Below are 72089 nucleotides of genomic sequence, written 5' to 3' on the forward strand. Positions count from 1 at the left end.
TTGTGTGAGAATGACAGACACAAGAGGCTACTAGATGGATGAGGAAATCTAAAGTTGAAGCAGTTCTACAGTAAGGAATAGAGGAAATGATCTTAGTTTATGTGCAGGTTAAACACATTTTGTCAAAATCACTGTGGATAAAGGATTAGCCACCAAAACTAAAGGTCTTCATTCTCTCCGAAGCAAAAAAAGTGTTGGATCTGTGTATACAATAAAACATAACTCGCTATACACTACACTATGGCCTGGAGATTAGTTAGTTCTGCCTTACCATCCTGGAACTACCTCTTGCTAAACTTGTGCTCAACATTTCTACAGTATATATCCACAGAGGCTGCAAATGACCCATTTGTTCCATGGATTCCAGGATCCCCATTTCACTTCATATTTCTCTTCCCTTTACTCTCTCTGGCACTTCTCCTTATTCAGTGTATGTCTTGGTTTCTTCTCTTGCCTTCCTTATTTACAGTTTTGTTATCAGTTTCATGTCTTTTTTTTTTTTTTTTTATAAAAAGAGAAAAGACGCCAACATGCAATAAACTTTTTGACAAAAAAAAGTTTTTTTTTTTTTTTTTAATTTTCATCATTAAAATTCAGATTGAGACAAACTGATATACAGACTTTGATCCAATACAAGTAATACATATATACACATTCAGGGTGGAACAGGGGAAGGGTGGGGGGAGTAGTTCCAGTTTTGAGTTCTCCTTGCAAAGAGACATTATAGTACAAATATATACATAACATATCCCAAAGCACATTAACAGATTACATTAAGGCATAGTGTTTTATTTGTATTAACCCCTGTGTAAGCATCTTCAGAATCTCCATCCATCTTTCCACACAACTCATTTCATGGTCTCTAACCTTGGTAGTCATTCATGCAGTTTAAAAATATAGGCAAGCAGTAGGATAGTGTAATAAAAAAGTGGTTATCATTGCTTTGTGAGAACAATAAAAACAAAGCTCTTTTACAGTGAGTATGGGAAATACTGGCTCATTAGTTACATACAAGTGTGAGAACAGTGGTCTCATACAAACCTATACATGGAACAAATGTTTGAGTAGATAAAGGGGCCAGGTTAGCAGCCATACAATGCTCTCTCTGCACAATAGTTAAAATACACACACACACACACACACACACTTTATACCACCAATCATCCCTGAGAGATACTGAGATTCCATTGGAAGACCTGCACACACAGATGATGAAAACTCTTCAGTGGAAGAGAAACCATTGCATGGGTTCACATGATTCAAAATACAACAGGAGAAAAATATCTAGCAAAAAAAAATTAAATAAAGACGACAGGGCCAGCCCTAGACTCATGAACAGCTGCAATAAGGCACCTTGAGTTCATATGACCAGTAAGGGTAATGTCCTTGGCGGCAATAATATTACGCGCTGAGAGAGGTTATTGGGGGTTCAGCACTAATGAAGTGGAGAAGAGCTTGAATGATTCCATGATGCAAAAAGGAATAACCATTTGTGGTGAAAATAGGAACCACAAGCAAAGTGGTATGATCCTTCAATACCATCACAACCGTTGCAGTCTTAAGTCAGAGGTAAAATCATTGGGAGGGTAGGCTTGCGATTGGCACAACATGTGTATGCAGGTAAGTGCTTCTTGCCGCTAACAGTTCTCTTCTCTTTAAGTGACTGATTAAGGTCGATGGAACCTGTGGGAAAAAAAAAATTATTAAATTACATTGAACTAATTTACAGATTTTAAGAAGTTTGTTGCATGTGTATCAGAAAAGCAGCACATATGACGCTCTGAATGTGGGTTGGATGTAATAGAGGACTCACCGCGTGTAGTGTTTGCTCTCATCATGTACAGCCATCTCTGTACTCTTGAAGTCATTAAGCTCCTTGCGGATTGCCGCCTACAAAACAAAAGAAGACATAATAGAATCCATTGGGGACTACGACAGTTCTACCAGCTATTGTGGAAGTGGACATTATGGACTTCCATTGTACTGCACAGATATAATGTTGCTGTACATGCATTTTATCTGTGTTCATGTCATCTATTCATTTTATTAAATTTGCAACATTTCAAAGACAGGCTCATCAATCCATAGGACTGTCCGGATCCTAAACATAGTGAGTATATGGCACACACTAGAATGATTACAACTTATTTCTTGTGCCCATCTGTAACGATTCAGGATTTATATAAGAGTTATTGTTACTTAGTCAAAGAGAAACATTTATAAATTACAACTTCTGTGCTCAAGAATCACCTCACTTTCTTTGTAATGTATATGTTCTAACAAAACAGAAGATATCAGTATTGGCTTACAAATGTGATACTTTTACTGGAGTATTCTGTTCAGTTTGAGTTAATCATCTGTAGCAATTTATCATCTTCAAAGCATGCAAAATATGCATTTAGCAACCTTGCAAACAGATTAAAATAAATAGGTTATGTTTTATACAGCACTGCTTCACATTAGCAGGATTTATGTGATCAAAATATTATACAAAGCAGCCACATAATGTCACTTGTGTGTGGGTCTCTGTTAATATACATAGTTCAGTCCACATATATTTGGACACGACACAATTTTAAAAATTTTGACCCTGTACACCACCCACAATGAATTTGTAATGAAACAGTGGCGATGCAATTTAAGTGCAGATTTTTAGGAATTGCAACCATTTTATACACAGTCCACTATTTTCAGGGGCTCAAATGTAACTGGACAAAGTAAAAAGCAAAGAAAATGTTCATTTTAATCTCTCAGAGGAGGGAAATTATAGAGATACCCAAAAACACCAGGTGCGTTAGGGTGGGTGTCCTGTGGACCCCATGGACCTCGAAGAAAGTGTGTTAACAAAGGTATGTTATACCATAATTCTTATTTTCTTCTTCGGGGTCCACAGCAAATACGTTGGGGATATCCCAAAGCAGTAACCTTAAGGAAAGGGACGCTCCTGTGTCTCGGAAGAAAGGAGAATCCTACGCCCGAAGGAGGCATCCTGAGAGGCAAAGGTGTCAAATGCGTAGAATTTGACAAAGGTGTGGACGGAAGACCATGTGGCTGCCCTGCACAACTGTTCAGCAGAGGCACCCCGGCGGGGCGCTCACGAAGGTCCCACTGATCGCGTGGAATGTGCCGTTACTGAGTTCGGCACCACCAGTTTGGCTTGTGTGTATGCCTGAGAAATTGCCATACGAATCCACCTGGCCAGTGTCTGCTTATTGGCTGGCCAGCCACGCTTATGTCAGCCATACAGCACAAAAAGAGAATCAGACTTCCTCGTGCCGTTGGTGCGATCCACATAAATTTGTAGCGCACGCACAACATCCAAGGAAGCCTCACCTACCGAGAGTCTCGGAGCCTGAAAAGCTGGGACCACAATCTCTTCATTCATATGAAAACGAGATACCACTTTTGGAAGGTATCCTGCCCTAGTACAAAGAACCGCTCTATCCCAATGAAGTATTAAAAAGGGGGAGCGGAAGGAAAGTGCCGCCAGATCAGAGACTCTGCGGGCAGATGCAATAGCAAGAAGAAACACTGTCTTTGCTGTTAACCACTTGAGGTCTACTAATTTCAGGGGCTCAAACGGCGGCGCCTGTAGAGCCTTGAGGTCTAATGACAAATCCCACGGAGCTCCCGGGGGAACAAAGGGAAGCTGAACTCTTAGAACCCCCTGAAAAAACATCCTCACATCTGGCAGAAGAGCGATTTTTCCCTGAAACCAAACCGAAAGAGCAGAAACCTGAACCCTCAAGGTGACCAAGAGGAGCCCCTTTTCTAACCCAGTCTGAAGAAAGGAAAGCACTCTAGAGACCCTAAATACCTCATGGTCATATTTTTTGAGTTCACACCACTGAAAAAAACTCTATAATAAATATGGTCCAAAGCCGGTTTACGTGCCTTCAACATTGTCTGTATCACAGACTCAGAAAATCCCTTTTTTCTCAAGACGGAGGCCTCAAGAGCCATGCCTTCAAAGACAGATGAGGCAGACCCCAGATACAAGCAGGGACCCTGTATTAACAGATATTGCCTTAACGGAAGAGGCCACGGAAGTGTCTATGGAGAGACACTGTAGATCGGTGAACCAATGGCGTCTGGGCCACGCCGGAGCTATCAGGATTACCGTACTGCCCTCTTGCTTGATCTTCCTGATGACCTTGGGAAGAAGAGCAAACGGCGGAAAGAGATAAGCTAGCCTGTAATGCCATCTTACTGTCAGCGCATCTACAAACTCGGCCATTGGATCCCTGGTCCTGGATCCATATCTGGGAACCCTGTGGTTTCTCCTTGATGCCATGAGGTCCATCTCTGGAAGACCCCATCTGTCCACCAGGATCTGAAATACCAGTGGATGCAGAGCCCACTCTCCGGCATTTACCTCCTGCCGACTCAGGAAGTCCGCTTCCCAGTTTAGGACCCCTGGTATAAAACACGACCAATATTGTCGGGAGGTGACGCTCTGCCCAAACCAGAATTCTTGATACTTCTGTCATGGCCGTCCGACTCAGTGTGCCTCCCTGATGATTGAGGTAGGCTACGGTGGTGCGATTGTCGGATTGAATATGAACAGGTCTGCCTTTTATTATTTCCTGAGCCCTGAATACTGCCCTTAGTTCCTGGATATTTAAGGACAAACTACTTTCTGCCTTTGTCCATATGTCTTGAAACGTGTGCAGACCCGTCATTGCTCCCCAACCGTGAAGACTGACATCGGTTTTGAGAAACACCCTATCTGACACCCAAAATGGGCGATCCCGGTTGACATGATTTGTCTGCAATCACTACAGGGATGACCGAACCTCCGGTAAGAGATTAATTACCTGAGATTTGATTGCGCTGTACTCCCTGTTCCAGCATAGGAGAATTAACAGCTGCAATGGTCGTGAGTGAAAATGGGCATATTCCACCATGCTGAAGGTGGATACCATTGACCCCTGCACCCGCATCGCTGACTGCACTGATATCCGCCTGTTGTGCAGCAATTTGCGTATCCGCAACTGCAGGGCCGCAATCTTGTCTTCCGGCAGATATATCCTCTGAACCATGTAGTCCAAGCGTGCCCCCAAATGAATCATCTGCTGTTAGGGAGAAGCGATAACTTCTTCCAGTTTATGACCCAACCGTGACTGTGCAGAAAGGACACAGTCAGTCCCAGATGATTTTGGGACTGCCCCAGTGTCAGGAGATCGTCCAAGTATGGCAGAATCCTGACAACCTGGCGCCTGAGACATGCCATTATTACCGCCATAACCTTGGTAAACACCCGCGGAGCTGTCGACAGGCCAAATGGCAGAGCTTGAAACTGACTGACAGTTATTGACATAAAAGGCAGTACCCCACACACATTCAAATCACATACAACGCATAAACATTTCACCCCCTTGTCAATATATGCACTCTAAGCTCTTGTCACTACGAACAGCCTCAGGTTTAGTAGGATAGAGAGCTCTGTAAAAACCTGTCACCATAGAAGTATACAGGGAGACTGGATCCAGCCTCCTGAGTGTACAGCCACCGAGAGCATCTGAGAGTGGTGTCTGGCTGACTCATATAAAGGGAGGCTGGGAGGAGCAAACCCAGAAGCAGGAACCTTTGGACTGGGCCAGCGCGAGGGTAGGGGCTGCCAGGAGAAAAGCGAACCTCCCCTATGCTGGATGGAACCAACCGGCACACTGACCTGACCGCTGCCACTAGTCCCCGGCTGTCAGGATCCCTCACGTCCCTGTGGTCTAGTGCGGGAGACAGTCTGCCTGACGCCTCACTGCAGCGTGCCCCCGGCCAGTCTCCATTGCCGGAGGCCGTACCGCCACGTGGTCCCGGTGTCAGCGGCCACCGACACCACCTTACCTGCATCCCCTTGTCCCGGTTGTAGTCCAGGGCTCTGCGCCCCTACCGAAATCACTAGCTTCACACCAGTGTTGCGGCACTGGAGGGGGTAGATGGAGCGGCTACACGGGCGTCCAGACACTTACGTTGCTTCCGGTTTCCTTTCCATCAGTACGTGCTGCCCGCTCAGGTGGAGAGTCAAAACTTTTCTTTTTACTCATCTTCGGGACTGCTCCTTGCAGTCCCACTGTCCATGTGGTGTCAACCACACCACACAGAAGAACTGACTACCTTGGCCAGGGGCGAGGTATATGTGGGGAGGACCCAGTTTATCCTGGGAGCTGAGAGCTCGTTTTTAACTGTTTGGTGTCTGGATCACATACCCCAACGTATTGGCTGTGGACCCCGAAGAAGAAATTTAGAAGGATGTAGGTACAGGGGAGACTTTAGGAGAAGGTGATACAGAAGTCATGAGGGAGAGGTGGAGAAACACAGATGGATAGCCAATGCAATTTTTAATAAGGTTTTATATGATATAGTTTTAAAAGCATCTAAGACTACAACATTTTTTTTTTCTAAAGCTTCTTGAGGCCTGACGGCCCACAGACCCCTGTCCTGTTAGATCAAATTTTCATATCGGCACTTCCAAATCCTACTTCAAACACTGTATGTTTATATACAGACTCACTAGGGGAAAAATTTACCAGAAACTGTGTTGTGCAGTGGTTTCACATTAAAACTACTGAATTTACTAATCAAAACCACCAGCAGGTTAGTTCAAATGCTCTGCAACAGAAATGGATTTATGACAGGGAAACAACTAATAGTTTATGATGTGGACACCATTTATAGAGACTTAAAATGATTGTTGCCCCCCGTTACACAAATACTTTTTGATTGTCCCCAGATAGCAATCAATTATTGTTCTCTTAATAAAATGAAAGTTTCTTTTCCCCAATATATTAATAAAATATTGCCCCATAAAATAACAGTCAATGAATTGTACCTCCTTAAGCAATACAGAGTGACTGCCCTCATAAGTGTACTGAGCCTCCTCATGATTCGTCTGATAGCTCAAGCAGCATGCAGTTTGCCCGTTACTACAACCTCATGTAATGCAAACTCCTGAGAATTTGAATTTGCTCTGACAAAACAATCGTAACGGTGATTTTGGAAGCAACAATTATTCTGCGGTCTTTGAGCAGTTTTGCAGTTAGTAAATCTGATGATTTTAAAATCACCTGAAAAAGAGCACACAAAATTTCCATCTTGGATGCTTGCTTCTCATGAGGTCTTCAATTTTGTTCATTCAGTTGGAAGTGGAACTAGTGACCACTCCAGGAGATCTCTGCACAGTCGCTGATGGCACGCATATGAGACCCTGACTGCCAGGGAAGAAATGTGCTGAGCAAGAGGTGTAGTGTGCCAGGATAGACTACTACAGTTACCAAATGGCCACTTGATAAGTCTGGCAAGACATCACAACTGGTCTGCGGGTCCCCCATACACACAGGCAGATGTACTGATATATCTGCATGATATATTGGCATCGGGTGTCCTTCAGGGCAAACCAGATATGTCGTTCATAGATCTAGCGTCTGTACAAAACTGCAGATGCACTATACAATATGTTTGTCGGCTGTATGAACGACATAGCGTATTAGTGTGTACTCAGCATAAGACTGAGTGCAATGTGTTCATCACCGAGGTATTAAGCTTGCAGGTAAGGTACTCTTACCTCTGTTATTAGCCAGTCACGTTTTATTACTATGTTCCCAAGTGTAAAGTACAACAGAATATGCTGGTGCTATATAAATAAATGTTATTAGGTAAATCTAATATTACAAGCACACATTACCTGGGGCTCCTCAACTGGATACAAGTAGGCAAAATGTTATAGAATGGAAAGTTGTATTGTGCGACCAATTCTTCATTATAATCTGGATAACATAACACTCAAGACTTCTACACTCATGACCACTAATATAGTAACATTACTAATATGCATATAAGTAATAATATCAATGATACGGAGAGGGGAAGTGGTTTCTTACCTTGTCAGCCGGGGTGAGCTTGGTCCAGGGTTTATCAGCTCTTCTGTCATAATCGTGAGCATCCGTCACCTCTACATACTCATTGAATCTAAGTATTTTTCTCTCTAACAACTCCGCCACTGTAGGTCTTTGACTGAGCTATAGATCAAAGTGAAAGACTTTGAGTTTGTTTTTACCATTTCATAAATACAGAGCTAAGGGAATGTCATTTAAACTTCAGAAGAACAGAAAAACAAATTGATAAAAGTTTATACATACTGATTCCTAAACATATCTATGACATCCAAAAATAACACGCTTTGCTAATAACAGTGTGAAACAGCCATACACTTGCTTTTATTAATTTAACATGTAGTGCTAGACTCAAAGTGAGTATGTATTGAAGAACTGTTATGGGTTACAGCACATGTGCCATCAGCAACAAGCTGTTCAATAATTCATTAGGCATGTTGTCCCTGTGTTAAAGCATGGCTAAGTTACATGACTGGTTTCTCCCAAAGGCACACAGCATATGATCACTTCACAACTGTGAGGTCTATACACAGGGTATTAAAGCTGCTTACAACAAATGTGAATATGTAACTGATGCATATGGGGAGGGATGTAGTTACCTTTTGGAAATTCAGAATGCTGACAAGCAGAAGGGGGACAGTGGTATGTCAAACCAAACATGCTAGTACTGCAATGTAAAGTGTGGTTACCAACTCAGCTTTACAACATGATGCTTGTGACATGATGGGAAGTTCATGGGGGTGGGGTATCAACACCATCTTGGCAGGATGAGCGATAAGAGTGTAACGGTATGGGACCATTACAACCATTAGGGACCTAAGCTGAACTGAAGAACAGCACAAGCAGGGTAAAAAAGAATTTCATTTTTTAACAGCCTAAGCACTGCCCACTTCACCTTTTAAAGATAATTCCTTCTAAAATGATCCATTTCTGTTTATGGGTGGAATTCTCCTTTAAGGCAGAGTAGGGGAGTTCTACAAAAGTTAAACTGTTCTTTAAATAAAGTCTCTACAGAATGAAAATGGACTGGTTTATGCTTAACAAAAAATTAATTTTTGTTCTAAACGGAATGCAATTTTCTTAGGAAAAAAGGGACAGGTACCTTGCGTGTCAATCGTCTCTTGATTTCACGTTTCTCTGCTAGCCGGTCAGCTTCATTCTTTTCTACAAAGGAAATAGGTTTAAGGATGTCATTGAAACTCATGGCAGCCTCTGTAAAGCGTTTGCCAGCCTTACAGTTTACAGTACTTACACCCTTACAGTTTACTTGACGCCACTAAGGCCTGCTGCTCTAACTCTAGTTAGTGTTTATGAAAAACTCACTTCTGGCATCTTTCCATTATACCACTTGTTTAAATGAGCCCACATGTCCATTTCCTTCTTCATATTCCTCCTTAGTAACCTTCACTGTTTATTGTGTCATTGTTACACAATTCTATCCTATCTTTGTTAAGTTTCTTATAACATGTTTTCTTACAAATAACTTTGCCGGTTAAATCTCCTGCCCACTTATGTCACATTGTGCTCATCACGTTTTCTGAAGCCGCGAATCCACTTCAATTTAACCAAGCGATTGCACGATAACGACGTCGTGGCATGTAAATATCAAAAACGACCAGCGACGCGCATGACCGCAGGTCGTTTTTGCCATCATCGCCCGTGCAAGCTGGTCAACCTGACGATCCAGTCAGGTTCAGCATGTGCGGGGATGATGGATGTGCCTAGACTGAACGAGCTAACGTTCAGTCTAGGCACATCACTAGACATGGAAACGACAGCACGATAACAATGTCATAATTGTGCTGTTGATTCCATGTCTACTAGTGGATATGCAGCATCAGTTTCTCACGTCTCTGGAAACTTGTCTACCACTATGAATTGGTCTATTGATTAGCTGCTGCACCCCTCTGCTCTCACGTTGTAAGATGTTCCTCTGCTCCAGCTCCTCGGCAGTGGGTCTCTGGCTCAATCTTCGGTTCAGCTGTGAGCCAATCTGTTGCCGGATTTGATTCCACTCTTCCCGGCTGCGATGAGGTATCTCAGTGTCTTGATCTTGAGAACCCATTTTTCCACTAAGCTTCATGGCCAGGGTATCTTTTCTTTTCACCTTATTTGCCAAGGAGCCTAGAAAGGGAAAAAAAACATTATAAATATCTAGAATGTAAATCTGAGTCTGGCTAAAAGGCACAAGGAAGGAGGGGGGGGTTCAAAACAAACACATGGTTTAGCTACAATTTAGTATACGACCAAGTAATAATTTCATTTCTGTAAATGTACTGCAAATTAGACACTATTTAACAATACATATTGACATCTGAAGCCATAAAGAATATTATAATGACAAGTACACTACAGCAAAACAAGATTACACTAATGCTGTTAACTCCACTATTCCAGAAAATAATTCTGTGTAATACAGTTCACAATTTTTTAAATAAAACATGTTACTGCCAAAGTTTTCCTATATTCTGAGTCACACAGTAGAGAAGGGTGATCTATAACATACTAGAACAATTTTAGTTGCACATACAAAAGACCAAAAAAATCAAACTACACAATACAAAACACTAGTCATTGTAAGCAGTATACACTTTTATAAAACCTTAAGATAATAGGAATAAGCCTAATCATGGGGGAAGTATTTCTACCTAGCTACTTTAGACTTCCCGTCTGTAATGCTGGCCACACACTACAATCTTACCAGCTGCTTGACCCTTATACTAAAGACCCAATTTGGCCATTCACCTGTCTGAATCGGTCAGTGACATACCACATGTGGCTGGCTTAGACCGGCTGAAGGACACTGTGGAAAGTACTTAAGATACTAAATAAACCTAAAATATAAGCCTGTTTATATATAAGGAACTTTGTATATTATTCCTCAGTGATGGTTCCCAGTGAAATAATAAGCCCACACAATGAACACCTTCACTATATGTAGGACCGCAGAAAGACTGAAAAACACAAATTTACAGCTTGCACCATACTACATAACAAGGTTATATACTCTACATCACACCTTTCCATACTGGACCAACTTGTATGCCAGATTTATCGGTCCTCTAAATTGCATATTAAAAAAAAATTAAAAAAATCAGGCTGTACTTAAGCTTAAAATTTATTTAATCACTGCAAACTACAAATTTCAATATAAACTACTGGTCAAAAGTTATAGAACACACTCATTTTTTCCAGTTTTTATTGAAATGTAAGCAATTCAAAAGTCCAGTGAATAACCTGAAATGCTGCAAAGAGGTTAAAAGTTTTGGTTAGCAAAAACTGAAAAATAATGTACATTTGAGAGTTATAAAAAAAGCCTTTTTGTTAGGGAACAAGTAATGGGTTAAGCCAGTGGTTCCCAAACTTTTTTGAATTATGGCGCCCTAGAGTATCAGCATTGTTTTCACGGCACCCCTAAGCCAAAATTTTGTTATTGAGGAATTCTGAAAAAATTTAGCAAAGTGAAGTCAATTGTGCTTACTGTCATCCTTAGGGTCAGTTATGTGATGGGGGACAGGTTTGCATTTCGGTTGTCCACATATTTACATTACATTGACCATAAATGATTTGATTTAGTGTTGGACCACCAACCTGAGGCACCCCTGCAAGTGTCCCGAGGCACCCCAGGGTGCCACGGTCACATTTTAGGAACCACTGGGCACTTACAGCTGTTCTGCAGCAATGAAAGAGGCTTGTCTGGGCCATGAAGCACAGACAGTGGACTACTGAAGACCGGAGGATGATTTTATAGACCAATGAATCAATATTTGAAATCTTTGGCTCATCCTTTTATACGCTGTTGAGTAGTCGACAGGATGGTTCTTCAGTGTGTGGTGTTTATTTACTAAGCAGCAGCTTTTAAAAGTAAGCACTTCCCGGCTCGTTTAAGCCTGAAATTTAAAAGGGCAATGCTTTTAATAGCAAAATACCCCATGTTCTGCTATTAAAGCCATTGTCCTTTTAAATTTCGGGCTTAAACACTCTGGGAAACTGCAGCTGGTTAGTCAATAAATCCCTGTGACACCAACGGTCAAATATGGAGGAGGAAGCGTGATGGGAACTTTTGCTGGATCCTGAGTCGGCAATTTGCAGAAAGTGACTGGCACCTTAAACTGAAAAGCTACCACAGCATTTTACAGCACCATGCAATACTCTCTGGTCTATACCTAGATGGTCAATGGTTAAACCAACAGCAAGACAATGAACCAAAACATGGCCCTCATTCAGACCCACTCGCTGTCCGCTCGCAAGTGTCCGCTCGCAAGTGGGTCGATGGTCCGCACTCGCTCGGAGTGTCTCATCAAAGGGGGCGTGCTGTCGATGTTGACTGACAGCACGCCCCCTTTGGTGGGCGTGCCGGGGGCGTGCCTGCCAGACGGAGGCGTTCCCAAGGGAACGCCTACCGTCTGAAGCCGGCCCCACTGACATCACTAGTGATGTCAGTGGGAGTGATTTTGGCTCTGATAGAGCCAAAATCACTCCTGGCCTTGCGGTTGAAAAACTCAACCGCAGGCTTTTGCTCGCAGTTTCGATGGTCGCGATGGTCAAGACCATCGCGACCATCATCCTGCACGCTCGTATAGGCTGTGGGTGGTGACCCACAGCTATACAAGCGTCCAGGACGACGCTCCATATTAATGGAGGTGGGCCCTGATTCAGAGCGAGCGCTCTGGTCAGAGCGTCCGGCTCTGAATCAGGGCCCATATCTCCAGGCTATTCAAAAAACTTTTATCGAACACCTTTGGAAATTGGGTTTAGATATCAAATGCTTGATTTCGTCCCATCAATACAAACCATTCCTTGTCAAAACTGCACATTCATGGGATAACAAGCAGCAAGGATTTTGTGGCGTAATCAGTAGTACAGCATTATGGATGAAACGCACATTGTACAAAGGTACACACAGCAGAGAGCAGGCTAAGGGAAGGAGACCATTATGCCTGTACACACCAATGTTTTAGGGATTGTCCCAGTGAGTAAATAGAGAAGGCTACAATTTGTGGGTGACTCATGCTACAAGATATAGATAAAAATATCAAACGGATTTCTTTACGCAGGTAAGCCTCAATTTAGTCTCTATATGAGCTACTATTGCTTCTGTTGTCTATTAAAGCCTCACCATATACTCTTCATTAACAAATGCTAGAAATACATAAGTAGAATACAATAATAAATGAATAGAAAATTATACTAAAGAGCAGAGACAAAAATTGCATATTTTAAATAGAACAGACTAAAGCAGTGGTTCCCAAACTTTTTCGAATCATGGCGCCCTAGAGTATCAGCATGTTTTCCAAGGCACCCCTGGGCCAAAAGTTTTTTATTGAGAAATTCAACAAAAATTAAATGACAAATAGTGCTTATATGTCACCCTTACGGTATGTTCCGTTATGCAACGTTGACAGGGCTGCGCTTCTCTGTCCACATATTTTGTGATTGGCAGTCATTAACAGTGGTTTTGCCTATCACACTGAATAAAAATCATTTTATTTGGTACTGGACCACCAACCCGAGGCACCCTCTGTAAGTGCCCTGAGGCACCCAATTTGAGAACCACTGCACTAAAGACATATTTTACTACACAACATAAAAATCAGCATTACACAAAAACCAATCACAATATCCAAAAAATGCACCCTGTAACCACACAGTAATCATTGTCTAGCAATCGTTAGGTATGATGTGTGTGCCATTGTGCATACACGCCTCATTGAATTTGAGGAGGTTAATAGTTGTTTTTTTTTTTTTTAACAAAACTTTAGCCTCGTAAGTTTTGCCATTGGCTCCTAGTATTTGGATACCGGTTATAAATTTATATGAAGCAAGCACTGTGAGTTGCGGGATGGTATCAATAGATAAATGCACAATGTAGTCTTTCAGAAATACCCAAGTAAAAAAACCTGGATGATTTGTAAAAGCTCATACAACACTTCATCAGTGATTAATTATGATTGCAATACTATGTTATATATTTTGTTTTCCCATACGAGTGTCAGCAATTTCCATTTTTTTTTTTAATGTATTTTGTTTTATTGCGAGGGACAGTGAACATTTGTAACTATCAATTAAATATAATTTATCCAATATTAAATGACAAAGGGGCCACATTCATTTGAAACTGAACTCCATATGAACCACGTTACATAATTACATTATTTGCTTGAGTTAAAAAACATTCATCACAAAGATCATCGCACATCAGACATGACCCCAAAGTGAGCAGCCCCCTGCTTATGTAGTATGTTCTTTCTCTACAATCACCATTACATTGTTCAGACTTTGGAACGTTCAAACTGTGTAGATGCTCAGTCCCAGGAACAGAAGTCATGTGCAGCCTGTCACTGGTACATAAGTGAGTGAGAACTTGAAAAAATTAGAGTTATGGCATAACATACCTCAGTTGAGACTTTCTTTGAGGTCCATAGGGTCCACAGAATCTACCTTGGGGGGGGGTTATGTAGTTGGAGTGATCCATTGCACCAAACAGCTTACAGCTTTGAAGCTCCCAGCATGCACAGGTCCTCCTCCCTATATACCCCGCCCCCAGCCACAGGCATTCAGTTTGTAAACAAGCCTAATGGCAATAGTCAATAGTGGAGAAGGAAGTACAATGTACCCAAGAAACACTCTCAAAACACGAAGAAGGATTCAGTGATACAAAAAGAAAGGAACAGATCCCAACTGAGGCCAGGTGCGTCAGGGAGGGTGCCCTGTGGACCTCGAAGAAAAAAAATTAACTGGAGGTATGTTATACCTATACCATAACTCAAATTTTTTTCTTCAGGGTCCATAGGGTCCGCAGGATCTACCTTGGGTACGTACTAAAGCAGTTCCCTTAAGGGTGGGGACGCTCCTGAGCAGAGAGGAGAATCCGCCACCCAAAGGAAGCATCCTGGGAGGCAAAAATATCAAATGCATATAACACAAAGAGCGCATCTGATGTCCTGATGGAGCTGGTAAGATCCACGTAGATATGTAGGGCATGAACCACATCCAGGGAAGCTTCACCCTTGGAAAGGTCTGAAAACTGAAAGGCAGGGACTACAATTTCTTCATTAATATGAAAAAGGGATACCGCCTTACCTTTGGAAGGTAACCCGCTCTAGTACGGAGGACAGCTCTATTTTGCTGAAAAATTTAATATGGGGAGCGACATGACAGTGCTGCCAAAATCAGAAACTCTGCGAGCTGAGAAAATAGCGAGGAGAAAGTGTCTTCACTGTCAACCATCCAAGGTCCACTTTATCCAAGGGCTCAAAAGGAGAAGCTTGCAGTGCACGGAGAAGCAAAGATAAATCCCACGGTGTCACCGGAGGAACAAATGGAGGTTGCACATGGAGAACCCCCTGCAAAAATGTTCTAACATCCGGCAGGGGAGCAATTCTGCGCTGGAACCATACTGACAATGCCGAAACCTGAACTCTCAAGGTAGCCAGGCGAAGACCTAAGTCTAATCCTACCTGAAGAAAAGCAAGCACTTGCGAGACCCTGAAAACTTTAGGGTCATATTTTCTGTGGGAACACCAAAGAAAAAATGAATGCCAATTCCTGTGATAGATGCGGGCCGTAGCCGGCTTCGTTGCCCTCAGCATCGTCTGGGTCAAATAAATAGCGAAACCTTTGGTCTTTAAGTCGGAAGACTCAAGAGCCATGCCATCAAAGCCAGCCGAGGTAAATCCGGTCGTAGAAAAAGTGGAAGTGGACTGTCTATGGATAGACATTTCAGATCGGTGAACCAATGTCTCCTGGGCCAGGCAAGAGCAATTAGTATTATCCTGCCGCCCTCCTGCTTGAACTTTCTGACGACCCTTGGGAGGAGGGAGATTGGAGGAAACAGGTATGTCAACCTCGCCAGAGCGTCCTAAAAGGCGGCTGAGGGGTCCCTTATTCTGGACCCGTACCTGGGGACCTTGTTGTTGTGGCGTGACGCCATGAGGTCTATATCTGGTAGTCCCCACTTGTCCACCAGGAGTTGAAAGACGTCCAGATGAAAAGCCCATTCTCCGGTATGTATGTCCTGACAACAGAGGAAGTCCACTTCCCAGTTGAGGACTCCTGGGATGAATATTGCAGAGATTGCTGGAAGATGGCATTCTCTCATGGCTGCCGGACTTCTTCCTTGATGATTGATATAGGCAACCGCAGTCACATTGTCGGACTGAATCTGGACAGGCCTGCCCTGAAGTAGGTCCTGCGCTAGAATGAGTACTCTGTGCACTGCACAAAGCTCCAAAATAATCTGTAGGTGATTTTCCTAATCCGTCCACCTTCCCCGAAAGGTGTGAAGAATAGTCACCGCTCCCCATCCTCGCAGATTTGCATCCATGTACCACCCAATCTGGGACCCATAATGGGCAACCCTTGTCTAGATGAGTCGTCTGCAGCCACCAGACGAGGGAGAGCCGAACCTCCGGCGAGATGCGGATCATCTTAAGACTTTATCCGATGATACCGACCATCCCAACGAGACAGAATCCATTACTTCAAGGACATTGAGTGGAACTGGGCATAAGCCACCTTGTTGAATGTTGACACCATGGAGCCCAGCACCTGCATTGCCAAGTGAACTTATACTTCCTGCTTGCAAAATAGACTGTGCACACGAGATTGTAGTGCTGCAATCTTGTCCTCTGGTAGAAGAATCCTCTGTCCCAGAGAGTCCAGCAGCGCTCCTAAGTGCACCATCTGCTGAGTTGGAGAAAGAGAAGACTTTTTCCAATTGATTATCCAGCCGTGCTCTTGTAGGCAGACAATGGTCAATTGGAGATGACATTGAGATTGTGCTAATATCAGGAGGTCGTCCAAATATGGCAGTATCCTGACTCCTTGTCGTCTGAGATGAACTGTCATAACTGCCATTATCTTGGTAAATACCGGAGTGGCCGTGGCCAGCCCGAAGGGCAGAGCCTGAAATTGTTAATGTTGCTGATCTACCACCATTCTCGGAAATCCTTGGTCAGATTGTGCAATAGGAACATGCAGATAAGCATCCTGTATGTCCAGGGAGACCATGAAATCTACAGGCTCCATTGCCAGCATAATTGACCATAGGGTTTCCATACGGAATTTGGGCACATGGATGAATCTGTTGAGAGACTTCAGATTCAGGATAGGGCGATGTGATCCATTTGGTTTCAGAATCAAAATCAAATTTGAATTATAACCCCTTCCCTGTTGCGTCACAGGAACAGGGATTAAGATTCCCGAACTCAGGAGGCTCCAATAGCCTCCCGGAAGGTCAAAGATCTGACCGGGTCTACCGGAAGGGTTGTACCAACAAACCTCTGAGGAGGATGCTTGAGGAACGTGATGGCGTAACCATGAGAGACCACCTCACAAACCCAGACATCCGTAGTCATCTAATGCCAAACATGAGAAAACTGGAGAAGTGGGCCTCTACCCTGAGACCCCCCAGGGGGAGGCCCGGACCATCAGGCAGTGGGCTTATTGCCCGGTTTGGAAGCAGGTCGTCTGGTTGACCAGGATTTCCTGGTTTGTGGTTTCCTGTGGGAACTATCCAGTCTAGAGGAAGACTGTCCCTTTGCCCTATCCTGTGGGTGAAAGGACCGAGCTGACGAAAGCCTATACTTAGGGGTAGTCGTATATGGCAATCCCGCAGATTTAGATGTCGCCAGAGAAGACATGTTGTCATCCAGCTCTGGTCCAAACAGTACCCTTCCCAACAAAAGGCGAAGACTCCAGGGCCTTCTTGGACCCTGTATCCGCCATCCAGGTTTTTAGCCAAAGGGTTCTTCGAGCCAAGATACCTGCATCAATGACTGCTTCCCCCATATACATAGCTGCTTCTTGCATCTGCCTGAGATGCGAGAGCTGTTCTCTGGTAGCATTCGGCATGCTATCCTCCAGAGCCTTCGTCCATTCTTCCATAGCCTTGGCTACCCAGGCAACAGCCACAGCTGGTCTGGTAATAGCTCCAGATAATAAAACCACTGATTTTAAACAGTTATCAAGTTTTCTATCTGTAACCTCTTTCAATGAGGATGCTGCAGGAATGGGTAATGTAGAGCTCTTAATCTAGTTCACAGGTTCTCAAACTCTGTCCTCAGGACCCCAAACAGTGCATGTTTTGCAGGTGTCCTCACATAATTACTAGTGATATAATTAGCTGCACCTGTAGATCTTTTAAAATGTCAGTGAGTAATGAACACACCTGCTGGGTGACCTGCAAAAAGTGAACTGTGTGGGGTCCTGAGGACCAAGTTTGAGAACCACTGATCTAGTTACATGAGCATCTACCGATGGAGGAATTTCCCATTTGTTACACTCACCAAGTGCAAATGGGTATCGAGAGGTTAAATTATTTGTAACATGAAAATGCTTACTTGGAGTACACCATGCTTCAGACAGGAGATTTGTCAGTTGTTCAGACTGAGGAAGATAATCTTTAGCCACCTTCTGACACCTAAAGATCAGAGTCTTAGATTTCGGCAGAAGAATCAAACCAACAGGGATTCATGTGGGACATATACATAGAAGGATGCAAATGCTGTGGGTACCCCATAGCAGGAGGCAATATCGTGGCAGGAGCACGCAACGCTGTGGCCCTGTCCAGCAAATGCGACAAAACCGGAGACCAAGAGGCCACCCAGGGTGTTCTTGTGCTGATGCAGGTGTACAAGATAGAAAAGGTGGTTGTTTACAACAGACACTACACAACCCATCTTGAACAAAATCCTGCTCAAATAGGCCTGCAAAACAGGATTTCAGCACAGGAAGCTCATCATTCTCTCAATTACCTTGAGATATGGAAATGTGTAACAGGTATAAGGTAGAGAGTATAAATGCAATGTGACTTTAAACAAAAAAACCCACACACCTTCAGAGGGATGAGGAGAAACACAGTGATAGATATATCTGACAGTTTTGAAAACAAAAAGGCAGTATAAATACAGCAGCTAGCATCACAGTCACATACAATGCATAAATATAATCAAATGCTAATGCAAATGGACGCTAAATCAACTGACCAGCCCCCTCAGCGGTATTGGTAGGATATAGAGTGCTATATACCTGACCCAAGGTAGGTATACAGGGAGACAGACCTAACCTCTGAGACCAACAGCTTTCAGCAGTGCACCCAAGGTGGACTGTGAGCGTCTCTCACACAAGGTGGTCAGAAGCAGCACATAAGACGCGGGAATCCGCAAGCGGAAGTTGTGTCTGTGTTGGGGGAGGAGCAGTCGGGGGAGCGCCCATCTCCCCCTAAGCTGCGATTTTGACAACACGGGTACGCTGGCCTCAGAGTAGTAGACATTCCTAGTGAGCTCTAGTGCGTCTACTACCCGTTCCCGGCGACAGACGATATGGCCCCAGCCACCTTAGTGAGGACACATTAAACAAGACCTTCGCCTGTAGCTGCCTCCGATACATCTCCTACACCAGAGGTCTGGACTGCTTCGCGCACGATTCCCCACACGAGGAATCATCTTACCTGCCATCTCCGTGAATCAGATCGCAGTCCATAACCCAGCTATGCCGCTAGCTGAGCCACACCGAAATCCCCAGGGCATATAGAGATACTGGCATTTCGGCATCGGCGGAGGTAGAGTCGCAGTAAATGCGTCGTATTCGGCGCAGGGTGGGGTAGTATGCAGTTGGAGTGATCCATTGCACCAAACAGCTAAAAGCTTTGAAGCTGCCAGCATGCACAGGTCCTCCTCCCTGCTCACCTTTCTATCAATTATAATGCATATGAATGGTGCAACTTAGTTGTAAATAATTCACTAGTATTTTTTGGGAAGATTTAATGACACTTCTTTTGGTGGGCTACATTAAAAAAGTGACACTTATTTTAGACTTAAGGTGTGTACACACAACGATTTTCTTAACGATTTAACTATAATGACGTCGTTATCGTTCAAAAAATCCTTCAGTGTAAAACGATAAACGTTCATGCGCGTTCACGTTTGTCGATTGTAGTTCAGTCAGACTGGCCAACTGAACGATTTGCAATAGAAGTTGCAACATTTTTCCTTCAACACACAGAAAATAGTTTATTAAGTAATGTAAAACCAACTACTTAGTAAAACGATTTGCGTTTACTTTTTCAAGGGAAAAACTGAACGAAAATCGTTCAAGGAAAATTGTTCATTACTTACATCGTTGTGTGTGTACAGACTTTAAGTTATACAAAGGTGAACCAGCACCGCATTGTCTCACTACCAGTATAGCACACTGTCTCCTTTGTGGAGGCCTGATTTCACCATGAACCCCAATAATGCAGACGACTGGTCTTAAAAGCACCAGACAATATAAAGTTGGTTTTTAAAAACTTGTACAAAAACACATTATGCTTTAAATTTACAAATGTGTGCAATTATACCAACTTCAAATGGCATTTGTATGTAGATTATTTTAGTAGTTATCAAAGAAACTTACTTGTTTCTTCTTCATCATCTTCATCATCTTCCTCTTTGTAGAGTATGGGCCCCTCTGAGTCGCTATCACTGATACATTCATCTTCCTCCTCATCTTCCTCCTCCAGACATGGAGGAATGTAGCTCGGTATTATAGTAACAGAAGGAACCTCACCAATGTATACGCGTGAGACATGCAAACCTGTGACTTCTGGAGATGAGTCTTCCTCTTCTAGGCTCACTTCTTCCTCATCATCATCATCATCATCAGGCCTAGAAAGTGGCAATGATCACAATAAGTAAATACAGCGACTGAGAAACGATATATAGATGTTATATGCTCATACATCCTGGAAAGAGGAAGGATGGTGTGAGCATAAAACAAATAGTCAGGCTGGATGGAAGAGTTGAAAGACACTCACACTTTGAGGAGCTCTATAGTAACAGGGAGGGATCTTACTCTCTTCCTCTCCTCGCCCGACCCCACTTCACTGGAAACAAATAGCAGGGAGTGTGCCCGCTGGGAATTATCCAAAGTGGAAAGAGGCTGGGGGCTGCTGAGAGCCTGCTGAATGCGAATATGAAGAGGCAGTATAGGCACATTTGGTGGGATTTCTTTTTCTTCTTCTGTGCTAGGGAGAGGGACTTCCAATGGTGGGTGTTCTTCAGGAAGAATGGCAGGCAAGGAGGGGGCTTGAGGCAGAACAGTGGGAGGTGTTGGAGAACGTGCAGGGGCTTCACTTGTAATGTGAGGAGGGAGTGACACGGGACGAGAGGTCTTCTCTTTGTTGCTCATGACATCTGTGGAGAAGGGAGCTCCACGTTTGGAAGGAAGTGGAGGGGATGGGCGAGAACCAGCAGGTGTCAGTGTGGTCCCTCCCAGTGCCTGGCAAAGTTCCGCTAGAATAAAACAATGCGTGTTATTGAAAGCCATACTTTGCAGAACTCACCTATACAGAAACACTATAGGGCTCTGTCTTGCCTGGTAAGAACACCATTAGAATGCTTAATATTACAGTAGAGCGCAGTGATGTACAGCACTTCATCTGCAAGGAAGCATTGGACTGCAAAGAAACACAAACTACACTTTTAAATATTTTATGTACTCTCTCCCACTCTTTCTAGTATCATAATGGTTTCAATCTTTCTAGAACCTAACTGAAATAACAAGTAATTCCATGTTAACCGATAACAGAGGAGCAAATTGCTATGACACAGTAATAGAGCCTATGGACAAAGGTATACATTTTTTACTTGAGACAATTGTATTCTATAACCTTTAAATAAAAAGCAATGAACCAAACATTAAAATACAACAACATTTAAAGGGTAATAAAAGGCAATCAGCAATGTTAAAGTACTGAAATTACAATTACATTCTGCAAATACAAGGATAGCAAGCCTATAATGGGTTGGGTATGGGATGGCGGCGCTCAGGATCCCGGAGATCAGAATCTCGATGCCAGCATCCCGACAGGGCTATGATACATACACTTGCTGGTCAGTATTCTAACCCTCCCGCTCTTCTACCCCTAACCATTATTTCCCGTCAGTCGGTATATTGACCGGATCCCCCCAAAACCATGTTCTCCATTTAAATTTTACTTGCCCAACACCGGAGGTGGTCTTGTCCAAAAACCAGTAAGCCAAATAAATGCATCTGGTTCAAAAGACTCCCCACCACTATATATTTATATATATATTTTGAGATAGATAGATTGATATATATATATATATATATACATACACCTTATAGTGTAATCATTTATTACACTATAAGACGCTTGTTTTTCACCTTTTGTTTTACATAAACTTCTCGGGACTTTACAACAACGGTCCCATTGGAAGAACATTGTCACCATGTATATTGAAAAGGATTCCACAAAAGACTTTTGGTGTAGCGCTATTAGTACTTGTTTTCTATATATAATATACATATATACAGATGTGCCCACAAAATCGTACAAAGTAGCCCTGTTGGGAACGCCACTGACTTAGCCCTGCCAAGCATCCAGCTTTGAGTGACCCCCACGCCATCTGTTATGCTAAATCTATGTCTTTACACCAATTATTTTGCAACAAAAGTACTAATCTAGTGTGCTGCTGGCGTGAGTGTGCAAATAAAGTCTCCAAATAGCGCTTTGCGGACAAACGATTGGGGAAGGATGATGAGTGACATGGTCAAGATGGCACAAAGCATTTCTGAAAATGCCTCCTGGATAGTCCCCATCTTACCAGTCTCTGCAGGTGGGTGCTAGTGACAGGAGTAACCAGAATACACCGCTGTATTACAGTTACTGGCCGTTGGTCTGACCTCTCATGCCTCCCACAAGCGTCAGTGGTGTCATCACCTGAGATTTCCTCCCACACCTGGCTGTCCGACACATGACGGCCATTCCCCATCATTATATACCAGTAAAGTGTCACCCTGTCTCACCCCCTCCCCGACACAGAGTTCATGTTGGAGACTGTATAGACTTTAGCAGATTGTTAAATAGATCAGTGATTCTCAACTACAGGTTTTCCTCACAGATGGAAACAGGTGGGTTAATTACTGACCCAACAAAACAGATCAAATCACCTGTGCATGATTAAAGAGATCCACAGACATGATCTGTTGGGGGTACTTTAGGCCTGGAGTAGAGAATCCCTGATAGAGATATTTAAGGAACCTGTCATCCCTAATAACATTTATAGTTACATAACATAAAAGAAGTCTATCCACACTATGTTAAAGTGTGAATATATTTCATATTTGCAGATGACACTATACAGGATTATTAACACAGAGGGACCTAATTCTTAGTCACACGCAATGCAGGGGCTCATGGAGTTGAGCGAATATTTACAACTGTACATGCACGAATAATTCTGGAAACCCTTACGGCGCATGCATTACACAGAGTGTACACACAAAAGGTGCTGTTGCGATGGATTCAGATTGTATCAGACGGTGGAAATAACTGGAAGGTGGCTATAAATGCATGGGAAGATAAGCCATTCAGTGGGTGTATTATGGGAGTGACGTGGGCATGTTAATTCAAGTGGCTGCATTCACGAACGCCCTGCCGCAAGCATAGAAGGTCGTGGTCAGACAGAGAAACTTCACCTGCCATTTTCGAAGGTTTGACCAATGGTGGTGTATAAAGAAGCACTAATCGGTATTACAGCGTGTACGGGCACTAAAAGTGGGAATAGCAGTCCTTACACATTCAGCCACATGGATGCACACAAGGGAAGGAATTTGTATGCAATTTGCATAAACTAGCAGACGGGCTACTGTCAACACACTGCCAATGATCTCTCCAGGCTGTTTCCTGCGGGCACATCGCCCGGCAGAAACAGCCTACCGCCCGGCACTTTCCCCCACCGACCCCTGCTGTGGAACGCTAGCCTCTGAAGTGACCGGAGGCTAAAGAAGCCTCCGATCGCTTCAGAGGCAAGCGTTCCCAGTGATGCAGTGCGCGGGTGACGTCATGACGTCAACTGCGACGTGAGGAGCCTCTGCCCAGCGCGCCTGCTGGATCTAGTTAGATCCAGTCAGAGCGAGGCAGCGGGAGTGGGAGCACGAGTGGCGAGCAAGTTAAGGTAAGTTCTGGGGTGGGGCTGGGACCAGTCTGGAGGCACTGCCTATGGGGCACTATTTAAGCCTGGGAGCACTGCATAAGAGAGTGGAATGGTAAGGGAGATACCCCTTTTCCTTGCGCGCGCATAATTGCGAAGGCCCCTACCCGGCTGGAAAAAAATTCTGGGGAGAACACTGCACTGCTGCATGCGTACAATAGCACAAGAATAGCTTGTTACTGTGAATACCTTTCTTGCCAGAAAAGGTCATCAGCTACACTTGTTAGAGGACATATTAGAGTTATTGTTCCAGGGAATTTATCAGGTTGTTATATCTGGGGTCAGGAAAGAACACTTCCCAGGAGCATAAATTGGGAGGGTTTTCCTTAATCTGGATCAACAAAATATAATTTATGAATAGCTTTAATCAGTGGACATGTCTCCTCACTATGTAACATGGACTTAGGTTCAAATAACTTCAGACATTAGTAGATGGGTGAGGAGACAAATTGAAGATTAGCCTTCTAAATCTGTGACAATCACCCATTTCAGGAAATTTGGCTGTGTCACAGTCATATAAAAGAATGTGGGCATAATCCATATCTCAAAATAGGCCCTCTATGGAATAATTGTAACCCAAAGAACTTTCACTAGTAACCCACAAAAGAGAACCTTCAATTTAGATTAGATAGATTTTTCCCTGGCCACTGTCACCAAATCAAATTATTCAAAGAAAGTTATCCAATCCTACAGAGCTACTGTAGGGGACGTAGTATGCAGACCAGCGGCCGGGATGCCGCCAGTCTAAATCCCGACGGAAAAGCCAGACGCCTATCTTAATGCAGACGCCGTAATCAAGAAGGACGCCATCCAGATTGAGGCGTTTTAGCTGTTAGCAGGGGGATGAGTGTTTGGTTAAGGCAGCGTAGCGGGGTTAAGCACAAAGGGGGAGGGGTTGGGGGAGACCGGTTTAGGCACTACGGGGAGGGTTAGTATACTTACCTGACCGGGATAACTACCATCGGGATGCCGCTGTCAGTATTTTAACAGGAGGCATACAGTTTCCCTACTGTAGCATAAATTGCTGAAAAAGCTAATGCTGGCTAGGATAGAAAGGTGTCAGAACACACAGCGTATCGCAGCTTGCTGCGTATAGAACTGAGTAGCCACACACCACTCAGAGTGTCCCTGCTGAACCCTGTACACCGCCGAGGTGGCTACAATGGGCACGTGAGCATCAGAAGTAGACTATGGAGCAATGGAAGGAGGTGGTCTGGTCTGATGGATCACATTTCTTTTTCATCATATGGATGGCCGGGCGCATGTGCGTCATTTCCCTGGGGGAAGAGATGGCACCAGGATGTACTATGGGAAGTAGGAAAGCTGGTGGAGGCAGTGTGATGCTCTGGGCAATGTTCTGCTAAGAAACCTTTGGTCCTGGCATTCATGTGGATGTTACTTTGACATGTACCAAATATCTAGACATTGATGCAGACTGAGTACACCCCTTCATGGCAACAGTATTCCCTGATGTCAATGGCCTCTTTAAGCAGGATAATGCGCCATGCCACAACAGTTTTAAGGAATCCATGAGTGGTCCTTTTTAGATGAAGTGGTTCCCTGGACATCCGTTGTTTTTCTCTCTGGTGGACCAAGGAGGAAGTCTTTCGATCTGACATACCTTTACGTGAACGTTTATAACTGTTCCCAGGTGAGCTTTTATATAAGAGGGGTTCGGTGTTTAAAGTAAAAAGTTATGCAGACATATATGTTGATCAGACCAGAGAGAATATAAAAGAAACCTTTATAGATACACATCTCATTATTGTGAGGTGAGTCCAAGGAAAATCCTTCATAAGCTGAAATGTTATGGTGATATATGAACATAATAGTCTGCTTTATTTCTCTTCTTCTTTCTGAGACGTTGAGGGATTCCATAGAGGAGAAATATCGAGATTAAGAATACGGATCTTTAACAGGGACTTTGCGCTTTTGGACCACTCATAAATTGTATATGTGCTTGTAAAGGTTTGGTGACCCAGAGTGTGGACTAAGCAGCAGGCTTAGGGCACAGGTGGCTGTAACACATTTTTTCATTTTTGAGGAATGGTTTGAGAAATATAATAAAGACTTCAAAGTATTGACTTGGCCTGCAAATGCCCCAGAACTCAATCCGATTGAGCATCTGTGGGATGTGCTGGAAAACCAAGTCTGAGCCCTGGAGGCCACACTTACAGGAGTTAAAGGATCTGCTGCTAACATCTTGGTGCCAGATACCACAGGACACCTTCAGAGGTCTTGTGGAGTTTATGCCGCAACAGGTCAGAGTTGTTTTGGTGGCACGAGGGGGACCTACACAATTATGGCAGGTGGTTTTAAATGTTATGGCTGATCGGTGTATGATTAAGTTGTATAATTTCTCCCCATCTTTCCAATGAGCAAATTCATAGTTGCTCAGCAGAGTACACTCAGATATTAAAAATACTAAAATAAAAAAGGCAACTACAAGATAAAAATAGAACACCCCAGTTATTGTTAGAGAGATCAAGCAGACACTATATTCCTTACCCATTAATGGATTGCTGTTTCGGTGTAGAGGCTTAGGAGGTGGTACAGGTGGCTGTTTAGGTGCCGAAGGAGGCTGATGAAGGGTCCTGGGTGCAGGCAAAGGCGCAGAGTTTGGTAACCGTGTCACAGAGGAGGGTTGTTCTGGTCTGTGGCTCTCACTGTGATCTTGGGAAGCCGATATGGAGACAGAGATTGGTCTTTTTGGAGGTAGGAGGGGCTGTTTTGAGGGTTCCTGTAAGACTTCCTGTGCAGGTTCAACATGAGAATTAGGACGGGGTTGTGTGGACTCTAGAAAGACAAGGAGATTGTAAGTGTAATGGACAGACACACAAACATGCAAATACAGCCTTGTGCAAAAGTTACCTTTTCGACTGTTTCTTTTTATACTCTTGACATCTTCTTGTGGCTCTGTTGTCCCTTGGCTCATGTGCCCATTTCTTAGTAGAGGGGACTCCGGTATTACAGGAGTATCTGAAGAGTATAAAGATGTGAATTTAACATGGCATAAAACTAGGGATGTGCAGGCTCGGTTCTACTCGGTTCCGTTCGTTTTTTTTTACCGAATCTTATTGGCTATCCAAAACTCGTGACAGCTGAAACCCAATAAGATTCGGGAAAAAAAACCGAACGGAACAGAGTAGAACCGAGCCTGCACATCCCTACAAAAACATACATAACACAGATAAATGAACTTGGTACATGCCTTCCTCGGGTAGCTCCACTAGGACTCCTCTCTTTATGAGCTCTTCTCTGGGCTTTCTCATGGAGATCTTTCTTTCCAATACTGCGAGTAAAGAAAATAAGGTACACTACATTGAAGAGAATAATATACCAGTAAAAAACAAACATAGAAAAAAAAAAATATTTAAGGAAAAAATTAAATACATGGCTTATTATTGAACTGCGCAAACAGAAAAACGAATAGGTTTTTCTGGCACCCGATTAAAAATTACTATTCTATCCATGACAATTATTTTAATGTACCTTCTGAAGTCTCACGAAAGGTGTCACTGCTCTTTCTCTTCCTCCATTTCCAAGGTTTGAAGAACTTGCCTATCCCAGAGAACTTGCTCTTCCTCTTGGTAGGTGGAGTTGGGGGCATTGTGGGAGGTTCCCCCTCCTCTGCTGAGGGGAGAGAAAATATGGAGGTTATTCTTATTATCTCAGGCAGAGGTGACATATAAGAAGGCACTCTGTAAAGTAAAAGTTATTAGCTGGCAGTATAACAGTTATAGATAACCCTCAAAAAGTACGTATAAAGCATAGAAAAGTGCAAGTATACAGTATCCCATAGTAACTGGACATTTGTTTTTATTATCTAACTTAAGATAACTACTAGATTGACAAAATGAATTGCTGCTATTGCTAGAGATTACTACAAATAGTGCAAATTACAGCACTTTGTTAGTACATAACTCCCTTGAGTTACTGCTGAGTGAACAGAAATTGCACTACCTTTGTTGGATGTACAACAGATATTTGCTGTGTCTTCTAACTTTGTAAATTAAGCAAATAAATACACAAAATCCCTGTTCATGGTTTAAAAGGGAAATGCACTTTGCGAATATATGTGTAGGAGCTACCAAAATGCATTTTCGGTAAGACCCGCTTAAAATAATGAACCAGTCATGGCTTACCAGTTTAGCCCAATTGTTACTATGTGCACATTGCTTTAACCACTATGGTACTGCTGACTTCTGCAACATACCAGCTGATGAAAGCACTGTTCTGTAGTGGTGGTGGGGGTGATGGAATTTGCACATAAGTATTTTTCTGCTGACAGAAAACACTTTATTTAAAAAATAAAGCTGCACAGTATTGTAGTAAAGACTACATTTAGAATATGGCATAAAGCATATCCATCCCCTATCAGCAATGTAGTCTCTAAACTGCAACGCAAAACACTTTTTTGGTGACTCGTAAAAGGTATACTGTATTTTATCACCCTATTCTCAACAGCATTTCTACCACGTCAGGTCTGACAACACTATCCTGACTACTGGACACTGCTGCAGCCTGCCGGTGCTCACCTCACCACTCAATTGATAGGGCATGCATGCTTTTAACTGGACTTTTGGCAATTTCATGTAGCATTATATTGGCCACTGTGAATGGGTGCAGATATATTATGATGAGATTTTGGTTGCTATAATGTGTTGGCCATGGCTAATTACCATAACACTACTATCACTAAGCATAACCTTGAGACTATTGACACTGTATCCTTCTCCTTGCTTGACTCACTTCTCTCCCCATTGTCTCTCTCCTGCCCTGACCAATGTGTTACCCTATACAATGTCTCCGTTACTTCTGCTCTCGGCGCTGGCAGTCACTTCTCACCTTTGCAGAACCCCACCTCAACCCTGCCATTCCAAATGCTAGATACCTGTAAATGCATTACAAAACACCAAACGACAGTAGAGGAAATAACGCTCCAATGCAGACTTCCTTCATTTAATATCTATGCTGTCGAACTTCAGCATTGCCTTCCCTCTCTAAATAGTCTTATTTCAAAACCCTTATTTTCTCAAGACCCACTTCTTTATCAAGTTTTCATCCTAACCCACTGCTCCATGCTCACTGTCATTCCCCTCTGTGTCACCAGTCTGTCCTTCCCTGTTGCACTACTGGTTGAGTCTCCCATATCCAAATAATCCGAAATACAGAATTTTCTTAGCATGACCGAGATAGTGAAACTTTTGCTTTTTGATGGTTCAATGTACACACACTTTATTTAAAAGGCACAAAATGATTACAAATATTGTATAAAATTACCTTCAGGCTGTGTGTATAAGGTGTATATGAAAGATTAATTAATTTCATGCATGTACACAAACAGTTTGAGCTACAAAATGATTGAAAATATTGTATAAAATTACCTGCCGGCTATGTATATTAGGTGCATTTAAAACATGAATGCATTCTGTGTTTAGATTTGGGTCCCATTCCCAATTTATCTCATTATGGTATGCACATATTCCAAAATACAGAATATTCCGATATCCAAAATACCCCTGGTCCCAAGCATTTTGGATATGGGAGACTCAACCTGTACAAGATCTCACGAGCAGGGCCCTCTTCCCTCATATGAATCATCTCCTTCCCATAGTCTGCTAGAACACCTATCCCTTGGACACTGCCGTCTTGTACTATTCTATAGGGTGGGCGTTTTTATTGCCAAAAATGCAACCAAGCCGCAATGTGATGCGACTAGGGTGCTTCAGCAGACTGCCAATTCATTTGATATGCGACACTTCTGTACCTGTGTGCGACTGAGAATGTATATGAAGCACAACGGTCCTTGGAATGAAAAAAGCTGTGGCCGCTACATTGCAGCACTTCATAGAAAATGCAACAAGGTGCGCTGACAGCCAGAAAATAGCCCCTTGAATAAACGGAGCAGCTCACACATGCAGGTTCTGCACCTGCTGAAAAGGACATTAGAAAAAAATGGAGTGGAGCGCTGGTTTAATCAAGTGACCACACTGAGTAATGCAAACAATTTATTGCAAAGATTAAAACCGTAAATACATAAAAAATTCAAGTCTCTACACTGGGTAATATAATGTGGATGAGCAGATGGAAAGTGGAAATGTAATAGCGTAGGACCACTCCAGGGTCCAGTTAATGGTAATGTCCACAAACAAGCTCTGTATGTATACACTGTTGTGGTATAATGTCAACAAGAACGTGTAAAGCAATATTGCCAAAAGGAGAATCCAAATGACCGGAGAACTGTAGTCACCTGTAAATATGTAGCCAGTACTCACACTATGTAGGTAGCATCAGGCTAGTATCTGTAGTGCACCGGGATCCGTTCCAGGCGGTGACCAGGTGCACCATACTGGCGTGGCTGATTCTTAGTGAGGCAACGGGAGCCACTGACAGACTGCCTAGCGGCCATGCAATCTCTGTCTGGCTGAACAGGCTAGATGCTCCGTAATTGTTGGTATCCTTTCTGGCAAAGAAGTAATGAGCGTTCTCTACGCTGACTCTCCCTGCGTGTGGGTGGGTATGCAGGTAAAGGGAGAATAAACAAAGTGCGTGTCCAGTTAGGGAGAACTCGACGCGTTTCTCCTGGCTTGTAATGTTCCCGGTTTCATCAGAAGGCATGTAGCCTCCATAGAGGTTTGAAGCTATTTTATATGCACCTAACAATTACTCTAATAGATTGAATGCAGGTATTATCAGAAATTGACTAGACGAAGACAGGAATACAGCAGTTAAAAAGGGTATGAGCAACCCAATAATAAGGAATTCTCCTTTTGGCAATATTGCTTTACACGTTCTTGTTGACATTATACCACAACAGTGGATACATACAGAGTTTGTTTGTGGACGTTACCATTAACTGGACCCTGGAGTGGTCCTACGCTATTACATTTCCACTTTCCATCTGCTCATCCACATTATATTACAGTGTCAGTGTAGAGACTTGAATTTTATGTATTTACAGTTTTAATCTTTGCAATGAATTGTTTGCACTAATCAGTGTGGTCACTTGATTAAACCAGCGCTCCACTCCATTTTTTTCTATTGTAGCACTTCATATACAGATTCAGAGACTCAGTCGCACGTAGATATACAAATTAATCAGCGCAGTCTGCTGGTGTGCCCTGGTCACATCGCATTTTTGGCAAAAAAAAGACGCCCGGCGCTAGCAGAGTCTCACGGGACCTGGTAGGGCAGGTCGAGAGGTGTTTTTTAAACGTGACTGCAGCAAAGATGTGTAAGGACGCATCTGTACAACAAATGGTTTCACTAACGCAAAAAACCAAGGCCTGTTTCAAGTTATTTAAATCAGTATTAAATTTGTGAAGTTTGTCCAGATGTTAATAATGTGAGATATTTAATGAATGTTTAATTTTTTTTGCAAAGTAACTCTACAACAACGGAAACCTTAAGACTCATGTCAATCCAATAGGAAAAGGTGTATGTGTGTTAAAAGTCCCAATAGGGTAATGACCTCATTGGAATATGTCTGCAATGCAATATAGTAATGATTAAGCTCGTTGCATTTCAATTTAAGGGGCATATTCAATTAGGTGCGAAAAGGCCGTTTCTGCGGAAAAGTATCGCCGGTGACGTCATTCCACCAGGCGAAAACTTATCCCCCGTAGTCAATACATTGGAATAGGTGAAAAAGATTAGTCTATGAAAGCTGTTGAAAAAAGTGCAGAATTGGAGTTTTGGGGTGCAAAGTTGCGGGAACCACCCTTGGGACAGCCCCACTAAGGTAAACGGTGTCAAAAAAAAGCTTAAAAAACACTAAATACCCCAAAAAATTACTTTGAAAAAGGGGGCGAAAAAGAACAAAGTTGGGGGACAAACTTAAAAACTAGCAAAATAGACTCCAGAGGGGTCCCCAAGGATGCCCCAAGTTGTTGTTTTAAATTGCAGGTGCTTGCGGCAGGTGGATTTTTAAAGTTTTTTTTTTAAACTTCACTTTTAGCAACTTTAAAATATGCTTGCACCCATTTTTGTGTACCCCAAATTTGCTGGGACTACTTAATTTTCTCCAAAAAAACCCTGCTAAATGCTTTCTTCACCACTTTTGCAAAGATGCCAATTAGCAGCTATTGAGATCATTTAAGTACCCCAAATACCTTCAGCAGGGCTATTCGGGGGTATCTATAGTAACCCTCAAAAGATGCAGATATTGGGGATCATCAGGCAGATTTCCCCAAATCTGACAGGACTTTGCCAGGTCCGAATTCGCCAGGTCCCGTTTTCGCCGATTTCTAATTGAATACAAGGATAAGTGGGGACGAGCGTGATACTTTTCCGCATGGAAAACCAGCGATGTCGGGGAAAAGTCTGCCATGTGAAAAGTACGGGACTTTTCACACCTAATTGAATATGCCCCTTAGTCTTCAACGGAGTTACACAGCCCAGTCTCATGTGCACTGTACATAATAATGCTTCCATAAAGTTTACATCTTAGGGGCATATTCAATTGGGCGCAAGGTTTAATGAGGAAAAAAAACTTGCGCCCAATTTTGGATTACCGCAGGTATGCGGGGCTCCCGATACCATCGGTATCCAATTAAAAAAAAGTGGTCACAAGGATTTCAGAGCTGAAAATCCTGCGCCACATAAAGAAAATATATAAAAAATGCCACTTCCCTGCCCAGGGGTCTCCGCAGCTCCCGGTGGCCTCCCTCCATCTTCTCACTGGGGAGGGGGCTGCTGGGAGGCTCCAGGGAAACACAAGGGCTGCTGGGAGATGTAGTTTTCCCAGCGGCCGTCCAGGGGCATACTTACACTTGGGAGACACGCACATATACACACACACACACACAAACACTCACTTGACATACTCGCCACTGCTGCAAGATACCTGGTCCAGACGCTGGAGGGAGAAGACAGCTCTTCGGAAGGTAATTACTGACTAATTAAGTAAACTTCCAATTGCTTAATAAGTCATTAGGAGGGGTGCCGCTGGGGTCCCAGAGCATTTCCCGACTATTTTTCCTAAAATTATGTATTTTACGAAAAATTGGTAGTCATCTGGAGGTGCGCAAAAAATAAATAAATAAAAAAAACACGCACCTGCAGGTAAAACCCAGCGGGTGCAGGATTTTTGCTTTTCTCGAGCCTAATTGAATATGCCCAATAATCTCAAATACTTCTAGTTCCTGGAAATTCCTGCAGTTGTACTTGTAGCTTCTCCATGTAAAATACCCTGCATTTTTGGTTTAAATACTCCATCCACAGAAGACATTCTGCAGACACTCACATTTGGGTGTGCATGCATGATAGAAATTTTTTTTTTATTATTTTAGATTGTTTGGTAAATAATGTGTATTCAGCCGGCCATTGAAGAATTTTGTCTGCAGTGCTTATTATTTGTATAGCGCTGCATAGAAATTATTAATTCATATTAGTCACTCCCCAATTGGAGTTTACACTCTGCTTATGATACTCATTGTTGTGTGCACATAACCTGCAATTATTGGCACACTAACAGATTCCAAATCTGTAATGTGCACATGGTACAGTGTAGACTGGCCCTGAAACATATATCCCCCAGTGTTACTTATTTTCCCTTTAAAGTACCTACAACATAAAGGATATCATAGTCTGATAAAAATCTTTGCAGTTGGTCTATTTAATGTACACAAAAGACACCACTACTGTGCTGTGTAATCACTTGAGGCGGCTGTCACCATTCTCTTAGGGTAAAGCTGGCAATGACACTGCTGCCTTCATGTGCAGTGGGAGCTTGTCACTGGGCATTGCACAATACAGGGAGTGTACAGCACTTAATTAAGGCATTTAACCCTGCAAAATCCATTCACCAGAGGAATTTAATGATAAAATGATATTCTGAAAAACAAGTCATCTATGAGTGTTTGCTGGTATCAAACATATCTATAGGTAGACAGTAGCTGTTGAATGTTGGCTATTTACTGTTCGTACAAAGTAGCCATGGAAGTAGCTTTGACTTTCATTTTTGGTTATAACAGTTTAACAAAGATGGCCTAATCTTTAATTTATCAGTACGTTTAGGAATAAGATTGTAAATGCTACAGGTTAGTGGTTTTGGCACACAGAATTATTTAACACTTTCAAAGTCACAGGAACAGTGGAGAGTTATGCAGGTAGACGTGAACATACACATTCACAACATATTTAAGATGGTTACATACATGTCAAATATAACTCATTGAGATGAGTAAGGTGTAAAATATATATATATATATATATATATATATATACACATATACACACACACACACACACATACACACACTGATAGCAGTTGCACATACAAGTGTACTTTTCCTGTAACCAGCAATAGATCTCACATGCACATTTCACCTAGAATAAACATGCAGCAGCACTGTCACACAAGGGTTAACTCTCCCCTTTGTTTATACTCACCCCTCAGGGCCGGGATCACAGGCCGGGAGAAAAACGCTTGTCCCATTGACACCCACAGTACGCTCTCTTAAGTGTGCCAAAGGATCCCTCTCTGGGGTAGGGCAGAGGCTGTGCATTAATTGCCCCCCTGAGGGAAGGGGGCAGTTAGATGAAGGCAAGTGGGACTTTATTGATACAAAGTAAAGAACTCAACCGAGACACTCATATACACTGGGAATATAATACCACTGCCGCCCTCTTAACTCTTTCCACACCCCTTCCCTGCAACAAACAGGATTAACAGGATCTCAAACGTAATGATCACTTATGCCTTCAACAGAAACAATAACAGCTAGATTGTGAGAGCAGATTCTATAATCCGAGGGAGGACTTCAGTTCTTCTAAAACATTTGGGGAGTTGCTAAATTTAAATATTGAGTTTAACACCTCCATGTTAAACCTGGATATATTTCCTGTATTCTTACAGCCACTGCCCTCTCTTTCCTTTAACTCCTCCAGACTATGTCCTACTCCTTGTAACTCATCATGTCTCTAGATAATTGCCTGGGGTAAATATTTCTCTTTCCATATAGCGGATCCCTAGAACTCCTCATCTTTTCTTATTACTGCTCCCTAGAAATCCGCACACTCCACCTTCTCTCCCTTAAAATACACCATATAATTCTTCCCCTCCATTCTAGCTCCAGCTTGGCAACTTAAGAGGTAAAGCACAAATTAGGCTATGGTATAACAAGCCTACCATAACAAGCTATTCTGACAAGGAATGCAGTCAGTAACTCGTCGTAAGCAGGTAATTCATATTCTAACCCGCCTCTAATACACAACTTCTATCACAACGTCACAGCCAAGGTTCCCATGTGCTTCATAGAAATTCTACCTAGCAAAATGGGTTCCCCTTGACTCAACAAGTGATTCAGTGCCTACCCCTCCCTCAGTGACAACATCCTATGTTCTCCTGGTATGAGCCATTCTCTCCAAGAGCTACACCTCGTTCTTCATACTGCGCATATAAAAAAAAATAATACAGAAACATCTACCCACATAATCTACATGAGACAAGGAAACCTTTCCACTTCCTCAGTCATTCTCAACGGAAGCCCCAGCTAAAATTAACACTATTACTAAGAAAATAATAAAACAACGCACTTCTATGGAAATAAATAAATCAAAATAAAATGTGTTAAAACACAACCACTGCATTTGTCTTTACTATATATGCGGGTCCATTCAAGCTATACTTTATCTTTAGTGATATATTCCTTAGATAGATTTTTACATATGAAAGATACTTGACTGCCTATCAGATTAGTAACCTGGAGATTCTTTTAGTGCTGCTGTGGAATAATTACAATACATACACACTGTTTATTGTCAGTTGTAGTAGTTACAGCGTGGAAGGACAGTTTGCTAATAAAGAGGCACATGTACAGGAAGTTTCAATATACACCAGTGTTCTAGAGAATAGGTTTAGATCATTTTAGGTGAGTGGGAAGATGGGGACAATATTTTTTTCTTTGTAAACGCCTTTCATATTTACAGGGGACTGTGGTGTGATCCACATCTGCTAAGCCATTTTGCAACAACCGTTCACTTATAACGGTGAGCTAATGCTAGCTGGTAGGTCTGAATGCAGTAGATCGCCATTATCCATTAATTCAGCTATTAGGGAAATGCTGGACAGGCTTCTCCCCAGTATTACAGGCTGCCTTTGCAACTGGCGTATATTCCAATTATGTCAAGAATTTCCGTGAACCCTATACGCAGAAATTGAGCTCCTGCATTGAGTGCATAGGGCTGATGCGAAGTCGCACACTGCTGTGACTGCTTAATAGTCTTTAGCCTGTCGAAGCTGGATTATTGGCTGACACAAGATCAGTTTAAAATTCAATCGCAGCGACGCCATCTTGCGACTGGCTGCAAGACGCCATCTTGAAAATGAGATCGTAAGACACCATTTTGGGAATGGCCACCCAAGCGCCATTTTAGATAAACTCACAATTAAGTACATATGGCGATATTACTATTAGCACCATGCGATTGCATCTTTCATCATTTCTCATATAAACATTAATACGCACAATTGCGCTGTTAACTAGTCGCATATTAGCGAATGCATAAGATCCTATATGAAAATGCTGTTTAGTAGCTAAATGCGCACGCATCTGTCCCCAGTTAACTAGCGTCTTTATATCAAACCCTGTATACTTACACATTACATATTCACATACAAGGTTCCATAAGCTTTAAGGTATAAGATTTAAGTTTGTTCAATTAGTATAAATGCTGTGAAATAAAGATTATTTGGTAACTAAGGTTTTATACATGCTAAGTAAGCAGTGTTTGGTTTTGTACTGATGCGTACTCTTTCAACAGAATTCTGGTATTATCGGTGTGGAGATCGCATCATGCATTCTCGACTTATGGACCACAGAGACTTCAAGCCACAAAATGTATATGATATGAATAACTGTTAGGATGTTGCATGAGGCGGGAATCCAGAGACCCCCAGTTGTTAGAGGCTAGGTTGGGTCTATTTGAATCTGCCTGTTAAACGCTCTGTAACAGATGTATCCCCCTTGGGAACCAATGGCATCAACAACAAACGTCTCTGTTGTTTTGTTTTGTCTATTCCTGGGGGGTATAAATATGTGTGCTCCAACACTGGGTCTTAGTCTTCGTGCTGAATGCTGATAGACGAGGGGTTTCTTGCTGATGCCTAACATCTGGTCCGGAAGCGCTGCGTATGTATACTGTACTTGGGTCTGTATAATTCCTTTGCGCCGAATTGTGTCTGGATCAATAGCGTGTAACTGACTGTACTTTTACTTGAATAATACTTTGCGCTTTGGAATCTAAGTCTAGAGTCTCTACTGTATGACTGCGTACGCAAATTAGCGTCATCCTTAGAGGTTTATAGGTAGGATTTTAGAAGGTATAGGCAGGGGAATACGGATGCTCTATATTCAGTATCGTTAAGCCATAGTTGTGTCTGTGATAATACTAGTATATGAGCCTCCCCTGGTGCACAAATGTATCTGAATGCGCAAGAGCTAGGACACCCACTTTGAGTGGCTGCAGTCACCACCATCGGATGCCCCACCGGGACTTGCAACAGCACAATGGTAGGTGCAGAGTTTCTTTCAAAGCATTGTAACCAATGTACACGATTAAGCTTCTGAGTTCGCAACCACTTGTGGCACACGTGACACACACATCAGACGGAATAACTTTGTGCGTCTATTTAGCCACATAACAGTCACCACACAGAAACACACAAACACATATCAGAGTCAGGGAGGCTCAATCGGTCCTGTGACTGAGCATGCATGCGCTGTGTGACTTGTTAGGGATTTAGATACATGCACAGTGGAAAAAAAAATAGCCAATTTACATGAATATCAGCTTTGCATCCAACTTAGGATCAGCCCAATATTGGTTACATTGAAACGCCTTTATGATAACTTGCCTTTTTGCATTATGTCTAGTTTTAGGTTTGCACTCCTATAAATAGGTTGTAGTTCATTAGATGGCCAGTGATCCTTGTGGACAGTATTTAAATATTCTTTTAGGCATTCTGACATCAGACACACCTTCTGTGAGCTAGAGGTAACACTATGACTTTACTATATGGACTAATTCGATTTTACTAGAATGCTATAGATACTTAAGGATAATACACTTAATGGAAAATTCACACATACCTTGAGAAAGCAAGGTTTCCCAAAATAAAACTGCTTACCCGGAAGTGGTATAAAATGTCGACATTCAGAATGACATTGTGAATGTCAGTCGGCGTGTTGACCATGCGTTTTTTTTATTGACATGGTAAGTATCCCTGGACCTTACCCATAGCCTAACTGTAATTGCAGCTGAACACTAACATTAGGGGGTGGGGGCGAGGGGGAATTGTCTGTCAATATTATGTCATTGGAGACACTGTGAATGTCGACATTATAAACCCTAACATTAAGGATGGTTTAAAAAAAAAATGCATGTGGAGATTGTGAATGTCGTCATTGTGAACGTATACCATTTACTCTGCATGGGTTTATACTGCAGTTATCAAGTTGCTGACAGGTTCTTCCCTAAACAAAATACTTTTTTTTTTCTAGCAGAGGTACAACCGCTGAAAAGTAATAAGGCCTGCTGAACAGTACTGGTAAAGAAGACCGCCGATATGTTAGGAAAAGAAAAATGGTAACTACATAAGGAACAATTACAAATTTAAGAAAAACACAAATTTGGCAAGTGTACCACACAAGCACCCATTAAATTAAGCATGAATAGTAATCATTTTACATCAAATTGCTCAACAGAATAGCATACACCAGTATAACACAGAGGGGGAGATTCAATTGTAGCACAACCTGGGCGTCTATGCGAATAGGCGCCCAACGGAGCAATTCAATTGTTTCTTTGTTCAGGCGCCCATTAGCATTTACCGCACCCAAAAGCACCGGGTTTAGCAGACCACAGCGGCTAAACCAGTCTAAAGAGGAGGGCGCCGGAAAAAATCGGAGTGCCCAAAAAACGGGACTTTAAACACATTTCTTCTTGCACCTAAGCAGGCTGCGAGAAGGAATGTGCCCCCCCACAGCTTTAGGCGTCTGAACAGAGCAACAATTGAATTGCTGTTGGGCAACTAATCGCATAGACGCCCAGCAGGGGGCGCGGCGCCCTGCCCTCCTTCTGGAGGGCAAAAAGCACCCTGCCCTCCAGGAGGAGGGCAAAAAGCGCCCTGCCCTCACAGCCTGCGGGAGCCGTTCTCACCCGCGGGACGCAGTGTCCCGCGGGTGGAGAAACATGCGGTGACCCAGTCACCGCCGGAGAATAGATGCCGGGCGCATGCGCTCGGCATCTATTCTCCCTGTCTGCAGGGCTTGGGGGCTGCCCGGCGCGTCCGTAAGTGCCGGGCACGCCCCCAAGAGTGTCGAAAAGGGGACGCGTCTTATAGACACGCCCCCTTTTCCGATGACCACGCCCCCTTCTAGGTCGCGCGCGCCTTCGGCATGCCCTCTCTGGCTCCGGCGCCCTGCCTCCCGCCGGAGCTCCTCTCTAGCTCCGGCGCCCTGCCTCCCGCCGGAGCTAGAGGGAACACTAATTTAGTATTCACAACGCTTCACTTTTTCCACATTTTGTTAGGTTACAGCCTTATTCCAAAATGGAATACATTCATATGGTCCTCAAAATTCTACACACAGTTTGCAGATGAGAATGTATGTATTGCTATTCACAAGCAGCCCTGCTGGTCAGGCTGAATGAATTAACAGTTCGCAGCACAAAATGTATTGAAGCAGATGTTTATTAAACAGGGGGTTTCTGCTACATAAATTGCGATTCATAAGCATCAGCACTGCATATTATTGGGATAGTGATCCTACAAATTACTAGAGATGGATATTAAAAACATCCAATACTATTGTACAATACACATTAGTATTCAGAGACAATAGACTTTAGAACCATTGGGAGTAAAATGACACTAACCATATATGCTATTAAAAAAATTCACACCATCTGCGATTTTGTCCTGTGCAAAAACGTGCCCACCTCATTATCAAACAAACTTCTTGCAAAAATATTCAACCCCATTAGTCAGATTTGTCTGTATTACAAATGACACTGACACAGACTAAACAACAAACGGTATGTCAGTCCCGTCCTGGTGCCAAATGTCCAATATAAACACGAATATGATCCTTTTGTTGCCAAGTGGCTTTTGGTGCAGCTGGTAGTATAAGGTAAGGGGACGCTGAAGAAAAGGAGGTTGTGGATGGAGAGTGGGAAGGTAGAGCTGAAGAAGCTAACAATGGAATAATAGTAGATGTGATCAAGCGATGGAAAAATAAATCAACTGGGAAAGTCCAAAGCAGGAATAAGTGAAATGTCCTAGGGCAGTGGACACCATGGAAAAATCATCTGTTTTAAGAATAGAGAAGTCAGAGAATAGGAAATGCGAGGAAATACCAGCGAGTGCAAGGCAGCAATAAAGTTGTGGGAGAATGTGGTTCATCACTGGACACACATCTAAAACGTATCAAACACCACGATCATTAAATATTTTCAACACATGGATCTCAGAGATTACAGACTACATTATCTTTTGCTCTATACAATATTTACATTTGCCTTCATAAGAGATTAAAAAACTCTGATTGAATCATAACTACTGAAGTTTGTTTTTTAAATGTGGTCAAAATAGGTTAACACATGTAAAAAGATCGAACACTAAATATTATTTATGAACAAATTTTAAACTTCAAACATCCTGCAGCACTTTACAAAGATAATTACTCATTCATATCAGTCCCTGCCACAGTGGAGCTTACAATCTATATTCTATACCACATGTACACACAGAGTTAATTTTTTATGCAAAGGCAATTAGCCAACCTGCATTGTGGTAGGAAACCCGCGCAAGCACAGGGAGAAGTTGCAAACTTTACACAGAAAGACCTTTGGTAGGAATCAAAACCCAGGACCTCAGTGCGGTGAGATACAAGCTAATCATTGCCCCATGGTGCTAACCAACACTAGAAACCTTTGTAGACTAGAGTCCTTTACCATTGCCACTTATGCTGCATTTCTAGGAACAGAATGCAGTCAGGAAGCAGACGGTCGAAATGCCAACCGCCGGCTTCCTGACTGTGCAATCCCCACAGGGGACTAATGATAGGCGGAGAAATCCTGACGCCTATCATTTCCCCTACGCCGGGAGCCCGACGCCCGGCATACCGAACAAAGGTAAGCAGGGGGAGAGGGTTAGGCTAGGGGCTCCTGGGCTGGGGGGGGGGGACACACAGGATTAGGCACCCCCACCCCCCGGGAGACTTAGGTTTAGGCTGCGCGGAAGGGGGGTTGGGCACTTACAGGGGGAATTAGGCACTTGGGGGGGGGGGGGGGGTTAGTGATAGTGAAAAAACGTACCTGTTGGGATCTTCTGATGCCAGTCTTCCGACATCGGGATTTGGACCGCCGGAGGTGCGTCCGGCAGTGTTTCATACCGATACCCGTGGAACATTACTCGTTCTGTGGTTTGTATGTACTGTAGGTAAATGCATTGGGAATGCCTACAATAGTCTTATAAATGTGAGTAAAAACACACGTCAAAAGCAGATTCATTTGACAGAAGGTTTTTTTGTAGCATTAAAAAAATGGAAGTGAAATTATAATGTGTGGCCAAACATACAGTTATACACTACATAGAATCTTGTTTAAGGGTACAGCTATCTGTAAAATAAATTAATTTAATAGTGACAGCTAATTGGTAGTCAACAAAAGTTCTCGAGTCTTGTACACAATTGATCGGCCAATGTATCTGCTGCCCGTCGGGCAGTGTGTACCCGCGATATGTAGGTGAACGTCGGCATTGGCTGTGCTGCACAGCCTATGGACAGATATGTCTGCAGACATATCTGTCCATCGGCAGGTGTGCCGTACACACACAGCGGCAGCCGTGAGGAGGGGGGCAGGACACGCAGGTCGCCGGGACCTGCGGGCAGACACAGATTATGGTTGTTCAGTGTGTATGAACAACCATCATCTGCAGATATATCTGTATAGTGTGTACCCACCATATACATATAAAACAAGGTTATACAATACCCAAGTACAGCATGTATAGTGCATTCTCCACTTGGTCTATCAGCATGTCACAGCCAAGCCCCTTGTCCTATTACTACAAACAACGAAACACTTTTACGCAGTCACCTGATATAAGCAGCTCACTAAGTGTAAAAAAAAAAAAAAAAAGATTTTACTTGCCCAATGACAATGATCATTCACTCACATGCCTTTTATGCTAGCTGGCATTTGGATGCTCTGGCTACTGCAGCCCTGCATGACATTTACTACATTTAAAGTTAAGAAAAAGAAAAAAAGTCCCCATAAAAGCTGCTCTTTAGTACAAAGTCCAAGCAAGAAATGTTGGCTCCTTTTTTAAAAACTATTTAATAGGTTCATTCTTGGTGTCTGAGGGTTTTGTTTTAGAAAGATATGAAAGAGACCAACATAAGCAAGGCACACCTAGAACTCACCGCTCCTGTCTTCCATCACAGGGGCACGAGGGGGGGGGAAGAGGCACTGCAGGGGACTGCTCCGTTAGGGTCCTAAGAAAAAAAAGCAAAGCAAGTAATGCACAACAAGGTAGTATATACTACTCCACAGAGTGCATGGCAAAGCGCGCAGACAGCAACCTGTGAGTAAAAAAAAAAAAAAAAGTGTTCAAATAATAAGATATTAAACATTAAGTGCAATGATAGCGCTAGAAAATTGCCTTGTAGTAAAATGCTTTAAATGGTTTCGGAAATAAAATGACTAAATGCCCTGGACAGAGCAATACAAGAAATTTGTTGCTCACCATGTCCACATGCCGACTACATTCTCTTAAGACAATGCTTTAAAAAATGCTATGTACGTATTTAGGAAGGGTGGTTAATTAAAAGCCGTGAGGTCAACACTCAGCCATTAGACTGCTAAATGGACTGATCGTCCTGCTGCCAGCAGACTGCTGAGCATAATTACCCATTACATGTATACTTTGCATTATTTTGCTGTTACAATTTGTGCTAAACCCGAATGGGCCTGTCGTCATCCTCATCATTTGCGGTCAGCAGACAAGCACCATTCAGCAGTCTTACTAACTCTACAATAACAATTTGCAAGCAGTACAAAGCATGGTAAAAGCAACACTTTTAACCTAGACAGGCTAGGTCTGACAGTTTAATATACTCAAGTGAGCAATGTTATGGGATAACGTTTCTGGGAATTTCATAGAAGTATCAGATTATGGAGGAGAAAAAAATAAATAAAAATATCCCAGAAAAAACTGAGCAAGCTGACAAGAAATTCAGGTAAAATATTTAGACTATGGAGTACAAGTCTAGGCCCGTATACAGGTAAGTAACGCTGCACGCTGCTCTCTGCCAACTAATACAGATATTCACAAAACCACCAGAAACACAAGGTGACAAATAACCCACAGTTCCTATAAAAGTCTACACACCCTAATTGAAATTGCAGTTGTGTAATGTGAATCAAGTAATCAAGAAAAATCATGTCAGACCTGTTTCCACCTTTAATGTAAAAAAAAAAAAGCAAGTGAAAAACAAGTGCAAATAAAACTCCCACAATGCACTTGTTGCAGAAATGCGCATACCCCTAAACTAAAGCTTTGTGGAAGAACACTTGTATTTAACTCGTATTATAGCAGGTTTTTTTTTTCTTAAAAACATTTTTAAATAACTTTATCAACGTTGCACACCTGGATGTTGGCATTATATCCCATTCTGCTTTGAAAAAAGGTTCAAGGTCCAAAATGCTAGGTGAGCTACTGTGCATAGCCCTTTTTAGGACATTACACAGGTTTTAAATGGGACAGAAGTCTGGGCTCTGACAGATATTCCAATACTTTTGGAATATGGTTCCAAGCAGGGTCAGGCGCAGGATTTACCCCATTACCACTGCGGTGTCGTCCCAGGAGTATCCCGGGTCGGCGCCATTCACACTGCACACGGGTGCAGTGCCGGCGCTTGGAGATGTCATCAAGCACCGGAAACAGACAGCTTCCGAATACCACCCAATCACCATGCTGTAAGGGTACTGGTTAGGAACACCTGGGTCACCCGTTTCCACTGAGCCTGGACAGGGTTTTACCCATGTAATACCCTGCTCGAGATCCGTGAAAGATTTTGGCCAGTGGAAAAGGTGTATAAGACTTTCATTTTCTGAAGCCTTGCATGACTTAGATGTGTGGCTTGGATTACTGTCATGTCAGATTCTGTGCATTGTAACTTCATAATTAACCAATTCATTATGCCTAGAGCTCCTGTCTGAACTAAAGATAAGCAGCACAGAGCATGATGCTGCTACCACAATGCATCACATAGGTTGTGAACAATAATCAGTGTTATCTTTGAGCCAAACATACAGTATATTTTAGAATTAAGGCCAAAAAATTCAAACTTGGTCTAATCAAATAATCAACATTTCCATACCTGGTTTAGGGTGACTGAAAGGCTTTTTGGTCATTAGATGTCCATTAATGTTCTTTTGGGGAGAAATGGCTGCTATCTTGCCACTCTACCCCCATAGCCTTGACATGTGCAGGAATTTTGCTGTAGGCCTCTTGGTAGCCTCCCTGATGAGTGTTCTCGGTCATCAACACTGGAGGTAGCATTCCCACTAGGCTGTTTTAGTAGGGCACCACGCACTGCCCGATTTCAAAAGGGCTGAATGCGCCCAGCCCCCCTTGGTGGCGTCCCGCTAAAACAGCCTGCGGGTGGCGTCCCTACCTGTGGACATCTCGGTATCTATTCACAGAGATATGAGCAGTTGGGGGCATCCTGACATGTCCGTAAGTGCTGGGTACGCCCGCAAGAGTGATGAAAAGGGGGCGTATCTTAAAAACATGCCCCTTTATAATTGACCATGCCTCCTTTTGGACGCTTGCACGCAGGAGTGCCTTTTCTCTAGGACCTAGAGTGATCACTAGGAGGGACATCCAGATTGTTGTAGCACTTTTTCTCAACTTACTGATGATAGTCTTCACAGTACTTCATGGTACATGTAATGTCTTTGAAATCCATTTATACTTTTCTCCTTATTGTCACTTTTGAGATCCTGTAGATGCTATGAAAGCTCATTGGGGGCGATTCAATTAAGCGCGCTTTTAGGCCGGCTAAAAATGTCTTCTCGTACGCTCCTGAGGGTGCGAGCAGAAATCAGACTAAAGAGCCAGCCGCAAGGCTGTTTGCCGGCTTAACGTGGCGCTAGCAGCCTCGCGGACTGCACTTTAGCCAGAGAATGCAGGTTTTCGCGACTAAACACTCAGGTTAAGTTGCGAGAACCGGCATTCTCCGACTTAAGTTGTAATAGTCAGACTAAACGGAGCACGGAGTTGAATAGCTCCGGGACCAACTTCCCGGCGCTATCAACAGCACGTTTAATTGAATTGCCCCTTTTATTTGTGATTAATCACACTCACTTTCATCACTTGCAGTTGTATGCAAAACACTTTTGAACATGATCTTGATTGGAGCACAGTTACAGCCCTGTTATGAAAGGGTGTTCATATTCAAGCAACCACGATGTTGTAAGTTTTGGTTTTGTATTTCACATATTTTCCTAGAAAACATAGTATTTGCTTTTCACTTTCATTTTGTTGATTACAAAGGCACATTGGGGGGGAATTCAATTGTTTTCGCCTGCGGCTGATTGTGCCGGGGGCCCAACAGGGCAATTCAACTGGTGCTCTGTTCAGTCGCATACTGCAATGGGAGCCCACATTTCTGCTTGCAGCCACCCCCCCCCCCCCCCATCAATTATAATATAATTGATTCGCCCTTTTATCACATCCGCTCTCCAGTCTCAAGTGACGGGAGATCGTGGTGTGATACTCAATTGTTTGGGTGCCCATGCCTTAACGCACATGTTGCACGAAATCGGCCGGGTTTGGCAGTTTGGGCATCCAAGTGGTGCGGGGAAAATCCCGTCACATCCCGTGTGGAACACGCATTACCACATTTTGACTCGACAGTCATCTGAACAAGCCCTAAATCTTTGTTAAAGAATTAGAGGATTTGTCTCTGAAAATGTCCCTGTATTTGATTAATTACCAACCGTACTGCATTCCTGTTATTCTGTCTATGGGATCTTATCTTGTAGATTTATTCTCTAAGCTTTATAATTATTTAATAGTAGATGCAAAAAAATGTAATTAAAATGAAGTTCAGTTAATGTGCCATGATGCGGGTTGCCATGCACCAAGGCCCACATAGACAGGACAGCCTGTGGCGTGCGTAGACACACCTGCTCTGCAGCAAAGTGTGCTGGGACTTTCAGGCTTGGTGTCATTACTGAAAAGATGCAGTAAAGTGGTCGGATTATAATCAATGCATTACATCTTTATAGGCTCTTACCCAAATTATGTAGTAGAATCTATTGAGAAGATTAAACGCTGCAAAATTATCAATAAGCACATAAAGTAGCATCCCTTCCCAAGTCCTAGATTGATCATTTATCGTGATTAATCAGTTACAGCATGTCAAAAATATGTTTAAGTGCCTTTTCAAGATAATGCAATTTGAGGTAGATGGAGAATTATCAAATAAAAAACATGAACCAAGCTGCACTTAGATCAGAATCTGCAGCATTAAACAGAGAGTTAAGGAACACTGCTGTTATCAGACAAGTCAATTATACAATAGGAAACTGTAAATAATGATTTTACTGTCAAGCTACCATTCCAAACCCCAAATGGCATGTTGACCATGAGAAATTGTGCAGACAGTAGAGAGAAACAGTTTTACTGAAACTAGTCACTGCTAACACATAAGGTGCCCATACACGGTGCGATTTGCAAACAATCCAATGTCGTATGCAATCGCCCTTGAACTCTCTCCGGCAGCTGAAATGAACAATGTGCAGCAAATGCTGCACGATGTTCACCCAATCTCTCGTGCACGATCTAATGATTTGCATATTCATTAGATCGACAGATGCATGTAGCACGGACCAGGGAGATCTGTGCTACATGTATCTATGTCACTGACACAGAAGCACGGACGGTATCAGGGCTCGGCCTGGCTGTGGCATTAGCCCCCCGCTAGAAATAGTCCGGTGCAGGTTCTGGATAATACAGGGGGACTCTACTAATTTTTCCCCCTGTATTTCCAGGAACGGATCAGAGACCGGATCAGAGACCAGTGCTGGTTGGGCAAAATACTCCTACATTGTTTGTCCCCCGTATTTTGGCAACCAGGACCGGTTATGACTAGCCAGGTGCAGATTGTTCTTAAATACAGGGAACCCCTACATCGTTTGTACCCTGTATTTAAGCACAACCAGCATTGGGTCACTACAAGCCTGGGCCTGGGTGGGGGGGCCCGGGGCAGGGTTCACACCATTTTTTTTTTACACAGGTTTTTTTTTTACCGCAGCATAGACGGGTCTGACTGATCCCGTCCGTGCATCTGTGTCAATGACACGGATGCATGTAGCACGGATCTCCCTGGTCCGTGCTACATGCATCTCTATGGTGCATGACATCATTCTGTGTGCACAAACACAGAACAATGTGTGTCACATCGTGCACGATAGGTCGAAATCTTACTGCAGGTTCAGTTAATCTACGATGCCGATACACAAGCCTGGGACGCGCATCAGCATCGTAATCGTCCAGGAAAACGCCACTCCTTGGTTCCGATCGATCGAAAATGGCCAAATTGTGTTAAAAAAAAAAAAAAAAATTGCACCATGTATGGGCACCTATAGGTCACTGAACAGACAAGATCCAGTCATATCACACATTAACAGTTTGAAATTCAGTGACAGATACAACTGTATGTACATTGCTCAATATTGCACCTAGATATATAACAAATACTAAAGCTGGGTACACACTACACCAGTGGGTCCCATACTCTGTCCTCAAGGTAACAATCCAGGTTTTAAGGATATCCATGCTTGAGCACAGGGGACCTAATCAGTACCTCAGTCAATTTGATTTAACCACCTGTGGTCAAGCATGGATATCTTTAAAACCTGGACGGTTAGGCCCGGTTTTGACCGGGTGGCACATCGCATACAGCAAAGCAATTTGTTACAAAAGATCACCGCATTTCTAGGTCGGCACATCGCTGAGGTGTGTAACCAGGTTAGGGGACACATTATCAACTTTACTTTTAAGACAACAAAGTTTCTACAGCGTCATACAAGGAATATACATAGTAACAGTGAAATTTGACAGAACAGTACAACAGTGTATACTGACATCTAGGAACAGCATACAAATAAAATGGCAGACAAGGTAGGACAAGGGACAATTGTACGACAAATCACAATTGTACGACAAATCACTATTTTGTAGGGCAAATGTCACGCCTGTCTTTAGAATGTAAGCTCTCACGAGCAGGGACCTCTTCCCTCATGTGCCTCTCTTTACATTTTATTCTACTCTTTACTCCCCATAAGGGCACCTAACGCGTGACTGCCAACTCCCGGCTGCTTATTGTGAGTGTTTAATCGCTATTGCAGCAATGTATATAAATTGTGTCCTTGTCATGCACTGTAATGTACTGTTAGTTACTTGTTTCTTGTTCACCTATTAGTTCTATGTACTATGTAAGGCGCTGCGGAACACTTGTGGCGTCATATAAATAAAGGATAATAATAATAATAGTACATCACAGGGAGGGGAGGCAGTGTGGAAATCCATGAGCCTATAGACAAGGTAAGGACAAGCATAAAGTATCAGTCAAGGAATGGACTTGGACACAAAAGACGGAGTGCGAGTGGGCTCTGCCTGTGAAAGCTTAAATATTAAAGGGATAAACAGTCGGAAGGTAAAACCGGGGAGAGGGGGGGGCATTTTTGAAGCTTTTGTGGCCAGTAGAAAGTATGAGGGAACGAGTTCCTGAGGAGGGAGGTCAGAGTGGTAGAGTTTGTGAAAGCAGGTAACCATGATAGCAGTGAAGAGGCAATCAGTGGAAGAACAATGGGGATATGATGGGATGTGAACAGAAATGAGGTTGGAGATATAAGAAGGAGAAGAGTAAATAACAGCTTTACAAGAGATGGTGAGAAATGTGAGCTGGACTGTAAGGGGGATAGGGAGCCAGGGAATCAGGTAGCAGAGAGGGGAGACAGATGCAAGTGACAATATAGGAATATGAGACAAATAGCTGCGTTCAGCATCGACTGAAGGGAAAGACAAGAACGGGAGCCCAGAGAAGAGGAGGTTATAAAAGTGGAGGCAGGAGTTTAGTATCTTGGTGGCATCAGGGGTGACAAAGGCACAGATCCTAAATATTACACACCTTCTCTTGTGCGGACTGCCGTTTTACTTTGTACTGTAATGTCTGAATTTTGCCTCAATTCAGTGGGTGTTGAATAACGCTGGGAGGGAGCTCCAGGAGCTATTCAATTCAGCACACTGTTTTGTCCAACTTATGATTTCTTCTCGCACCCTACTGAGGATGTGAGGAGAAATACAACTAAAGTGCCGTCCGCGAGGCTGTTTTCCTGCTTAGCGCGGCACTAACAGCCTCTCGGCCGGTACTTTAGTCGGAGAATGCCGGTTCTCGCGATTTAACACCCAGGTTAAGTCGCGAGAACCGGCATTCTCTGACTTACTTAACTTCTGTTGGACTAAACACTGAATTGAAATCCCCCAAATGAATGTAAAGATAACCACAAGATCCAATCAGCCAAATTGGTTGGCTTTTTGTTTATTTTAATTCCCCATATATTGTTTAGTGTGTGAGCAACAAAAGATCACTAATGATCTAACGTGATCAATTTAAAGCAGTTCTCAGAGACTTCCAGCGTGTGTGGTTGAAAACTGGTTATTTTAGAAACAATCGCTACTGCTGGAAATCGTTTGGTCAGGTCTGTCAGGTTGAAACTGTAATGGTCACAAATGATTTAACCTACATGCGTCCTAACTCAGGCATGTATGTCCATTTTGATAGACAAACACTGACTTTTGGCACATGACTGATCAATATCTCTACTGTGTGTGAATAATTTGATGCTACCAGATAAACAATAGCATGGGGGTCTTAAGCATGGCGATTTTGTATCCAAAGATGATCCAATACATCCTTCCACAGAGATGGTTAATGTAAATGGAAATTAAACCCTCTGGGATACATAGAAACTGGTACACAAATAACTAAAAAAAAAGTGCTATAACTTTTAGCAGCTAGATTATGTGATATTTATATTTCAGTGTAGAATATAAAAGGATATGTTCAGCTGGTTACATTACCTGGGAATTAGGTTGGTTAAATGTTCCTCTGTGTGTTTGTTGCTATTGGATAATAGTAATAGATTTAAAGGCACAGTGTATGATAGATAGTTTTGGTACAATGTTAAGATAAACACACTCAAACAAGCACCTCGTAATGGTAGCACATCTCGTCCACAACGTTGGCCATTTTGCCTCACACCCCAATAGAAGTTCACAGGAGTTCATGAGCAATGTTGATATATTGTGATGCGAGTGATGTGTGCAGTGGCACACTGGGGGCAATTCAATTCAGTGGGAGATGAATAGCTCTGGGAGGGAGCTCCCGCAGCTATTCAATTCAACGCCCTGTCTAGTCCGACTAACAATTTCTTACTGTCCCCTCCTGAAGGTGCAAGAAGAAATCTGACTAAAGTGCCGGCCACAAGGCAGTTTCTGGCTTAGCGCAGCACTAACAGCCTCATGACCAGCACTTTATCGCAACTAAACACACAGGGTAAGTAGAGAGCCGGCGTTCTCAGACAATAGCTTATAGTCAGACTAAACAGCAAGGTGAATTGAACAGCTTTGGGAGCTCTCTCAGGGCACTATTCAACTCACGCTGAATTGAATCATCCCCATTGTGACCGCACTTTACTAATAATGGCATTGGTACCTTTAAAAGCAAGAACTTCCAATGATGTAGCTGTGTATCAGTGAAATAAATCACATTTCAGCTTGGGTAAATTCAAACAACCCTCCCCCTCGCCGAAACAAAAAAAATTAATTGTTACTCTGTCTATACATTTCCCAGTGACTGTGAGGCAAAAGCTGAGGGCGTGTCTACAATCTCAAATGGACTCATTCCAGCACGGATGGTGTAATGTAAGGATCGACAAAATTGTGTAAAATCTAGGAGCCATCTTAAAAGCTTAGAGACAGACCATCATCTGCGACCAGGTTAAGTGATGAGAATCGGCATTCTCAGACTTAAAAAGCGCATTGAATTGAATCGCTCCCATAGATTGTAAGTTCGATTGGTGCAGGGACTGATGTGAACAACCAATTATATTCTCTGTAAAACGCTGCAGAATATGTCCTGTGGTGCGAGCAGAAAGCCGACAAAACTCCTGGCGTGGTGGAAACAGCATCGCAGCAGGCACTTAAGTCGGACAATGCCGGTTCTCACGACTAAACATCATGTTTAAGGTGCGAGAACGGGCATTCTCCAACATAACAGCATTGAATTAAATTGAGCCCATGTTGTGCGAGTCAATTGTTTTAGGGTGGTGATAATTAATGATTGCCCGATAGAGCTATTCAATTGTTTTGAGTGCATATCATTATCGTGCTTATCGCGCCCAAAAGCAACGGGTTTAGCCGCACAAAGCAGTTAAACCCGTCTAAACTAATGGTCGCGACAAGAAAAGTGACGTTTGGGCGCCCAAAAGCATTACTTTTGGCACATTTCTGCTAGCCACCTCAGGAGGCAGCGAGCAGAAATGTGGGCATCCATGGCATTTGCGTTTGATCGGAGCTAGCGTGCCCGCTAGGCTGTTTTAGCGGGCCGCCGCGCCCTGCCCTATTTCTGAAGGGCAGATAGCACCCTGCCCTCCAGCGCGGTGCTCCGCTGAGATAGCCTGCGGGTTCTGTCTCCACCCGCGGGTCACAGTGTCCGGCGGGTGGTCAAAACGGCAGTGCAGCGGTCACCGCCGCTGAATGGATGCCGGGGCATCCATTCACTGTGACCGCAGCACTTGGGGGCTGCCCAGCATGTCCCTATGTGCCGGGAACACCCCCAGGAGTGACTAAAAGGGTATGTGTCATAAAGACACACCCCCTTTTCTTTGGTGACGCCCCCTACTCGGGCACACGCGCAGAAGTGCCCTAGCTCTAGGTCCAGTGCCCTGCCTGCTGCCGGACCTAGAGCGAACACTAGGAGCAACAACTGAATTGCTCCATCAGGCACCCAAAAAAACTTCCCGCAATGATATTTGTAACATGCCCCCTTTTTTTTTTTGCTACATGTGTATATACTTTCTTAATTTTCTACCTCATTGTTTATACCACTTATACTTTACCAATGTCTATCCATCCCTTGTTTTATTATGAAATGTCAAAGTTTCAAGTAAATTGAGGTATAGGTAAACACGCTTGAGGGTGTGTGGGCATATCATTACACGATGTCCAAGCTAGCCTGATTACATCAGCATCAATGATTGCAACGATCATACATGCGGATATTTTCTAAAGCTGTCTATACACTTTAAGATTATCTGCCCAAACATACTAGTTGTCTGGTTGAAACAAAAATCTGGTAATGTATGGGAGCAAATGACAATAGACTATTCCCTCCCAAACGCCAAAAAACATACAAAAAGTGTCGTTCAGACAAATTGGTTTAATCAAACGGATTTAACTAATTTGTCTGAACTACCGTTTTTAGGGTTTGGGAGCGAATGGTCTATTGTCATTGTACATTATAAGATTTTTGTTGCAACAAGACAACTAGTTGGACAGATAATCTAAAGCTGGGTACATAATGACAGATACATTGGCCGATCAATTGATCGGCCAATGTATCTGCTGCCCGTCGGGCAGTGTGTACCCGCGATATGTCGGTGAACATCAGCAGACATATCTGTCCATCGGCAGGTGTGTACGGGCAGTCGGCAGACCGCCTGTACACACCCAGCGGCAGCCGCGAGGAGGGGGGCGGGACCCGCCCCGCCCCCGGCCCCTGTGACCCGAGGGCACAAGCAGATGATGGCCATTCAGTGTGTATGAACGACCATCATCTGCAGATATATCTGTCCAACGGCAGGTGTGTACGGGCAGTCAGCAGACCGCCTGTACACACACAGCGGCAGCCGCAAGGAGGGGAGGCGGGACCCGCCCACCGGGTCCCGCGGGCACAAGCAGATGATGGCCGTTCAGTGTGTATGAACGACCATCATCTGCACATATATCTGTCAGATGTGTAGCTACCTTTAAAGTGTATGGCCAGCTTTAGTCGAGAACATAACAAAAGTGAATGAGACTAAATTACATAAACATATAAAAAGGGCGTAATTCATGTGGCTGCTTAGCTCTGGCACACACTGGCAGTTAATGTTTACCTACAATTCACTGACCCACAGAAGAGCTCAGTAGTTAGAGGTATGCAGATTTTAATATAGCTCTAAGCTCCTGCTGTACAAATACTTCTCAACACATGCACACCTACAAAACTATCTGCAATACATTTATATGCTAAGTTTGCGTTGGATAAAAATAATTCTTATGTTGGGGAGAGAAAACAGAATATAACTTGAGATATAGATTACCTAGAATTATGCTCGAAAAAAAGAATCTAAAAAAAAAAAAAAAAAAATACACAAAAGTGCCAAACTAATATGAAAAAACATTATTCTACATATATTTCATTACCAATTATAGACTAGTACCCCACAAACATAGAATATGTTTTAAATGAAACATACCAAATGCAAAATGTCAAAACTTAAGAGGCATGTAAAGATATTAAAGTCACAAAACAGGAGACATATACTGGATGGTGCTACAGATAGAACAGGCTGTAAATTATTCTATCTGTAATCTTTTTGATTCTAGTTTTTAGAAAATGCAACATATTACTAATAGAAAAATAATGTGTACACTGCTCCAGGCACACATACCAGAAACACAGCTATGCACTGCATTTGTACCTTGCCCATCAGAGGAAACATTAACCTGAAACTGTACAGTGTGCACTTTTGCAGAATCAAGTTCTGAACAGGAACAGTACTTGTTCAGGTTGCACTACCATTTATGTAAAGGATATTACAAGGTTGTATTTAGGCAGCTTCATGCAGCCATTTTTTCCAGGGCATATACAATACAGAAATTGCAAAACTATTTAATAAAATTTAAAATGCAACTTAATCTCCGTACACACGGAGCGATCAGACAACGATCAGATATAGTTTTTAGATCGTCCTGCATGTGCTGGATGTTCAATATCAAACATCCAGCACATGCACCAACCCCCAAACAACTTTACTGACCCGCGAAACAGGCTAACCTGGTCGATATCGATCAGGTTGGCCTGCATGCACGGGCGATGGTCGATATCGACCATCCGTGCCCGCACATCGACCATCGTTTAGGGGTTGAAAGTTCCCAAAAACAGGACGATATGAACGATAACGATATGATCGATATCGTTATCGTTCTGTTATATCTGACCGTGTGTACGCACCATAAGGGTGGGGTGTGAGCAGAAGGACCAATCACAAGCCACAATCCTCAATATGCATTGGGGGGAAGGGCACTTTAGTAAAATCTTTTACAAAGTGGTAGTGAAGTTTTAGAGCTAATCACCTGCCTTTTCCAATTGAACTTGGTATATAGTCACCCAGTTGATTGTGTAAAAGAATTGTAAATATTAGCTGTGGTGCATCTCTAATTTTTCTTTCTGACAGGCATTTGTCACTGGTAATCTCAGCTCAACTGTATGCACTGCAGTTGCGGCATAATATATTTTAATGAATCGGGGGGGCCTAGTCATTATAAAGCCCTGATGCCGCCCTTTATTTAAATATCCGACTCATCTCGACATACTGGAACAATTCAGCACTGCTCCAGTTCCGGGACATCTGCAGAACACCGAAGCCCAACACGCTTGATGCTATATAGTAGCAGTGACAATTACACTGACGGGCTGTGTAACTGCGCATGCACACAGAGGACCGTAGGAGGCATCATAATGGATCCCTCTTTACATTCCGGACCACCTTCCAATAGGAAGGAGTGGGTCTGCGGGGGCTAATGCCAAATGATGATGGTGTCAGTTCCCGCAATACGTTTTAGGAGCTTGATGAATAGCCAGTTGCCACAACAGGGCTCCAATGGTGAATAGGTCTGTCACATTTTTGGTGTATAGCCTAATATTTGTTGATAAAGTGGTCCCTTAATAACAGTATAAAATTCACATACATTTCCCATAGGGGCATGATTCAATTCAGCGCGCTGTTGTGTCAGAAAATGACAGTTCTCGCGCCTTAAACATGGTGTTTAGTTGCGAGAACCGGCATTCTCCAACTAAACTGCCCGGCATGATGCTGTTTCTGCGCCGCTAAGGGCAGAAAACAGCATTGCGTCTGTAGTTTTGTCAGATTTCTGTTCGCACCCCAGAAGGGATGCGAGAAGAAATCCTTAGTCGGGCTTAATAGCGTGCTGAATTGAATAGCTCCGAAAGCTCCGTCCCGGCGCTATTCAATTTGCGTTGAGTTGAATCGAGCCCAGCTGTGCACTTGTGGTCAAACATTAAGCCACTCAGGGCAAGTATAAATAGTACATATAACAAGTAGTTACAGAGCCAGGGCTACATGTAGTGGCATGAATGGAAGGTGGACTGTTCAACTAGTGATCTATAGGTCACTATAGGGAAATGAATAGTGACTGGTCCTATATCTGCTCTTAAAAAGCAATTTAAGGCAGTATATAATATTTTAAAACCAAAGACAGTATTTCTGAAGAGAAAAATGTACATGTGATAAGCTAATGGTTATTGTGTCCACCTTGTTCTCTCTTGCTCCTCTGCAGAAGGCTGCCATGTTAGGAGGGAGGAGTTTCTCTAGTAAGCAAAATCAAGTGTATACGAACTTTAAAGTGGGTTACGAGACTGTTGTATGTACCCATATATAAAAATCAGATCATGTATCACTATTTATGATTCCTACTTATGTACCCACAGTCAAGCATATTTAAACCTAATAGAAAATGTGTTCAGGTTTGGTCGGAGGGGGCTATGGAACAATTGCAAGATAGTTTGGACTTTACTAACTGGAATTTGCTTATTGAGAAATCTGTGGTAAATGGGTTCGTAGATGTATACATCCTTACTTTTATGGTCCTAGGTTACATTAACACTTGCGTGGAGAGCATAGCGGTTAGGAATTTTAGGGTATTTTCCAATGAAAAACCCTAGCTAAATGGTGAAGTTAGCCCTTTACTTAGGGCACTATATAGGGCGTTTAGGTCTGGAGACAAGGATGGTTATCAGGTTGCTAGGGACGATTAAGGTGGCTAAAATAGGCTTTTCAGCTACAATGGAGGAGAAATTTAGTCAAAACTATTTTTTTGGGTCAAAACAATTGATTTGAGGCGTATGTGGTAATGTATGCAAAATCTTACAGATTATAAGCAAAATCGGATGATATTAGGAAGGTAAATAGTTTTTAGGTAGAAGATTTGAAGGTGTTCTATTCCAGGTCCAATAAATATAACAATTTCAAAGTCCCAGCACTGTGACAGAGGGTACAGGAGGCTCCTTTTGGTGCTTGACAAACTGGCCGTTAGGCAGTGTCTATGTTCTGTGCACCCTGGTAAGGCTGCGAGTCCGGATGGCATCCAGTGTAAAGTCCTTAGGGAATGGAGTAACCAGGTAGTTGGTATTTCTACATTAATATTTAATTTATCGCTGGCTCACTGCTTGGTCCCTGTTTACAGGCCACCACCATAGTTCCTATCTCCAAAAGTGGTATACCAAAATGCCTAAATAATCATCGGCCGATAGCCCTGACATCCCAGGGCAGACTAGATGGTCAAGTGTTTCTTATCTGTCGTCAAATTCTATGCTTTTATCCTTGGTGATAAAATGCTTTGAGCGCCTGGTGTTGAAAAATGTCAAGTCACATTTCCCAGGGGGGTTTGACCCCTTTCCATTTGCCTGTAGAGCAAATTGTTCGACGGATGACACTTTGCCTGTTTTGTACCAGGCATTTAGAAGATAGGAATAATTAGGTGAGAATTTTGTTGATTTTAGTTCTGCTTTCAATACTATTGTTCCCAGTTCACTGATTGCAAAGTTATTTTATTTGGGATTACATAGTTTTACTTGTAGGTGGCTGTTACACTTATTAACAGACAGGCCCCCCAGGTGGTTAAGCTGGGGGGGAGGGGGGGGGGTAGTTTTGAAGGAGCCAGTGTTGAATGTAGGCGGTTCGCAAGGGTGCACCCTCTGTCCGGTACTATATTCGCTATTCACCCACGATTGTGAGCCAAAGTCACAAGCCATTAGGATTGTTAAATTCAAGGATGATATCGCCGTCGTTTATTTAAGCCACGAGGATGAGTGCACATAGAGGTAGAGTCAGTAGATTGTTGGAGTGGATCAACAAGAACTACTTACTTTTGAACACATCCAAAACTACTGCTCCAAAAGGTATCTGTCTGGATAGGTTGACCATTGAGAAGGTGGTATCTTAAATTCTTGGTGATTTTTTATTTTAAAATACTTTAACTTGGTTTCTGAATTTCACTTTTTTGGTTAAAAACGTGCAACATTAAAATCAGTCTGTGTGAGCTAAGGGACCTTGTTAAATTTATCACAGCATTGTGGAGAGTGTCCTAACCTACAGGATTGACAAATGATTTGGGAACAGTGCTGCCGAAGAATGTAAGGCTATGGATCAGGTGGTTAGGGCGGCTGGTAGAATTATTGGTGTTGTTTTACCACGTACTCAGGAGATCTTTGATAAGAGTCCTGAAGAATTCAGTCTATTTTGGTAGATTCCAGCCATCCGAACCATGCAATCTTCGAAAAGGTTACCGTCGTTTTAGTACTCTTCATTCACGCACAAAAATGGTTGCATAATATTTTTTTTCCCTAGTGCTGTGTGCATGTTAAATGGTTGTAATGGTTTTGCTTGAATTTTATTGAGATGTCTTGCGGATTTTTATTGAATTGTAACTGCTGCCTGTACTATTTTATGTGCTAATGTTCCTACATGGTTCTTTTCGTAGACATCACTTAAGGTGCCCACACACATACCGATGTCCTCACGATACGATTTTATGGCCAATTTCCTCATGAACTTTCACGGGAGCTCCCTTGCCGTCGGGATTACGATTTGGAGTTAAAAATGTCCAATCTGACTAAAGATCCATCTTGCAGCCAATGCATTGTATCCCAGATTGGCTAATCTGCCCTGCAGCACGGCAGATCAGAAGATGCGATGTACGACGAGCGGGGACGCGCATCGGCATCATGCTCGTGAGTATAAACTCATGATTTGTACTTTTTTTACCCAATTCGTCGTCACGATTCGTCGAAATCGGCCAAATCGTTTAAAATGTTGCTATGTGTGTGGGCACCTTTAGAGTTTGTTAATGACAATAATGGTATTCGTGTAAATGACATGAGATGATTGGATTGGGTTATTTAAAAGTTTTGCTGGCTTTTTTTTTTTTTTTTTTTAAGACCCCTGACGGAGCAATTCAATTGTTGCTCCGTCAGGGCACGATAGCCACCGGCGCTGGCATTGCTGCTCGCACCCACAGGAGGGTACGAGCAGAAATGTGTAAGAAAACCCCTGGTTAGGGCGCGCTACGGCCCTAACCAGAACTTAAGACAGGTTTAGCAGTTTTACATGGCTAAACCCGGGTCAAAGAGGGCGATAATTAATGAGTGCCCAGAACTATTAAATTGCAACACTGGGCACCCATTAATTAGCATGGCTTGAAAAAAAACAATTGAATCGCCCCCTCCAAACTTTGATAAATCTTCCCCCTATATCGTTATTGCTGCAATATGAAATTATAATTATTGGGTCTAAAACCAGATAATAAATATGCCCCTAGGTCTTTGGTAATAATGAAGTTTAGTAAAATGAAAAAAATAAATATATATATATATATATATATATATTCCAACACCCTGGACAGTGTATATAAATCAAACTACACGTACACAATGATTTACAATTAACTTAACAATTACCAGGTCTTGTATGTAAGGCAACTTGTATTTTTAGGACACTATTTCCATGACACTCATACTGGACGTGCCCTGTACCTGTTTAGTGGCTAGTTTAGCTATGTACCTAGCTAAGAAACAGGCATAGCACGGAGAACACCCTGTGATCAGTATATCCATCTGTAGGGATGGGGCAGCGCCAGCTGGGGATAAGATAAGTAAATTAAGTTTTACTCATATTTTAAACAGGCCTGTGTAGCAGCACCATGCAGATAGACAGCTGCCCGGCTGCAACGCAGGCACAGATGCAAATCTGTACTGAGGAATGTGTGGCCCTCAGGTCACATAAATCGCACTAATTACCCTGCTGCTCGCACAGCACCCTGCACGCCGCCCACTCAGCAGTAGCACATCCCTGGCAGGGTGCCGGGCACCGCGCTGCGGGGAGGCTGCGGTGTGACTCGGGTTGATGGGTATAGGGCGGGAGGCGGACTGGGCAGTGGGTTACATGTGAGACAAGCCGCAAGGATGGGGGTACAGGGCGCCTGTCTCACCTGGCTGGATGTTCCGGCTCAGCCACCCGTTCCTCCGGTCTATGTTCCCCTCTCGCTCCTCAGTCAGCGCCGTGTCCTCCTCACTCTCTCTTCAGTCTCGGCTTCGTTCTCCCTCTCACCGGAAGTCCTACCTGGCCGCAGCGCACCGAACCGGAAGCTCAGGTTGAGCAACGCGCACAGGCTCACGGGAGATGTAGTCTCTCTTCCACCAAACTAGCGGCTCATCAACGCTGGCCGAGGCAACTGGGATCAACATCATCATAATTATCAACTCCCTAGTTACCTTCTCTACGTACTGTACGCACAGTGCAGATTGCAACTATTATTTCCCCGCAGACTGCTACAGGCTACTTGGGGTTTAGTTTGCATAGTAGTCTAATCTGTGATCACCTGTATCTGCTCATGATGATGCGGCTGCCTGTCACTGCCGGCCCTTCACTTATTAATACAGGTTGAGTCTCCCATATCCAAAATGCTTGGCACCAGGGGTATTTTGGATATCGAAATATTCCGTATTTTGGAGTACTTGCCTACTATAATGAAATATCTTGGGAATAGGACCCAAATCTAAACCCAGAATGCATTTATGTATTATATACACCTTGTTCACAAAGCCTGCAGGTCATTTTATACAATCATTTCAATAATTTTGTGGCTCAATCAAAGTTTGTCTACATACGTGAAAATCATTACGAGGCTGAAGTTGGCTTCTTATTCGGCCAGCTTCTTATTCATTTCTTATTCATGCTCCAGCTTCTTATTCATTTCTTATTCATGCTCCAGCTTCTTATTCATTTTACAGCTTCTTATTCAGAAAATGTTATATTAAAACTTTTAAATAAAGTTAGTTCACTAAACTAACACTATGGAAACAAAGAATTGTATCCCTTACACAGTTTTCAATTGTTATTTTCATGGCACAAAAAGGATTTTGGCATAAATAGGGCAGTAAAGCGGGCACAGACACCACATTTTGTCATTTTGAATAACAAGCTGTAGTTGTGCAGGGGTTAACTAGCTTCGGTCATCAAGTGTTACACGTGAAACCCACAGAGGGTGGTCAGGTCCATATGACCCACTTGCCATTTCCCTTGACCAACAAGGATTTTGTCATAAATAGGGCAGTAAAGCGGGCACAGGCACCAGATTATCTCATTTTGAATAAGAAGCTGTAGTTGTGCCGGGGTTAACTAGCTTCATTCATCAAATGTTACACTTGAAACCCACAGGGTGGTCTGGTACATATGACCCACTTGTCATTTGCCTTGACCAACAAGGATTTTGGCAAGAATAGGGCAGTAAAGTGGGCACAGGCACCACATTTTGTCATTTTGAATAAGAAGCTGTAGTTCTGCAGGGGTTAACTAGTTTCGGTCATCAAATGTTACATTTGAAACCCACAGGGGTGGTCACATACATATGACCCACTTGTCATTTGCCATGACCAACAAGGATTTTGGCAAGAACAGGGCAGTAAAGCGGGCACAGGCACCACGTTTTGTCATTTTGAATAAGAAGCTGTACTTGTGCAGGGGTTAACTAGTTTCGGTCATCAAATGTTACATTTGAAACCCACAGGGGTGGTCACATACATATGACCCACTTGTCATTTCCCTTGACCAACAAAGATTTTAGCATGATTAGGGCAGTAAAGCGGGCACAGGCACCACATTTTGTCATTTTTAATAAGAAGCTGTAGTTGTGCAGGGGTTAACTAGCTTCAGTCATTAAATGTAACACTTGAAACCCACAGAGGGTGGTCTGGTACATATGACCCACTTGTCATTTGCCTTGACCAACAAGCATTTTGGCATAAATAGGGCAGTAAAGCAGGCACATGCACCACATTTTGTCATTTTGAATAAGAAGCTGTACTTGTGCAGGGGTTAACTAGCTTCGGTCATCAAATGTTACATTTGAAACCCACAGGGGTGGTCACATACATATAACCCACTTGTCATTTCCCTTGACCAACAAGGATTTTGGCATGAGTAGGGCAGTAAAGCGGGCACAGGCACCACATTTTGTCATTTTGAATAAGAAGCTGTAGTTGTGCAGGGGTTAACTAGCTTTGGTCATCAAATGTTACACTTGCAACCCACAGAGGGAGCTCAGGTACATATGACCCACTTGTCATTTGCCTTTACCAGCAAGGATTTTGGCATGAATAGGGCAGTAAAGTGGGCACAGGCACCACATTTTGTCATTTTGAATAAGAAGCTGTAGTTCTGCAGGGGTTAACTAGCTTTGGTCATCAAATGTTACACTTGAAACCCACAGGGTGGTCTGGTACATATGACCCACTTGTCATTTGCCTTTACCAGCAAGGATTTTGGCATGAATAGGGCAGTAAAGCGGGCACAGGCACCAGATTATCTCATTTTGAATAAGAAGCTGAAATTGTGGAGGCATTAACTAGCTTCAGTCATCAAATTTTACACTTGAAACCTACAGAGGGTGGTCAGGTACATATGACCCACTTGTCATTTGCCTTGACCAACAAGCATTTTGGCATGAATAGGGCAGTAAAGCGGACACAGGCACCACATTCTGTCATTTTGAATAAGAAGCTGTACTTGTGCAGGGGTTACGTAGCTTCGGTCATCAAATGTTACATTTGAAACCCACAGGGGTGGTCACATACATATGACCCACTTGTCACTTCCCTTGACCAAAAAGAATTTTGGCATGAATAGGGCAGTAAAGTGGGCACAGGCACCACATTTTGTCATTTTGAATAAGAAGCTGTAGTTGTGCAGGGGTTAACTAGCTTCGGTCATCAAATGTTACACTTGAAATCCACAGATGGAGGTCAGGTGCATATGACCCTCATGTCATTTGCCTTGACCAACAATGATTTGGGCATGAATAGGGCAGTAAAGCGGGCATAGGCACCACATTTTGGCATTTTGAATTAGAAGCTGTAGTTGTGGAGGAGTTAACTAGCTTCGGTCATCAAATTTTACACTTGAAACCTACAGAGGGTGGTCAGCTACATATGACCCACTTGCCATTTGCCTTGACCAACAATGATTTGGGCATGAATAGGGCAGTAAAGCAGGCAAAGGCACCACATTTTGTCAATTTGAATAAGAAGCTGTAGTTGTGCAGGGGTTAACTATCTTTGATCATCGAATGTTACACTTGAAACCCACAGAGAGTACATATGACCCACTTGTCATTTGTCTTGACCAAAAAGGATTTTGGCATGAATAGGGCAGTAAAGCAGGAACAGACACCACATTTTCTAATTTTGAATAAGAAGGTGTAATTGTGCAGGGAATAACTAGCTTCGGTCATCAAATGTTACACATGAAACCCACAGAGGGTTGTCATTTGCCTAAACCAGCAAGGATTTTGGCATGAATAGGGCAGTAAAGTGGGCACAGGCACCAGATTATCTCATTTTGAATAAGAAGCTGTAATTGTGGAGGCATTAACTAGCTTCAGTCATCAAATTTTACACTTGAAACCTACAGAGGGTGGTCAGGTACATATGACCCATTTGCCTTGACTAACAAGGATTTTGGCATGAATAGGGCAGTAAAGCAGGCACAGGCACCACATTTTGTCATTTTGAATAACAAGCTGTAGTTGTGCAGGGGTTAACTAGCTTCGGTCATCAAATGTTACACTTGCAAACCACAGAGGATGGTCTGGTACATATGACCCACTTGTCATTTGCCTTGACCAACAAGCATTTTGGCATAAATAGGGCAGTAAAGCGGGCACAGGCACCACATTTTGTCATTTTGAATAAGAAGCTGTACTTGTGCAGGGGTTAACTAGCTTCGGTCATCAAATGTTACATTTGAAACCCACAGGGGTGGTCACATACATATGACCCACTTGTCATTTCCCTTGACCAACAAAGATTTTGGCATGAATAGGGCAGTAAAGCGGGCACAGGCACCACATTTTGTCATTTTGAATAAGAAGGTGTAGTTGTGCAGGGGTTAACTAGCTTCGGTCATCAATTGTTACATTTGAAACCAACAGGGGTGGTCACATACATATGACCCACTTGTCATTTCCCTTGACCATCAAAGATTTTAGCATGATTAGGGCAGTAAAGCGGGCACAGGCACCACATTTTGTCATTTTGAATAAGAAGCTGTAGTTGTGCAGGGGTTAACTACCTTCAGTCATTAAATGTTACACTTGAAACCCACAGAGGGTGGTCTGGTACATATGACCCACTTGTCATTTGCCATGACCAACAAGCATTTTGACATGAATAGGGCAGTAAAGCAGGCACAGGCACCACATTTTGTCATTTTGAATAAGAAGCTGTAGTTGTGCAGGGGTTAACTAGCTTCGGTCATCAAATGTTACATTTGAAACCCACAGGGGTGGTCACATACATATGACCCACTTGTCATTTCCCTTGACCAACAAAGATTTTGGCATTAGTAGGGCAGTAAAGTGGGCACAGGCACCACATTTTGTCATTTTGAATAAGAAGCTGTAGTTGTGCAGGGGTTAACTAGCTTTGATCATCAAATGTTACACTTGCAACCCACAGAGGGAGCTCAGGTACATATGACCCACTTGTCATTTGCCTTTACCAGCAAGGATTTTGGCATGAATAGGGCAGTAAAGCGGGCACAGGCACCAGATTATCTCATTTTGAATAAGAAGCTGTAGTTGTGCCGGGGTTAACTAGCTTCATTCATCAAATGTTACACTTGAAACCCACATGGTGGTCTGGTACATATGACCCACTTGTCATTTGGCTTGACCAACAAGGATTTTGGCAAGAATAGGGCAGTAAAGCAGGCACAGGCACCACATTTTGTCATTTTGAATAAGAAGCTGTAGTTCTGCAGGGGTTAACTAGCTTTGGTCATCAAATGTTACACTTGAAACCCACAGAGGGAGGTCAGTTACATTTGACCCACTTGTCTTTTGCCTTTACCAGCTTGTCATTTTCCTTAACTAACAAGGATTTTGGCATGAATAGGGCAGTAAAGCGGGCACAGGCACCACATTTTGTCAATTTGAATAAGAAGCTGAAGTTGTGTAGGGGTTAAATAGCTTCGGTCATCAAATATTACACTTGAAACCTACAGAGGATGGTCTGGTACATATGACCCACTTGTCATTTGCCTTGACCAACAAGCATTTTGGCATAAATAGGGCAGTAAAGCGGGCACAGGCACCATGTTTTGTCATTTTGAATAAGAAGCTGTACTTGTGCAGGGGTTAACTTGCTTCGGTCATCAAATGTTACATTTGAAACCCACAGAGGGTGGTCACATACATATGACCCACTTGTCATTTCCCTTGACCAACAAAGATATTGGCATGAATAGGACAGTAAAGCGGGCACAGGCCCCACATTTTATCATTTTGAATAAGAAGTTGTACTTGTGCAGGGGTTAACTAGCTTCGGTCATCAAATGTTACATTTGAAACCCACAGGGGTGGTCACATACATATGACCCACTTGTCATTTCCCTTGACCAACAAAGATTTTAGCATGATTAGGGCAGTAAAGCGGGCACAGGCACCACATTTTGTCATTTTTAATAAGAAGCTGTAGTTGTGCAGGGGTTAACTAGCTTCAGTCATTAAATGTAACACTTGAAACCCACAGAGGGTGGTCTGGTACATATGACACACTTGTCATTTGCCTTGACCAACAAGCATTTTGACATGAATAGGGCAGTAAAGCAGGCACATGCACCACATTTTGTCTTTTTGAATAAGAAGCTGTACTTGTGCAGGGGTTAACTAGCTTCGGTCATCAAATGTTACATTTGAAACCCACAGGGGTGGTCACATACATATAACCCACTTGTCATTTCCCTTGACCAACAAGGATTTTGGCATGAGTAGGGCAGTAAAGCGGGCACAGACACCACATTTTGTCATTTTGAATAAGAAGCTGTAGTTGTGCAGGGGTTAACTAGCTTTGGTCATCAAATGTTACACTTGCAACCCACAGAGGGAGCTCAGGTACATATGACCCACTTGTCATTTGCCTTTACCAGCAAGGATTTTGGCATGAATAGGGCAGTAAAGCGGGCACAGGCACCAGATTATCTCATTTTGAATAAGAAGCTGTAGTTGTGCCGGGGTTAACTAGCTTCATTCATCAAATGTTACACTTGAAACCCACAGGGTGGTCTGGTACATATGACCCACTTGTCATTTGCCTTGACCAACAAGGATTTTGGCAAGAATAGGGCAGTAAAGTGGGCACAGGCTCCACATTTTGTCATTTTGAATAAGAAGCTGTAGTTCTGCAGGGGTTAACTAGCTTTGGTCATCAAATGTTACACTTGAAACCCACAGAGGGAGGTCAGTTACATATGACCCACTTGTCATTTGCCTTTACCAGCTTGTCATTTGCCTTTACCAGCAAGGATTTTGGCAATGAATAGGGCAGTAAAGCGGGCACAGGCACCAGGTTATCTCATTTTGAATAAGAAGCTGTAATTGTGGAGGCATTAACTAGCTTCAGTCATCAAATTTTACACTTGAAACCTACAGAGGGTGGTCAGGTACATATGACCCACTTGTCATTTGCCTTGACCAACAAGCATTTTGGCATGAATAGGGCAGTAAAGCGGACACAGGCACAACATTCTGTCATTTTGAATAAGAAGCTGTACTTGTGCAGGGGTTACCTAGCTTCGGTCATCAAATGTTACATTTGAAACCCACAGGGGTGGTCACATACATATGACCCACTTGTCACTTCCCTTGACCAAAAAGAATTTTGGCATGAATAGGGCAGTAAAGCGGGCACAGGCACCACATTTTGTCATTTTGAATAAGAAGCTGTAGTTGTGCAGGGGTTAACTAGCTTCGGTCATCAAATGTTACACTTGAAATCCACAGATGGAGGTCAGGTGCATATGACCCTCTTGTCATTTGCCTTGACCAACAATGATTTGGGCATGAATAGGGCAGTAAAGCGGGCATAGGCACCACATTTTGGCATTTTGAATTAGAAGCTGTAGTTGTGCAGGAGTTAACTAGCTTCGGTCATCAAATTTTACACTTGAAACCTACAGAGGGTGGTCAGCTACATATGACCCACTTGCCATTTGCCTTGACCAACAATGATTTGGGCATGAATAGGGCAGTAAAGCTGGAAAAGGCACCACATTTTGTCAATTTGAATAAGAAGCTGTAGTTGTGCAGGGGTTAACTATCTTTGATCATCGAATGTTACACTTGAAACCCACAGAGCGTACATATGACCCACTTGTCATTTGTCTTGACCATCAATGATTTTGGCATGAATAGGGCAGTAAAGCAGGAACAGACACCACATTTTGTAATTTTGAATAAGAAGGTGTAATTGTGCAGGGGATAACTAGCTTCGGTCATCAAATGTTACACATGAAAACCAACAGAGGGTTGTCATTTGCCTAAACCAGCAAGGTTTTTGGCATGAATAGGGCAGTAAAGCGGGCACAGGCACCAGATTATCTCAATTTGAATAAGAAGCTGTAGTTGTGCCCGGGTTAACTAGCTTCATTCATCAAATGTTACACTTGAAACCCACAGGGTGGTCTGGTACATATGACCCACTTGTCATTTGCCTTGACCAACAAGGATTTTGGCAAGAATAGGGCAGTAAAGTGGGCACAGGCACCACATTTTGTCATTTTGAATAACAAGCTGTAGTTGTGCAGGGGTTAACTAGCTTCGGTCATCAAATGTTACACTGGCAAACCACAGAGGATGGTCTGGTACATATGACCCACTTGTCATTTGCCTTGACCAAAAGCATTTTGGCATAAATAGGGCACTAAAGCGGGCACAGGCACCAGATTATCTCATTTTGAATAAGAAGCTGTAATTGTGGAGGCATTAACTAGCTTCAGTCATCAAATTTTACACTTGAAACCTACAGAGGGTGGTCAGGTACATATGACCCATTTGCCTTGACTAACAAGGATTTTGGCATGAATAGGGCAGTAAAGCGGGCACAGGCACCAGATTATCTCATTTTGAATAAGAAGATATAGTTGTGCAAGAGTTAACTAGCTTCGGTCATCAAATGTTACTCTTGAAACCCACAGAGGGTGGTCTGGTACATATGACCCACTTGCCATTTCCCTTGACCAACAATGAATTTGGCATGAATAGGGCAGTAAAGCGGGCATAGGCACCACATTTTGTCATTTTGAATAACAAGCTGTAGTTGTGCAGGGGTTAACTAGCTTCGGTCATCAAATGTTACACTTGCAAACCACAGAGGATGGTCTGGTACATATGACCCACTTGTCATTTGCCTTGACCAACAAGCATTTTGGCATAAATAGGGCAGTAAAGCGGGCACAGGCACCACATTTTGTCATTTTGAATAAGAAGCTGTACTTGTGCAGGGGTTAACTAGCTTCGGTCATCAAATGTTACATTTGAAACCCACAGGGGTGGTCACATACATATGACCCACTTGTCATTTCCCTTGACCAACAAAGATTTTGGCATGAATAGGGCAGTAAAGCGGGCACAGGCACCACATTTTGTCATTTTGAATAAGAAGCTGTAGTTGTGCAGGGGTTAACTAGCTTCGGTCATCAAATGTTACATTTGAAACCCACAGGGGTGGTCACATACATATGACCCACTTGTCATTTCCCTTGACCATCAAAGATTTTAGCATGATTAGTACAGTAAAGCGGGCACAGGCACCACATTTTGTCATTTTGAATAAGAAGCTGTAGTTGTGCAGGGGTTAACTAGCTTCAGTCATTAAATGTTACACTTGAAACCCACAGAGGCTGGTCTGGTACATATGACCCACTTGTCATTTGCCATGACCAACAAGCATTTTGACATGAATAGGGCAGTAAAGCGGGCACAGGCACCACATTTTGTCATTTTGAATAAGAAGCTGTACTTGTGCAGGGGTTAACTAGCTTCGGTCATCAAATGTTACATTTGAAACCCACAGGGGTGGTCACATACATATAACCCACTTGTCATTTCCCTTGACCAACAAGGATTTTGGCATGAGTAGGGCAGTAAAGCGGGCACAGGCACCACATTTTGTCATTTTGAATAAGAAGCTGTAGTTGTGCAGGGGTTAACTAGCTTTGGTCATCAAATGTTACACTTGCAACCCACAGAGGGAGCTCAGGTACATATGACCCACTTGTCATTTGCCTTTACCAGCAAGGATTTTGGCATGAATAGGGCAGTAAAGTGGGCACAGGCACCACATTTTGTCATTTTGAATAAGAAGCTGTAGTTCTGCAGGGGTTAACTAGCTTTGGTCATCAAATGTTACACTTGAAACCCACAGGGTGGTCTGGTACATATGACCCACTTGTCATTTGCCTTTACCAGCAAGGATTTTGGCATGAATAGGGCAGTAAAGCGGGCACAGGCACCAGATTATCTCATTTTGAATAAGAAGCTGAAATTGTGGAGGCATTAACTAGCTTCAGTCATCAAATTTTACACTTGAAACCTACAGAGGGTGGTCAGGTACATATGACCCACTTGTCATTTGCCTTGACCAACAAGCATTTTGGCATGAATAGGGCAGTAAAGCGGACACAGGCACCACATTCTGTCATTTTGAATAAGAAGCTGTACTTGTGCAGGGGTTACGTAGCTTCGGTCATCAAATGTTACATTTGAAACCCACAGGGGTGGTCACATACATATGACCCACTTGTCACTTCCCTTGACCAAAAAGAATTTTGGCATGAATAGGGCAGTAAAGTGGGCACAGGCACCACATTTTGTCATTTTGAATAAGAAGCTGTAGTTGTGCAGGGGTTAACTAGCTTCGGTCATCAAATGTTACACTTGAAATCCACAGATGGAGGTCAGGTGCATATGACCCTCATGTCATTTGCCTTGACCAACAATGATTTGGGCATGAATAGGGCAGTAAAGCGGGCATAGGCACCACATTTTGGCATTTTGAATTAGAAGCTGTAGTTGTGGAGGAGTTAACTAGCTTCGGTCATCAAATTTTACACTTGAAACCTACAGAGGGTGGTCAGCTACATATGACCCACTTGCCATTTGCCTTGACCAACAATGATTTGGGCATGAATAGGGCAGTAAAGCAGGCAAAGGCACCACATTTTGTCAATTTGAATAAGAAGCTGTAGTTGTGCAGGGGTTAACTATCTTTGATCATCGAATGTTACACTTGAAACCCACAGAGAGTACATATGACCCACTTGTCATTTGTCTTGACCAAAAAGGATTTTGGCATGAATAGGGCAGTAAAGCAGGAACAGACACCACATTTTCTAATTTTGAATAAGAAGGTGTAATTGTGCAGGGAATAACTAGCTTCGGTCATCAAATGTTACACATGAAACCCACAGAGGGTTGTCATTTGCCTAAACCAGCAAGGATTTTGGCATGAATAGGGCAGTAAAGTGGGCACAGGCACCAGATTATCTCATTTTGAATAAGAAGCTGTAATTGTGGAGGCATTAACTAGCTTCAGTCATCAAATTTTACACTTGAAACCTACAGAGGGTGGTCAGGTACATATGACCCATTTGCCTTGACTAACAAGGATTTTGGCATGAATAGGGCAGTAAAGCAGGCACAGGCACCACATTTTGTCATTTTGAATAACAAGCTGTAGTTGTGCAGGGGTTAACTAGCTTCGGTCATCAAATGTTACACTTGCAAACCACAGAGGATGGTCTGGTACATATGACCCACTTGTCATTTGCCTTGACCAACAAGCATTTTGGCATAAATAGGGCAGTAAAGCGGGCACAGGCACCACATTTTGTCATTTTGAATAAGAAGCTGTACTTGTGCAGGGGTTAACTAGCTTCGGTCATCAAATGTTACATTTGAAACCCACAGGGGTGGTCACATACATATGACCCACTTGTCATTTCCCTTGACCAACAAAGATTTTGGCATGAATAGGGCAGTAAAGCGGGCACAGGCACCACATTTTGTCATTTTGAATAAGAAGGTGTAGTTGTGCAGGGGTTAACTAGCTTCGGTCATCAATTGTTACATTTGAAACCAACAGGGGTGGTCACATACATATGACCCACTTGTCATTTCCCTTGACCATCAAAGATTTTAGCATGATTAGGGCAGTAAAGCGGGCACAGGCACCACATTTTGTCATTTTGAATAAGAAGCTGTAGTTGTGCAGGGGTTAACTACCTTCAGTCATTAAATGTTACACTTGAAACCCACAGAGGGTGGTCTGGTACATATGACCCACTTGTCATTTGCCATGACCAACAAGCATTTTGACATGAATAGGGCAGTAAAGCAGGCACAGGCACCACATTTTGTCATTTTGAATAAGAAGCTGTAGTTGTGCAGGGGTTAACTAGCTTCGGTCATCAAATGTTACATTTGAAACCCACAGGGGTGGTCACATACATATGACCCACTTGTCATTTCCCTTGACCAACAAAGATTTTGGCATTAGTAGGGCAGTAAAGTGGGCACAGGCACCACATTTTGTCATTTTGAATAAGAAGCTGTAGTTGTGCAGGGGTTAACTAGCTTTGATCATCAAATGTTACACTTGCAACCCACAGAGGGAGCTCAGGTACATATGACCCACTTGTCATTTGCCTTTACCAGCAAGGATTTTGGCATGAATAGGGCAGTAAAGCGGGCACAGGCACCAGATTATCTCATTTTGAATAAGAAGCTGTAGTTGTGCCGGGGTTAACTAGCTTCATTCATCAAATGTTACACTTGAAACCCACATGGTGGTCTGGTACATATGACCCACTTGTCATTTGGCTTGACCAACAAGGATTTTGGCAAGAATAGGGCAGTAAAGCAGGCACAGGCACCACATTTTGTCATTTTGAATAAGAAGCTGTAGTTCTGCAGGGGTTAACTAGCTTTGGTCATCAAATGTTACACTTGAAACCCACAGAGGGAGGTCAGTTACATTTGACCCACTTGTCTTTTGCCTTTACCAGCTTGTCATTTTCCTTAACTAACAAGGATTTTGGCATGAATAGGGCAGTAAAGCGGGCACAGGCACCACATTTTGTCAATTTGAATAAGAAGCTGAAGTTGTGTAGGGGTTAAATAGCTTCGGTCATCAAATATTACACTTGAAACCTACAGAGGATGGTCTGGTACATATGACCCACTTGTCATTTGCCTTGACCAACAAGCATTTTGGCATAAATAGGGCAGTAAAGCGGGCACAGGCACCATGTTTTGTCATTTTGAATAAGAAGCTGTACTTGTGCAGGGGTTAACTTGCTTCGGTCATCAAATGTTACATTTGAAACCCACAGAGGGTGGTCACATACATATGACCCACTTGTCATTTCCCTTGACCAACAAAGATATTGGCATGAATAGGACAGTAAAGCGGGCACAGGCCCCACATTTTATCATTTTGAATAAGAAGTTGTACTTGTGCAGGGGTTAACTAGCTTCGGTCATCAAATGTTACATTTGAAACCCACAGGGGTGGTCACATACATATGACCCACTTGTCATTTCCCTTGACCAACAAAGATTTTAGCATGATTAGGGCAGTAAAGCGGGCACAGGCACCACATTTTGTCATTTTTAATAAGAAGCTGTAGTTGTGCAGGGGTTAACTAGCTTCAGTCATTAAATGTAACACTTGAAACCCACAGAGGGTGGTCTGGTACATATGACACACTTGTCATTTGCCTTGACCAACAAGCATTTTGACATGAATAGGGCAGTAAAGCAGGCACATGCACCACATTTTGTCTTTTTGAATAAGAAGCTGTACTTGTGCAGGGGTTAACTAGCTTCGGTCATCAAATGTTACATTTGAAACCCACAGGGGTGGTCACATACATA

The 72089-nt window shown here is 42.9% G+C and overlaps 1 protein-coding gene across 7 annotated transcripts; it reads right to left on the reverse strand.

Annotated features, from left to right (window-relative positions):
• Positions 1-573: 573 nt before the first annotated feature.
• On the reverse strand, positions 574-59490 carry PHACTR4 (phosphatase and actin regulator 4). Of its 7 annotated transcripts, none has more exons than XM_088442170.1 (13): positions 59307-59490; positions 42322-42393; positions 27383-27520; positions 27102-27182; positions 26762-26869; positions 26399-26686; positions 20689-21166; positions 20289-20539; positions 9807-10013; positions 8992-9053; positions 7878-8015; positions 1814-1890; positions 574-1683 (listed from the first exon to the last, which is right to left on the reverse strand). In XM_088442170.1, the coding sequence occupies exons 2-13, from the start codon at positions 42335-42337 to the stop codon at positions 1668-1670; spliced, it is 1860 nt and encodes a 619-aa protein (XP_088298296.1). In that variant the 5' UTR covers positions 42338-42393; positions 59307-59490; the 3' UTR covers positions 574-1667. The 7 variants fall into 7 exon arrangements, with proteins under 7 accessions (XP_088298296.1, XP_088298295.1, XP_088298300.1 ...); XM_088442169.1 differs by having other exon boundaries at positions 27383-27523; positions 59307-59489; XM_088442174.1 differs by lacking the exon at positions 42322-42393 and having other exon boundaries at positions 59307-59489.
• Positions 59491-72089: the final 12599 nt, after the last annotated feature.

This window comes from Taudactylus pleione, unplaced genomic scaffold, assembly GCF_031769625.1.
Source record: "Taudactylus pleione unplaced genomic scaffold, aTauple2 ptg000305l, whole genome shotgun sequence".
NCBI classification, from domain to species: domain Eukaryota; kingdom Metazoa; phylum Chordata; class Amphibia; order Anura; family Myobatrachidae; genus Taudactylus; species Taudactylus pleione.

What these genes read in the sequence shown, in the direction of transcription:
- PHACTR4 (XM_088442168.1), bottom strand. Translation starts at nt 34,331, where the DNA reads ATGGGACAAGCGTTTTTCTCCCGGCCTGTGATCCCGGCCCTGAGGG. An exon ending in CTTTCGTGAGACTTCAGAAG is followed by an intron (nt 27,183 to 27,382) that starts GTACATTAAAAT and finishes CTTTACTCGCAG; the next exon opens with TATTGGAAAGAAAGATCTCC. An exon ending in AGCTCACCCCGGCTGACAAG is followed by an intron (nt 1,891 to 7,877) that starts GTAAGAAACCAC and finishes TTTGTTTTGTAG; the next exon opens with GCGGCAATCCGCAAGGAGCT.